At 34.4% G+C, this 71,599-nt stretch overlaps 5 protein-coding genes, 1 long non-coding RNA gene, 2 other non-coding genes and 1 pseudogene across 12 annotated transcripts in view; 5 read left to right on the top strand and 4 right to left on the bottom strand.

Annotated features, from left to right (window-relative positions):
• Positions 1-1,718: 1,718 nt before the first annotated feature.
• LOC131174269 (small nucleolar RNA R71) lies at positions 1,719-1,825 on the top strand. Its single transcript, XR_009144517.1, has one exon. It is a non-coding gene; the product is annotated as a small nucleolar RNA R71 (small nucleolar RNA).
• Positions 1,826-9,138: 7,313 nt separating this feature from the next.
• Positions 9,139-9,837, bottom strand: LOC110647589 (MLP-like protein 28; annotated as a pseudogene).
• Positions 9,838-13,006: 3,169 nt separating this feature from the next.
• On the bottom strand, positions 13,007-13,805 carry LOC110647593 (MLP-like protein 28). The gene is made up of 2 exons (XM_021801513.2): positions 13,575-13,805; positions 13,007-13,438 (listed from the first exon to the last, which is right to left on the bottom strand). Exons 1-2 carry the CDS (start codon positions 13,759-13,761, stop codon positions 13,173-13,175), a joined length of 453 nt encoding a protein of 150 aa, XP_021657205.2. The 5' UTR covers positions 13,762-13,805; the 3' UTR covers positions 13,007-13,172.
• Positions 13,806-24,371: 10,566 nt separating this feature from the next.
• Positions 24,372-25,783, bottom strand: LOC110647585 (MLP-like protein 328). Its single transcript, XM_058137118.1, has 4 exons — positions 25,720-25,783; positions 25,183-25,196; positions 24,886-24,994; positions 24,372-24,637 (listed from the first exon to the last, which is right to left on the bottom strand). Exons 1-4 carry the CDS (start codon positions 25,781-25,783, stop codon positions 24,372-24,374), a joined length of 453 nt encoding a protein of 150 aa, XP_057993101.1.
• A 6,938-nt stretch (positions 25,784-32,721) lies between these two features.
• Positions 32,722-32,828, bottom strand: LOC131174361 (small nucleolar RNA R71). Its single transcript, XR_009144609.1, has one exon. It is a non-coding gene; the product is annotated as a small nucleolar RNA R71 (small nucleolar RNA).
• A 15,426-nt stretch (positions 32,829-48,254) lies between these two features.
• Positions 48,255-48,888, top strand: LOC131174073 (uncharacterized). Its single transcript, XM_058137119.1, has 2 exons — positions 48,255-48,453; positions 48,566-48,888. Exons 1-2 carry the CDS (start codon positions 48,255-48,257, stop codon positions 48,886-48,888), a joined length of 522 nt encoding a protein of 173 aa, XP_057993102.1.
• A 637-nt stretch (positions 48,889-49,525) lies between these two features.
• LOC110647590 (uncharacterized) lies at positions 49,526-52,229 on the top strand. 2 transcript variants are annotated; one of them, XR_002493417.2, is made up of 2 exons: positions 49,526-50,386; positions 51,510-52,229. XR_002493417.2 is itself a non-coding variant. In XM_021801505.2 (2 exons), the coding sequence occupies exons 1-2, from the start codon at positions 49,784-49,786 to the stop codon at positions 51,671-51,673; spliced, it is 552 nt and encodes a 183-aa protein (XP_021657197.2). In that variant the 5' UTR covers positions 49,530-49,783; the 3' UTR covers positions 51,674-52,227. The 2 variants fall into 2 exon arrangements, 1 of the variants encoding a protein (XP_021657197.2); XM_021801505.2 differs by having other exon boundaries at positions 49,530-50,171; positions 51,510-52,227.
• Positions 52,230-60,405: 8,176 nt separating this feature from the next.
• On the top strand, positions 60,406-65,852 carry LOC110647591 (uncharacterized). Of its 4 annotated transcripts, XM_058136516.1 has the most exons (8): positions 60,412-60,536; positions 61,907-62,148; positions 62,340-62,395; positions 62,476-62,554; positions 62,634-62,772; positions 64,034-64,147; positions 65,302-65,509; positions 65,595-65,852. In XM_058136516.1, exons 2-7 carry the CDS (start codon positions 61,979-61,981, stop codon positions 65,491-65,493), a joined length of 750 nt encoding a protein of 249 aa, XP_057992499.1. In that variant the 5' UTR covers positions 60,412-60,536; positions 61,907-61,978; the 3' UTR covers positions 65,494-65,509; positions 65,595-65,852. The 4 variants fall into 4 exon arrangements, with proteins under 4 accessions (XP_021657198.2, XP_057992499.1, XP_057992497.1 ...); XM_021801506.2 differs by having other exon boundaries at positions 60,406-60,536; positions 61,946-62,148; positions 65,302-65,852; XM_058136514.1 differs by having other exon boundaries at positions 65,302-65,852.
• Positions 65,853-70,591: 4,739 nt separating this feature from the next.
• The window catches only part of LOC131174151 (uncharacterized), a 2,025-nt gene continuing 1,017 nt past the window's right edge, over positions 70,592-71,599 (top strand). The window contains exon 1 of the long non-coding RNA XR_009144388.1: positions 70,592-71,070. This is a non-coding gene — a long non-coding RNA (uncharacterized LOC131174151). The remainder of the gene's footprint in view (positions 71,071-71,599) is intronic.

Below are 71,599 nucleotides of genomic sequence, written 5' to 3' on the forward strand. Positions count from 1 at the left end.
CAATCTCATCAATAATGTCTACCCGCAAACAAGACTCAACTTCTTCATGTTTTCTTTTCATGGCTGGATTGATGTTGAATATCATTTGATCATCTCCCACTCTAAGTGTCAATTGCTCACCCTTTACATCAATTAATGCACCAGCTGTTGCCAAAAAGGGTCTTCCCAATAAGATAGGAACTTTTGTGTCTTCTTCCATATCCAAAATGACAAAGTCTACCGGAATGTAAAATTTCCCAACCTTGATAGGCACATTTTCAAGAATGCCTTCTGGATACTTAATTGAACGGTCAGCCAATGAAAGATACATGTTTGTGGGCTTCAACTCTCCCATATTCAACTTCTCATATATTGAAAGAGGCATTAGGCTGACGCTAGCTCCAAGGTCACATAAGGCATTTGCCACACAATTATCACCAATATGACAAGGAATGGAAAACACACCCGGATCTTTGAGTTTGGGAGGTAACTTCTTCTGGATTATAGCACTGCATTGCTCTCCCAAGTTGATGGTGTCATAATCTTCTAGTCTTCTCTTGTTGGAAAGAATCTCCTTCAAAAACTTGGCATAACTTGGCATTTGGGATAGTGCCTCAGTGAATGGCACATTGATATACAATTTCTTTAGCACTTCAAGGAACTTGCCAAATTGTTTGTCTAGTTTATGCTTGATGAATCTTTGAGGGTAGGGAAGGGTGGGTTTGTAAGGTTCAGGTGGGATGTATGGTTTCTCTCCCTCATCTTGCTCACTTTTGCTTTCTTCTTCTTTTTCATTTTTCTTGCTCTCAACTGAATTTTCTTCTTTTGTGCTCTCTTTTTCTTCTCTCTTGTTTTCACTCTCTTGACCAACTTTTTTACCACTTCTCAAGGTCACCAACTTACATTGTTCATGAGGGTTTTGTGGTTGGCTAGGTAGTTTCCCATAGGAATTGCTTCCTGATGAGCTTGCTTGTTGCGCCAATTGAGTCTCCAACATGCGGTTGTGGACTTGTAATTGATCCATGGTTTGTCTCATGTGTTGCATTTCTTCCTCCAATTTGCTATTCATCTTGCTTTGTTCAGCAAAAAATTTCTCCATCATGTTCTCCAAAGATGGCTTCGGTTCATGGGATGGAAGGGATTGTTGTGCTCTTGCTTGATATCCAGGTGGTGGCTGCCTTGTGGGCTGAAATTGAGGCTGAAATTGAGGCTTGTTCTGCTGCATAAACTGCTGGTTATGAGCATAATTTGAGCTTTGGCCTTGTTGAGCAAAAGTTGCTTGTGGTCTCCATGTTGAGTTGTTCACATTAGAGTAAGCATTTCCCATAGGTTTTTGTTGATAACCTCCTGCATAAGCAGCTTGTTCTTGCAAATAATCATCACCATAAGAAGAATAATCAACTCCACAACTTTGAGTTCCATTTGTGAAGGCAACTTGTTGCATAGTTGTAGGAGTTGAGGTTGTTGCCTTTGTGCAAAAATCACTAAGAAGCTGAGTCAACTGATCAAATCTTGCATTCATGTAGTTAACTGAGTCAAGTTCATAGATCCCAGCTTTCTTTGGCTCAAGTGCTCTAGGATTTCCCCATAAATGGGTATTATGAGCAATCTTCTCTAATAGATCATAGCATTCTTCACTTGTCATTCTCATGAAATCTCCTCCTGCTTGTGAATCAATTGTGTTTCTTATGGCTGGAGTAACTCTGGTGTAGAAATTTTGAACAATCATCCATTTCGGTATTTCATGATGAGGACATTGCCTTTCAAGCTCCTTAAATCTCATCCAGGATTCATACAAAGTTTCATCATCTCTTGGTTTAAAAGCTACCATCAAATTCCTCAAATGAGTAGTTTTCCCAGGTGGGAAAAATTGAGATAGAAAAGCTTGAGATAGTTGCTCCCAAGTAGCTATAATAGCTTGTGGAAGTGAGTCATACCACTCCAATGCTGAATCCCGAAGAGAGAATGGAAATAAGGTGAGCCGAATAACTTCATCAGAAACTCCAGGTTGTCTTTGTGTACCACATATCATCAAAAATTTCTTCAAATGAGAATGAGGATTTTCAAGTGGGCTACCTCCAAATTGTGAATTCTGAACCATTTGAATAAGACCAGTTTTTAATTCAAATTGATTAGCTCCAATAATAGGTCTGTTATCTCTCACATCAGTACATCTAGGAAAAGCATAATCTAACATGGATCTTCTTTGAGGATCATTTTGATTAACAACAGCATTTTGCCCGTTTTGCTCGTTTCCTCCATTATCTCCACCAATAGCTCTATTTTGATTCTCCATATTTTCTATTGTCTCCTCTTGCTCAAATATTTGTTGTTCTTCTTTTTCTGCTTCTTTTCTTTTCTTGTATTCCTTTTTGTTGGCTCGACAGAATTTTTCAATTTCTGGGTTGAACAACAATTCGGTGTCACTTGTGCTTTTCGATCGTCTCATAAACAAGAAAAGTACCTGAAAAACACAAGGAACAATAGTAAAAATAAAAGAAAATAAAAATTCTAATTAGCTTAAAACAATTAAAATCCAACTTAAAACAAACAATTCCCCGGCAACGGCGCCAAAAACTTGATACGGTGTGTCCGCAAGTGCACGGGTCACAGTAGTATAGTTTTAAAAATTGATATCGATCCCACAGGGAATTGTGCTTAAATTGGAAATAAAAGTATAAGCAAATTAGAATGACAAAAATTAAAAGATATTAAAAATAAAATCTAAAAATTAAAATTAAGACAAAAATTAAAGATGTAAAATGAAATTTGGGATTAAAATTGGTATTTAAGGAATTAATGCTAAATCAAACAATTAACTAAAATTAATTAAACTAGATTACCAAAAATTAATTTGAAATTTCTATTTATGAAATTAAGAAGAATTAAATCTAAAAAAAAATAAAGTAATTCTAGATATTGGATTTAAATTGGAATTAAATTTAAATTGGATTTAAATTGAAATTGCTATTTATGAGGTTTGGAGAATTTATATCTAATTTCAATGAAAAATAAATTGATTCTAGAGATTGGATTTTCAATATTGTTTGCATGTGATTTTTCACTAATTTAGCCAAACACATGAGAATTGCAATTTTGAGGGAAATCAATTCTTAAATTTTTGAAACCTTTTTCAAGCATCTCAAAATTGGTTTTCATTAAATCAAACCTGTTTCACGGTATTTCAAATCTAACAAAACCCAATTAATGCTAAAATTGATTATTCGAAAGTTCAGCTTAATCTTCTTAGTTAATTTATAACCACAAGAAAATAAAGTTTATTGCAAGATTATCCATCCCCAATATTCACTTTTCAGTCCATCTATTAAGGATTAAAACTTAACTTAATGAGGGCCCATTCATCAAGCAAGGAAATAAGCACACAAGCAATAAATCAAAATATAACAATCTTCATTTAAATGGCTAAATCAGTTCAAAAACACAAAACAAATCAATATTTACAAACCCATCTCTAGAATCTCAATAAACTACTCACAAATCATTGTTTAAACATAAACCCAAATGAAGAAATGAAGAAATAATGGAAATGTAAGCTTAAAGGGGTAGAAAAACCCAGCAGATTTGCAGCAGGATCTCTGCAGAAAAGTGCAGAAACGTGATCCTTGCTGCTGCTGGAAGAAGATGCAGAAGATGCTCCTCCCTTTCCCTCTTTCTATCTTTCTAAAAATGCCTTCCTTGCTCTCTATGGAAAGAAAGTGATAAAGGGCACTTTATATAGGCAAGGGGACTGTTCTAGAATGGGTAAAAGGGGGAAGGATCCAGAGAAAGTGAGGTAAAAAGGCTGGAGTAACGGAAATGCCACGTCAAAAATTTTCCAGTAAAAACGACATAAGCCGAGTCAGTTGTGTCGTGGGTTGTGTCGCTCTCGGCGTGAATATCTGACGATCGACACAACCTGCGACATGAGCTAATTCGGTTGTGCTGCAGGTTGTGTCGCTTTCGGCCTTTTTTTTTTTTTTTTTTTTTTTTTTTTTAACTTCAAAATTTTTGCAATTCGATTTTAATCTCCTCCAAATGGCTACTCTGATCAAAATACATCAAATTTCTCCAGATTTAACCTACAAAACAAATAAATTCCAAAAATTAAACTAAGAAATGTGAAAATTGTAAAATTGACTAAATATATACTAATATCTAAAATAATAGCTATGAATAAGGGTAAATTATGTGCAAAAATTACTCCTAAATGATGATCTAAAATGCATGCATCAATGCAGAACCGCACGGCTTATGCACCCTACTTATGCACTTGATCTGGACAGTACTTTACTTTGCATAACCTATGCAGCTTCTTATGCATCCCTTTATATCTTGAATTCTCCTCTACTCCATACCAGGTAACTCTTTCTTTTTGCTCATAATTTTTACAATTCCTGGTCAATATTATTTGCTTTGAGTTTTGGTTATCCACTACTTGAGACATTGAGGACAATGTCCAATTTTGAGTTTGGGGGAGCACATTTTGATTTTTGGCTTTAATTTTTCACATTTTGAGTATAGAGCATCTCATCCCATTCCATCTACATATATTGTAAATATTTTACATATACATCCATACATACATATACATAACACATTTACACACACATTATACATCACTTAGAAATTGTACACATTGCATACAAATAGACTTCCTCCATTTAGTTAATGCATTACTCATTTTAGGAATCATGCATCATGCATTAAAATCTTTTGCCAAATCCCTTGAGTATTGAAAAGCTGCCTATGAGAGTGATTTGACTCACCTTTTAGTTGGGTTTGTGGATTGAAAGTTTCCTAAGAGGTGCAAGGTTTTGAAATGTCTATCCCTTGCCTATATCTTCTTAGCCAAAAAGCCACCCAACTAGTCCTTTAGAGATTGGAGTGTTTAGAGGGAGTTATTGGATATAAGGTAGTCAAATGATGTCTCACCAATCCTAGAACAAATTTTCTAAACCTTTCAAGGCGAAATACCAGCTTGTACTTGAAAAGAGAGATGATTAGGCATTCTTTGATTTAAACCTTCTCCTTTTAAACCTTTGGCCCTTTTCCTAATTAAAATTGACCCTTGCAAACCCCTTTGAGCCTTTTTACCCCTAATTTTTCTTGAAATCCTTATTGCTATCTAGCCAATGAACCAAACACTCCAACCCTTTTCATGAGAATAATATTGAATATTAGGTACACTTTCTAAAAAAAATAAAATAAAATAAAATAAAATAAATTAAAATTAAAAAATTCAATAAAAGGGAGAAGAAGTGCTTGTCATCTTGTAAAAGTGCTAGTATATGTGCTTTTCACCATTGTCATTCAAAATGAAAGAAATCCACCCAAAGTATTAAAAGAAATGAGTTTGGAGGTGGCATTTTTAGGGACAATCATCAAAAGAAAATGCAAGATACAAGTTTAAAGTATCAAAATGTCCCTCCATTTTTGTGCGTTTTGTAAACTATGCTAGCACTTGACAATTCGCATTGTGTATTTCTCTCCTCCATATATAAAAAAAGAGAAAAAGAAAAAAAAAATATATAATAAAGTGTACCTTATGTTTCAAAATTGAAAATATTCTCATGCTTTGAACCCTTTTTACCCCTTTTTATTCTTAGCCTCATTTTGAACCCCATGGCCCCATTACATCCCTAAAAAGACCTTTGATCTCTAGATAGTACTTGCTACATTAGTGGAGATGGGAGTAAGGAATTTGCCTATGGGATTGGAAAACTATTCATTCACTCATTCAATTCCATCATTCCATATAGAGACACTTTGACTATTGATTGTTCTAGAATTCCTTTTGAGCATGACTCTCTCTCTTGATTGGTTGGTTTGGGGATTTTGAATGATAATTGACTTGATGGCTAAGCGGTGAAAGCTTGGATAAGCATTAAATTCTTTGCATTTTGAAGGATGGGTATATGGATTGCTGGTATGGCTAAAAGGGTGTTAAGTTACCTTAATGGGTGATTTTCATAACTCTTTGGATAAGGCACCCCTAAAATTTTTGCATCACATTTTAAAGTTTACTTGAGGACAAGCAAAAGCTTGAGTTTGGGGGTATTTGATGCATACATTTTGCATAATTATTTAGGTTTAATTTCATAGCCATTTTATTTGATTATTAGTCATTTTTAGCTAATTTCATTAGTTAATTAGTTAGTTTTTCATAATTGTCGATTTTGGATTAATTTGTAATTTTTACTTTGTTTTGTAGGAAAAATGGTGTTTTTGAAGGACTGAAGAGAAATTTGGCCACTGAGGAGTGACTTCTACAGCCAAAGATGTCAAAAACAAGTTTTCAAGCTGAAATATGCATTGACCAAATTGTGCATAACTTGCCGCATAAGCTATGCAGATCTGCATAAGGAGAAAAATCACTGTTCCAATACCTGCCGAAATGTGCATAAGGAGACTGCATAGCTTATGCACATTCTCGCCTCCCTTATGCACCTTCACGGAATTGTGCATAGCCTATGCACCAAGTCATGCAGTTTCGCATAAGTGAACGAGAATCGATCAGCGCATAAGAGCGCATAACTTATGCGATCCACTTATGCGATCCCATAAAGAGTTCATTAATGAGTGTGAAGATTCCCTCAGATAATTCTTCCTAGAACATACCATTTTAGGGCTCCATGTCAGAAAAATGCTATATATAGTCTCATTTTCCCATTTTGGAGCAAAAAAAAAAGGGAGCAGAAAAGGAAAGGAGAAGAGAGGCAGAATTTGAAGAGTCACTTTCACCTTCCACACCATTTTCAACCAAGATTTGCAGATTTCTTTCTTTCCTTACATTTTTCTACATTTCTAGTGTTTAATTTCTTATTCCTTAGCTTAGATTAAAGCTTTATTTCCATTTAAACTCATTATATCTTGTAAGCATTATGGATAGTGAGTAGTTTTACTTTTGATTCTGGAGTAAGGGTTGTAATATTTGAGATATTTTGTGGATTTTGATTGGGTAATCCATATTTTGTGGTCTTAATGAGTTTTATTCATTTCTTGTGTGCTTAATGACATGCTTAGTGTAGAATCCCATTAAGTAATGTTGTTAATCCATAGTTGAGGCACCGAAAGGAGAAGGCCTGTGATAGATAATCAAGAAATTGGACTTAATTAACTTAGACCTAGAAATAGGCTAAGGATTAAGAGGATTCATAGATTAATTAAAGAATTTAATGGGTCTTAATTAACTCTAAGTCCACGAAAGTAGGATTAGATTGATTAAGGCACTCTTTGTCTCACTCAAAAGGGAATTCAAAGGATTTAAGAATTAATCTCCTTAAAACCCATAAGTTTCATGAGATTGGATAACCAATTTAAAATCCCAAAATAGCTCGAATATGAAATCCCGAACTCCGAAATCACCTTTTTACCATTGCTAATTTTCAATTGAATTTAATTGCTTGCCATTTTAAAATCTTGCCATATTTCAACTTGCTTCTTTCAATTTGATGCAATTTTAGTTTAATTAACACATTGTTGGATAGATTATTAATTTTGATCATATAGATTTCATACTTAAATACCCATCAATTTGTTACCTTAATTTCAAGAATAGTTCAATTTAGTCAACTTTTTATATCAAAAATTCAATCATTAACACAACTCCTCGTGGGAACGATATCTTTACTGTATTACTTGTACGACCCGTGCACTTGCGGTTGGGCCACATCATATTGCCATGTAATACTTTTTATAAAGAGTTTATCTTGCATTATAATTGCTAATTAATTAGTATTTTTAATATTATATTTAAGTTTCTTTTATTTTTTTAAACATCATTGTTATTACTATTATTTTCTTTATTTTTATGATTAAAATGATTATTTATTTTAAAAATTAATTATCAAAATCCAGTCTCTGAAATTATATGTGTTATTTAAAATTTATTATATTTATAATTTTATTTATGCAAATATAATATCTCAATTTACATTTCACTTTCATAATTTATTTCTAATTGATGAAATATCTTTATTTTTAATAAAAATTTGATTATTATAATTTATTTTATTTTAATTAAATTATAAATATGAATTTTATATTATTATTACCATTTTAAACATGTTTTGATTTTTAGAGAGAATTTTGCAATATCTCCTTAAATATCTTCTATACTAAACATATTTACATATAATTACTTAATGTATTATTTACGTAATATTATTCAAATTATCTCATATTATTATATTTAAAAAAATTATTTCATTCATTTTAATTTTTTAAATGAAACTATATATATTGTTTTATTTTACTTTTTACTTATAATTTTTTTATAATTATTTAAGACATTAATGTATGTTTTTGCAAATAATGATTTATTTTAACATTTTATATATTTTTAATTCATTTTACATATGCTTTTAATAAATTGAGTAATATTAAACTTATATTTTTTTATTATAATTAGTTGATATTAATTTTAAATATAAAAATATTAAAATTAAAATTAATAAACTCACGTACTTTTGCACGGCATTTGATTAGTTCAGAGAAAATCGACGTTTTAGATTTCCTTCCCTTCTTCCCTTTCCCTTCTCTCAGCCATGGCCTCCGTTAATCGCCTTAAACTCCTCCCTCCCTTAACGAAAAGTGCATAATCTTTTGATTTCTTATAAATTTTTCTAATCAATCACAAATATCATTATTGCCCATTTCATCTCTCCATACTGGAATGGTCCTATTTTTAATAGCAAACGATAACAAGCAAGCCTGTATGAAGTTTTGTTTATCTCAAGGAAGGCAATAAGTTAATATTTATAAATATTTGATATGATCGGACTTTATTACAATAGATTTAAGTAGTTTATTCTCAGGTTTAAAATGAATTCGTGTTAAACAATAATTTAGCTTAACAATAATAACTGAATGTATAATATTTTTATAATTTTGTTTTTTAGAATATAATAATAGGTTTGATATTGGTACAAATACCAAGTGATGATTTAATCAGATTTGGGATATATTCAGAAACTAGAAATTTTTCCCTTTATTTAATACTCCACACAACAACATAACAGTATTGGAAACACTGACGACTCTTACACGATAACCTCACCCCGTATCACTCTTAAGCTTGTGGGTGTACATATCATACAGGACAAGAGCCAGAATTATTTAGTTTGAAAGGATATTAGACCTGTCTGCATATCCTTTCTATTATGCCTTGGAGATTCCTTCATCAACATCCCTAGTGATCTTATTCACAAAATCCATGTACTTATCAGGATCAGGAGCATTCTCATTCAGCTTCTCATATTCAATGTCATTTTTGCCAAGCTCCCCTGGCCCTTCGGTATGAATTGCCGGATGACATTATAATCCTTGTAAATCTGGAATAGATCACCTTCCAGATCAATAAGAGTTACTGTCTTCTTCTCATCATCCGCTACGACCTTCTCTTTGAAGACCTATATATATATATATATATATATATATATATATATATACACACACACAAATATGTGAAGTAGACAGTAATCAAGAAAAGAAAATGGAAGAAATCTAATTAAAATTACCTAAAATATACATTTATTTATTTTTATTAATTTTGCTCCAATAGGGATTTAAAATCTGAGACTTCATCAATTCTAATATTATTAAGTTAAAATTCATTTATCTCAAACTTTACATTTTAATAGAAATCAAATAATTAAAAATGGTTGTCCTTCCCTGCAGTGCACTTCCAGACCCTGATGGAGCCAGACTCACCCATTCACCCTCATGGACATTAACTCCTTGAATATTGGTTGGAGTATGGTTGGGAATGTGGTGCGCTTGGTCCTTCCAGACACTCAATAATTTCTCAGGACTTGACTTGAGTTCCAGGACAGTCTCCAATTTGCCCTTGAGATCCATATATGGTTTTCAAGTTCTATGTATATGCAAAGGCTTTAGCTTAGATATTTGCTAGTGACTCAGTAAAAGAAGAAATAGGTACGGTATTAGATTTAGTTGGCTTACCATTGGCTTTATATTGTTGTGAGTGAGGTTCAGTTTCAGTTTATCGCAAGAGAATTTTAGAATATAATAATTCTATGCATAACAGTTTTATTGTGACTATTGATCATGATGTGTCACATGTGATAGTCTCATCATAATCAACAATCCGAGAGCACCCACTGTATATATAGTGATGCACATAGAAATTTAACTTAATATTTGAATGGAGTGTATAAAAATTTTTTAAAGTAAGATAAGTTAAATTGATGAAAGCTAAGTTGAGGAAAGGTAAAGTATCGAAATCTTCTAACCCAATAATTTGGTAAGTTTGTGTGATTTTAAAATTTTTAAAACCTTCAAATATCTTACTTCCTTTAGTAAACCTTCCTTCTAAACAAGTATGATACTTTAACTTTTATAATTATAGTTAATTTTTTTCTTTGACAATTTTTGCTTGGTCTTAAAAAGAATTTTTTTAATCCAAAGTTGATTTAAATTAGCTGAAGTAATATAATTTTGATAGTTGATTTATCTTTCAATTAATTGACATATTATATTTTTTACTATTGATTTATTTTAATTTTTACTATTCATTAAAAACAATAAATATTTAAAATTAAGTTGAAATTTTTAAAAATTAAAGAATTGATTATAATAGCAAAACATTGAAAAATTTTAAATTTGTTAGTGTCAAGACTAATTAAAAATTTAAAAAAATTGTGAATAATAAAAATATTGAGAGTAGAAAATATTATACCTAATATGATAAATTTTTTGAATCTTGTTTAGACAAAATAAAGATATTATTAATAAAAAAAATACATTTTATTTATTTAAATACATATAACTATAATATAATGAAAGTGTTCTTTTAGAAGTTTTAATTTAGATCTTTACTTTAATTTTTTAAACTTTATTATATTATTACGCTTGCTCTGAAAGAATATTTTTATTAGTTTTAAGATTTATTAATTAATTATCATGAAAACTTTTTAAAAATTGTTTATAAAGGAAATTAAATTATGAGTAAATACAATAAATATAGACAATGTGCAAAACATATTAAAAAATTATTAGTATTATTAAATATTTACATTCTAAGTTGTTTTTATTATTTAGTTCGAATTTCTTTTAAAATGAAACCTATCTATTATAATATAGGTTATTCCTTCACTAAGCGAGAATTTATTCAATGTAAATAAATATACTCTAATAATTAATTATAATTGAATTTATATGAACTTAATATAATTAATGAGTATGATAAAATCATTATACACATAATATTGTATTCTAAAATTTTCATCACTAAACCACTAAAGCATAAAAAATATTTAAGATGAGCCTAAATTGCTAGAATTTTATATTTATGGTACTCTTGTAACTAGGATTTCTAAGACAAAATATTTTAGATAAACTTGAATTGCTAAACAAGGGAAGAGTTTGTTACTGGTTGAAATTTATATTTATGGTATACTCTTATATGCAGGAGATATAAGCCTAAATTAATGTTGCAATAATATTCTAGATAATCTAGATTATAGTTTGGTTGAGTTGATGGCTTGGCTGATTTTTTTTTTTTTTTTAATTTTATATCGTTTGTAGCTATATCTTTTTGAGAATTTTTCGTGGGCAGCTTCGTTTAAGAGTTGTTTTGTAATACCTCAATTTTTAGAAAATAATAATTGAAAAAAATAATAAGGGAAGAAAATTGATGGAGTAGCTAGAAAATAAAATTTCTATTTATAGAATTTTGGGAGAAAAGTATAATTTAAAATTTAAAAATAGAAAGTTAATTGTCGTAATTGAATATTAAAAAAGAAAATTAATGTGTACTTTTATGGAAGGTAATTAAAGCTTTTAATTATTTAATTTAAATTAATGATAATGTATAATTTTAGGTTTAATGACTTAATTTATTTAAAATTAAAAAAAAAATCTGCGTAGAACAGAATCAACAGTTTCAATCCAGTCTGATTCAAGATTCAAGAAACCATTGAACTTGAATCAGCCCTATCTTCTCCAATCTCGGTCCAATCCAGTGTCGGGAGCCGTTGATCGAGCCAATTTAAGTCTGGTTTTGGTCCCATATCAGATTGAAGGCGTGTCTAAGTTCCAGTCGCCCTCCCTTTAAATTACAAGTCAAATCAGTTGATCTCCAATCCAATTCAAATTGAAAATTAAAAAAAAATTATAAAAAAGAGCAACATTGAAAGTAAGCAAGGATTGAGAAGCAATTTTATTTATTCATTCAATATATATATAAATTGTTTTGAAATTTTTAATAACTTGTATAATAAAATATTTTATATAAAAAAATTATATTTTTACATTTGAGTTAGTGCGAAATTTAATTCAAATAAAATAGAATCAAAACCATTGAACCTGTGAGAATCGGTCCAGTCTAGATTTTGCTGGATCTTTATTCTAGAACCGGTGAGATACAATGACAATTTTTTTTTCCATGCAAAAAATAATTCATTGGATAAGTCTAAATATGTAACGCCCCTGCTCCAACCACTAGAGAAATTGTCTGCTTTAGTCAATCCTATCATGAACCTCACGGTTTTGTCACATAGGGGGAATGGAGAACTTTTCAGAAGGTCATTCATCCTAATATTTCTTTCAAGCGAGCACGCTTAACCCCGGAGTTCTTTCAACTCTCCAGGCCATTCTACAAAAGGCATCTCTAGTGATTAGTTTTCCCCATTTCAATATATGATTCGATTCATTCATGTGTTCCTCATTCCACTACCCTAGGTAGCCTCGCCATCCTAAAAAGCTGTCGGGAGTTTGCTATCTTATGCCACTCTCCGCCCTCATCGGACCGCTTTCCAGGGTCGATTCGTCACAAAGTAATCCATCATCAAAGGTTAACGATTGGAAAAAAGTCATGTGTTTATGTATAAGGTTTTTAAACTCAATCCAGTTAATGAACCGGTTAAACTCTAGTTCAATCCCAATTGAATATTAGATTTTTAACCCTTTATCTCCACAGGTTTGATGACAGGACGTTGATCAAAACAGTTAATTATAAACCAAACAATAAGAAAGCAGCAGAAGCAAGAGTTTTCCATTTATTTATTAGACCACACAACCATAAACAATATAGAAAACACTAACAACTCTCACACAATAACCTCATCTCAGGTCATTCTTAAGCTTTTATGTACGTATACATATATAAGACAAGACAGAAGCCAAATTTATTTAATTTGAAAGGATATTAACCTGTCTCTGTATCCTTCCATTTATGCGTTGGAGATTCCTTCATCAATATCTTTAGTGATCCTAATCACAAAATCCAAGTATATATCAGGAGCAGGAACATTCTCATTCAGCTTCTCATATTCAAGAATAATTGTTGCCAAGCTCCCTTGGCCTTTGGGTGTGAGTTGCCAAATAACATTATACACCTTGTAAATCTTGAACACATCACCTTCCAGACCAATAAGAGTCACCGTCTTCTTCTCATCATCGACTATGACCTTCTCTTTGAAGACCTCAGATTTTCGCTCTGCGCATGGTTTAATTAATTTGTCATAGCGTAAATAGTATTTAAAAAAAATGCCTAGCTAATTAGCTTGTTATCAAGAAAAAAAATGCAAGAAATTTAACAAAAATTACATAAAATCGTAAATTTTTGTCCGTACCTACAGTGTACTTCCAGACCTTGATGGAACCAGAAGTCACCCAGTCACCCTCATGGACATCAACTCCTTGAATATTGGTAGGAGTATGGTTGGGAACTTGGTGGGCTTGGCCCTTCCATACACTCAAGAATTTCTCAGGACTTGACTTGAGTTGCAGGACAGTCTCCAAGTTGCCCTTGAGAGCCATGGTTTTCTAGTATATTCAGATGCTGTAATAACTTTGATATTGAAATGACTTGCTCTATGTCAGATTAAAAGAACATATAACAAACATTGTCTTTATATAGGCACGGTTTATGTTTGCCTTGAGGGTTAGATTTCAATGACACATGATTCTTATGTGGATTTATTACAACAAAAACTTATGTTTTCCTTTTAAAAATGTTCTTATATACCTAAAAATAAAATAAAATTATTTTTAATGTATAGCAATAACACATGAAAAAGATGATGCTTGGCTGTCAACTAAACTGAGATTTGCAAAATCTAAGATAGGTTTTTTTAATTTAATAATGATACAACTACTTTTGTGACAGATGACATAATTTAAAGAAGCAGACAACATTATTGGACATGCTGAAAAATAAAATCTGATAATCAATTTAAAGAAGGAAGGAAGGGATGGGATGTGCCTAGGGGTGAGCACTATTCAGTTTAAATAAAAAAATCGAACCAAATAGCTTTAATTCAAAATTCGATTTTTGATATAATTTGTTCGGTTCAGTTCGGTTTTATTTTGGAGAAAAAAATCAGTTTGAACCGAACCGAATAGTATCTTTTACTTTTAAATTAATTTATGAATTATATGTATGTATATATATATATATATATTGCTTAATTTCATTGATTAACGGTTATTAGGTTCAAACTAAGGTTAAAATCAAACCAAATAACTTGAAAATCAAGACTAAATTAAAAAATCAAGCAAAATTCGGAATCGATTGGTTTGAACCGAACCGAACAGAAATAAAGTGATTCGGTTCGATTCGATTTTTCATTTATTTCAGTTCGATTTGATTCTAAAATATAGTAATTTAGTTTTGATAATTTAATTCGATTCAGTTCGGTTCGGTTTGAACCGAATGCTTATCCCTAGATGTGCCTTCTTCAAAAATATATCAGCAGCATCCCTTCTAGAACTGATTGGAACTGAAGACGTAAAACTATTTTTATTTTTTTAGAAAAGAAAAAAAAATTTTAATTATTTGTATTGGGGTATGACTAAAATTATTAGTACGATTTGAAAAAAAATTTCTAATTTGAATGAAAAGTTTTCAATTAAATAGAAGATTATTTCTTATGCATAAGAGGACTCATAGTTTTTTTTTATATAAATAAAAAAGATTTATTGAAGGCTAGAGAACTGACAAGGAAGGCATAAGATACAAGGAAAAGCAATCAAAAGAGATAGATGCATGAAGAGGAACTAATATTCTATTAGAGATATAGGGAGCCCAAAGCGCTTGGGAAAAATCCTTTCTTGATAGGCTTTGTGAAAGAACACACTTATGAACTTGACACTATATCCAACACAAAACTTTAAGGCAATAAGTCTATGGATTCTTCTCATTTACATGTCTCTCACTTATCTTATCTTTTTGCGATGTGGAAATTTCATACTTGTATATTCTCAACAATCTCTCCCTCAAGTGTGAATTTCTTCTACATTGAGCTTACTGGGCCAGCTTCCCCTTAAATGGAAGCCTTTTTTCTTAACTCAAGTATTAAGATGGAATTCTCACCATCACGTGTACCGAGAGTTCCCATTCTATTGATATGCTCTTCTCCAGAAGAGTGTCTTCCTGCTCCATTGGGCCTACTAGGAGTCTCCTGACTCTTTTTTCCATGTGTCAAAGCATCACAAGAATCACTGACCACTGTTTCCATACTCGTCCCTTGCCAAACTAAGGCTCAAATACCACTTATTATAGATTTGGGGAACCTAAAGCGCCTAGGGATAATCCTTTCTTGATGAGCCTTGTGAAAGAACACATTCATGAACTTGACACTATATCTAATCTAAAACCTTAAGGCAATGAGTCTATGAGTCCTTCTCACTTATACGTCTCTCACTCATCCTATCTTTTTCTGATATGAGAATTTCACACTCATATATTCCCAACATATTCTAAACCACACAAAAAAACAAAGATGCTAAAAGAAACCAAGAGGCCATGCTTAGACAAATTAGAGCTAGAAAAGAGAGCATAGAAGAGGAAAATTCTACTACTAAGTTATCTGGAAAAGGAAAAGAAACTGTCGTCCATTACCACAGCAACAAACTTGAAGGGACAAAATCAAAACTCTAAAGATTAATGCTCTGAAACAAGTTCATGTCCTCCTTAATTTGCTTTAGGGAGCATTTTGCACCAGTTTGTTAGGTTCAAAAAAAACAAGGTCCAATTTCTTACCAATAGAGAGAGTTTGTCAAGCTTCTTGCTCTGGATCAAGGGAAATGTTCGAAGAATTTTCCAGGCACAGCGAATTTTTGAGAAACTTATTCATCCTTCTAATTTTGCTATGCTCCCTTTTCCATAGGTCTTCTTGTTCTTTCCTCCTCGAGCAAGCTTAAGAAACAAACCTAGCAAGTCTGAGACCAACCCACACTTACGCCTTTGCTTAAGCAGCCAAGAAATCTTTATGCTTTGGCTATGGAAGGAAGGGGAGGGCTAGGCTTGCTTTGTGGAAGAAAGAGGAATGATGGCTAAATGGTTATGGGCTGGGTGTAGATAGGGGTTGTCAAATAAAGGGTCTAGGTTAGCTATTGGTTCAAGCCCAAGGCGCTTGGGTAGAACATAGGCCTTAGGCCCAAGTTCAAATACTATTGGGTTCAATTGTAAACAGGTATGAGGGCTCATACTTTAATGTTATTCCTATTTTATTGCAATTCTTATTAAAATTAAGATTGAGTTGACTAATACTATAAATACAAGTATTGTGAAAGAGGTTATTTAACTTTAGACTATGTGTAGAGGAATAGAGTTTTGTCCATTGCAGCCCATCCTCTTATCCATTGTGATAGGATTATTGCCCATGTATTAGCGCGTAGTTAAGTAGTAGTATAGTTTAGTTATGTTTAAAGGAGAATAGGAGTGACAAACTATTCTATTTACTATGATATAGTGATTGACAGTGAGATTTTTTTTTTTAGTGTATTTGGCTTGATGAGTAAAGTAATGCTTTGATCTTCATTTGATGATAGTAGAAAATGACATGTTTGTCGACGTAGTCTCATGTTAAAAGGATAAAGCACATAAATATTATTGCTTATTTATTTACTTTATTTTCTTATAATTAGTACTTCGATAATTATGACAAAATTGATTTAGTCAAAATAAATTGATAACATAATTACGACATGATACTAGCAAGTTTAGCTAATGCGATATATAGAAAGTTAAAATTTTTAAAGGCTTGTCCAATAAAATATTTTTATATAAAAAATTATAATTTTATATTTGAGTTAGTCCAAAATTAATTTCAAATATGCCAATCAGGGATAACTTAGTTGGTTTTCCTCTACCTTTAAAGTACAGGAAATAGAGAAATTTCGAGTTTGAGTCTCCTCATTTACTTATTATAAGATTATTCACCTTTATAATAAGAAAGAGAGAGAGGGCTACCTTTTGCTATATAGCCTATCAGATATCTTGATCCATGGTGCCTCCATTAAATAAAAAAAAAAATTCAAATCAGATGAAATCGAAACTGTTAAAGCTTGTGAGAATCGGTCCAATCTCTATTCTGCTGAATCTCTAACCCAGAACCGATTAGATACAAAGACAATTTTTTTTTCTTTTTCATGCAAAAAATAATTCATTGGATAAGTCTAAGTAATACATTATCAAAGGTTAACTATTAGAAAAAAAAAAGTCGAGTAAATAAAATAAAATTACCATTTGATATGTCCAACCAAGCTCGAGCTGTGTACATTCAATTTTTTTTATGGCACATCTATAGGGTAATTAAATGTATCATGGCTTTTACTTATGTGAATTATATTTAAAAGGAGCTCAAATGGAGTATGAATTATAAAATAGTAATAATAATCTTCACCTTTCATAATTTTATGCATATTTAATAGTGGCATATAAGTGTCAATTTAATGATCTAGAAATATATAAATAAGATGTATAATTTTTGTAATATGGCCTCGCATTAAGCTTTTTATGATTAATCAATAGTTTTCTCATATTTTTTAACCTCTAGATTAAAAATTAATTAGTTTCAAATTATAGCCCTTTGTCGCAAGGTGTTTTGCGGTCGCCTGGACGAACCCTCACCGAAGTGGGAAAGAGTGAGGAGTTGCCACTTTAATTTTGAGGGAAATTAAAGAAAACCATTCGTGAAAATAAATTAAAATGAAACCACTTCAAAAACAGAGATTCTAGGTTCGGGGTCCGTCAACGGGTGGGGAAGGTGTTAGGCACCCCACCTCGTCCCTCAATGAGGGTGAGAAGATTTAACTTTAAGCTCTTTATAAATTAAAATCAATAGTTAGGAGGTTCGAATGGAGATGTTAATCCTCTTGGTAAAAGGGAATATTTGATTTTTCACCAATTCGGGTTGCCCAGATACATAAATAAATGAGACGACCCTTAGTGAGTTACTGTTGCGTATCAGTTTTGTTTAAGGGGTTATTTTGCATATTTGTTAGAATTCGGTTTGAGAATCGGATAAGAACTCTCCTCCGATCTCTTTTTAGATTAAAATTTCGATTGGAGATCAGATAAGAACTCTCCTCCGATCTCTTATAGATATTTATGAGAATTTTTTATTGAGAATCAGATAAGAACTCTCCTCCGATCTCTTTTAGGTATTTATTAAAATTTTGGATTGAGAATCGGATAAGAACTCTCCTCCGATCTCTTTTAAATATTTATTAAAATTTTTGGCTGAGAATCGGATAAGAACTCTCCTCCGATCTCTTTTAAATTTAATTACGATCGTATCGCGCGAGGACCCTACCTTAAGCTAAGGGTTTTGGCATCCGAGGACATTGGGGGCCCAGATTAGGCCCTTTTTTAAAACTCATCGGTACCTTGTGACTAGATAGGGAATACCGGACTGAATTTTTGCCGATCTCTTATGTGATCGGCCTACCAGCACCCTTAGACAAGCAGCATCCGCTCTCTTTTATTTGCTAGTCTGAAATTCAATTTTACTCCGACTCTCCACCTTACCCAGTCATCCTTTGGAGTTAGTCTAGTTGTTCGACTTCATGATTCTCTGATTTATTATCCTAACGTTTATTTTTTTAAAAAAAAAACTCTAGGTTAAGATACTGCTACCAACACTTTATCAAACTACCTATTCGTTACCCGTAACTCGAACACCCGCATTGGGAGATAAATAAAGACCAAGAATAAATAAATGACATGAACTGTTGTATCAAAAGATAAACTCATGAGAATAACCACCTACGTGGGACCTTCTGACACAAGACAAACTTTAACTAAAATTACGAGCATAAATAAAAAGAAAATAAAGACGAACACTGGATAAGGTAACGGTTCAAACACTCGCCTGCAGGAAGTTGAACCTATTGAACTAACTATGGAGTCACGAATGTTGCAGAGTTTCGGGCTAACAGTCTGGGGACTAATGCTTGCCTTGAAATGACGAATGCCTAGTTAGCATATAATCGAACCGGAATGATAATGAATGAGATTGAACTCAGAAAATAAAAGTGGATATAAAGGTGGCGAAAACATAGCTGAAACTTAAGAAAGGGTATCACAGAGCAATGAACAAACTGAAAATCAGGAGTTCCAGTGTCCAACACTTCTTCAAAGAAAATACTTGAGAAAACTAGTTTCTAAAGTCTTTCTAGCTTAAAAATAGCATAGTAGCGAAACTGAATTAATTTTCAGAGCCTTTCCACTATAATTACCACCCTTTTCTTTGTGTTCCTCCTCTTCAACAGTTTTCATGCAGGTATTTATAGGGAACGGATGTTCCTAATGAAGGGTCAGGATTCCCTTTGAGGGAAATGGAAGGTTTGGATTTTAAAGGACATGATCTGATGGTTGGGAATTAAAGAGAATCAAAACGAACAACTAAGATCCTTTTCTGCATATTTGTCCTTTATCCTTTCTAATCTGACGGCTCAGAATTTTCTTGTCAAGGGCGATCTGAAGGCTGAGAATAAAGAGCGCTGGTCTTGTCGTCTTGTTCTTTGATCCAAGGGCTCTGGACTTGTCCTTACAAGTAAGATCAACGGTGGAGATTGAGATGTACAGCACTGTCATGACATACTCGCACTGTATCGATGTGTGGCGATTCTGTAAATGAGGCGTGCGGTGGAGATCTCGTCTGCAACGCTCTAACTACCTCGGCTCTGATTATGACGACAATTATTGGAAGTTGTCTTATTCTCCTTGCTTTCCGATCTCCTCTTCCTTCCGATCTTTTTTCCGATTTCTCATGCCGAGCCCCCTTCTCCCATTCCAGTCTTCTCCTTTATCTGGTTTGGTTCAGTCAAAGCATTTATTCTTCCGCTTCATTTTCTGCCAGCAATAAATGCTCAGACCTTCTCTATATATACCCCCGATGGGAAATCCTCCCGCATTTCATTTTCCCCTCTTTCCTTTTCACATTTCCTGTTCTAACCGCTCCGGCAATAATCCCGGCCATGATAGTTGCTTTTGATCTTTTTTCGATTGTCCTCTTTATTCCTCGACTGAAAATTTACGATCCCGGTGATCAGAGAATTATGATAACCTCATTTGATGACAGTGAGAGAACTGGACTAATTCGCCGACCTAGATCGAGGACTTCGATCGTGTCGATCTCCAATCGTTCGACCGACATAATCGGCGAACTGATTCTGGCCGAGAAGACGGCTAATATTCCCCTTAGCATCGGTGACTGCCCCTTGAAGTTCATTTGGCTCCTCACCACATTGGGCGTCCCAACTACAGCTTGGTTCTGGTCGATGACAGTGGAGATGACTCTCCATCCTCATGAGAATCATAATCACCCCATCTAAGCTGTACGTCTATCCGCTGTCTATGGCTGGACAAATCTTTTGATTCAGCTACGAGACTAGGCTTTGACATAGGCCTTTATTAGATAGGATGTTCCATCAATCTCTAAAGATTGCCCCTATGATGTAATCAGATCTTTAATGTAATCTGATCTCTAGAGATCGCCCAAATGATGTAATCCGACTTTTAATGTAATCCGATCTCTAGAGATTGCCCAAATGATGTAATCGGACCTTTTCAGAAATAAAATTTTATTTTGACAACTATCATTTTTATTATTATTGCATTGACTATTTTTCGATCTCTGATGTGTTTATCCGATCCGGTTCCTGACTGAACAGCCCTTAACCGATCCGTACTTTCAAACATCCGCCTTAATTCACCGATCTCTAACTAGCCGAGTTCTTTTATTATGGAATTTCTAGAATATTCGTGAGACGTGTCAGAAAAAGCTGACGAATTTCGCAAACCGATGCACCTCTTGGGACACCGTGAGCATTAAATGCTCAGACGGGTATAAATAGGGGACGGGTCAGCCAGTTGCTTCCTTATGTCATTTTCAGCCTCTCACGAGCGATTCCAAAATTCTCTCATTTTTTCAAGTTCTTCCGACACCGATCACACTCCGGTAAGGGTTTTGATCTTTCTTTTAGTTTAAATTTCCTCTTTTCTTTGAAAATGAGCGGCGCTGAGGGTCAGAGAGCGGCAAGCCCCCCTTCCGTTCAGGTCTCATGGTCGTCAGATGAGGTAGAGGTAGTCGGAACAAGCGGGCGATCTGAACCTCCTAGGACCTCTATTCCAGCCCGCAGTCAAGCAGCACCCTCGAGGCAAACACATTCTTCAGGGAGAGAAAACCTCCCCATGGACGAGCTGCCATCAATTCTTTAAGAAACCGACCTGCAGTCGTTCAGCCAAGAGTATAACATTCAGCCCGATTCATACGAACTCATTAAGTGTCACGGCAATCTTCGAGCCGATCACTTCTTCGAAGAGAATGATATGATCATGGTATACGAAGAGCAATTAAAAGCCGGGCTGCTGTTCCCTCTTGACGACTTCTTCAAGGAAGTTCTAAAATTTCACCAAGTGTGCATAGCCCAAGTTCACTCGAACTCATGGCGGATCCTAGTGGCCTTCAGAGGCCTTTGCCGAGCCAAAGGACTCAGTCCAACGGTGAAGGTATTCGCCGAGCTACATAGGCTAACTCGCCGAAAGGACGATGAGCACTGGTTCTTTCAGGCGAAGCCACATTGCGGGCTCTTCACCGATCTGCCCTCCTCCCTGAAGAATTGGAAGAATCGCTTCTTTATTCTGAGGAGCAAAATTCCGAACGGCTTTGAGGGTTTCCCACGTAGCTGGCTACACCAGAGCCCGTTAATTCCGAAGCGCATCACCCTGAATAAAGAAGAGGGCCTAATAGTGATGGAACTGAAAGATCAGGCGGCCAGATAGAAATTCTCTTGTTTAGATGCAGTGACAGCCGAAGTGCATCATTGGACTATGCAGCTAGTCACCAGCCAAGAACGCGGGCTTCAGCTCTCTGACCTCGGCTTCGGTACTTTCTATATCCCTGATCTTTGGGCCTTAGTGATCTCACTGACCTTTTCTTTGTGCAGGTATGGCGAGCGGCGAGGCTTCCAAGGAGAGCCGGAAGCGGAAAAGAGAGGTCTCCCAGGCATGATCCTAGGGAAATGCAAGGAGGCTCGTCTCAACCCTCGGGACAGCCGATCCCCGACATAGAAGTGGTTCGGTCTCCTCCTCGTCAAGAAGAGCCGCCACCACCCCCTCCAGTTGCTTCGAGTGTGGAAGGGGGTCCTCCCTAACCACCTGTGAGGACCCTTTCCCGCAGCGCCCAAATCCTGATCCACTCGCTGGAGAAGAACCGCATGGTTCGAGAGAACCCGGGTTGTGCTAAGGTCTTGGGGTCCTCCATCTGCCTTCGGGAGGATCGGGATAGGCTAACCTCGAACAGCCTCGATGATATCCTGACACAAACTATGAGCCTGAGCGTGGAGAGTCTGGTGAACCAATATATTATCTGGGAGAAGGCTCACCGCTTGAGGCAGGATGTCGAGAAGGTAGGTCAGGAAGCTGCTTCCCTCCGATCTCAACTTTCGTCCGCCCAAAACTACATATCTGAAATTGAGGGGCGGATGAAATTCTACGAGGATAAGCTGGCCGAGCAGGCTCATGTTCTTAAAGAGGTTCGGGCGCTCCGAGCTGCTGAAGTCGCTCGCCTCACTGAGGAGCTTAAAGCAAAAGAAGAAGAGGCAGTGACAAGGGAGGCCGGTGCTTATGTGAACGCTCATGGGGATCTCTTGGCCGAGCTCAGGAAGCGTTATCCCGAGGAGGACTTCTCCTGGATGGTGGATCTGGCTCCCCAGGATGAGGAGGATAGCGAGGAGGAGGCCGAAGGTGATAGAGGGGGTGACCAAAATGTATAACAGGCTGGGAGTGATCCTCCAGCTGAATGACTTGTATAAATTTTAATTTGAAATGAAATGAAGTTCCCCTTTTTGTTCAATGATTGGATGCGATCGGAAAGTATCTAAGTTGCATAAGCACTTGATTGTCTGAACATGTTAGAACAACAACTAAAAGTGATTATTAATCTAAGTGTAAGAGGTTGAAAAACACTATAAGCATGAGATCAGCTAAGAACAAATGCTAAACGAGACTTGATTAAAATTGGAAATTTGATTTGAACACTTAAGATCGAAATCATCATTAAACCGGATTGGAACCTTAACTTGATTATTCCCAAACTTTTAAAAGGGAGATCGGCAATAAGACTGGTGGCATGAAGGCCTAATGTTGTTTCAATCTCGTTTGACAAGAGAGATCAGAAATGTAATTGACTGGTCAAGGGACTTGACAATTGGTTTGAGAGATCGGTGAGGCTTTAAATGATATGGGGACTTAGTATTGATTCGATTCCTTTTGAGGAGAGATCGGAAATGTGATTGGCTGGCAAAGGGAGACTCAGTGCTGGGGATCTGTTTCAAAGTTTATTGATTTCGGGGATCGGCCAAAATATGGTGTCGACACCCTTTACTCAACATTTCAAGTCTAGAGAATTAATTTAATTTTTTTTATAAGCAAAATTTTATTTTATGAAAAAATTAATCTATAGCACCATAACTAAATTCAATCATGAGACTCACAATACATTCAATCTAAATGCCATTTACTTTCCACCTAAATCCTATGTCAATCCATTAGAAGTATATCAAAAAGAAGGGTTTAATCCCTTGACCTTCCATTTAAATAGTTCTTTTATATCAGTAAAATCTATTAAATTTTATTAATAAAATAAAAATAAGAAAAAACATAACATAAATACATTAATTAAATTCCAGACAATAGACTTCCCCATAACCCCAATGTTAAGTGAAAAAAAAAAACCTGGTAAAAGAGATACACACAAGAAAATGAGAGTGAGTCCACAGAGCAAAACAAGCAAGATACACCATAAGTCAACCAAGCAACATGGGCTACCAGGAACTCCCATCTAAATAGTTGATGAATCTAATGAATTAAAATGCTACAGAGTATATTGAATAATACACAATATTTGAACAATTTCAAATTTTGTCTTACATTTGGTTTCTTAAAAAAAAAAAAAAAAAAAAAAAAAAAAACAGAAGTATATCATTCTCAAAAACAAAAACAGCAAATGATAAACCAAACAATAAGAAAGCAGCAGAAGCTAGAGTTTTCCCTTTATTTGATAGTCCACACAACCATATAACAATATTAAACTTATTTAGTTTGAAAGGACATTAAACCTGTCTTTATATCCTTTCTATTATGCCTTGGATATTCCTTCATCTATATCCTTAGCGATCCTAGTCACAAAATCTAAGTATATACGAGGAGCAGGAACATTCTCATTCAGCTTCTCATATTCAAGAATAAGTTTTGCCAAGCTTCCCTGGCCCTTGGGTGTGAGTTGCCAGATAACATTATACACCCCGTAAATCTTCAACAAATCACCTTCCAGACCAATAAGAGTTACTGTCATCTTGTCATCATCCAGTACGATCTTCTCGTTGAAGATCTCAGATCTCCCCTCTTGCATGGTTTAATTAACTTATCACAGCATAAGCAGTGTTAATTAGCTATTAATCAGGAAAAAAATGCAAGAAATTTAACTAAAATTACACAAAATATGCATTTATTTATTTTTACTGATTTGGCTCCAATCAGAGTTCAAAATCGAGACCTCAACAACTCCATTACCATTAAGTCATAATTAAACTCAAGGGTCCGGAAATATGCATTTTAATAAGAAATCAAATAAAAAATGGTTGTGTACTCACCTACAGTGTACTTCCAGACCTTGATGGAACCAGAAGTCACCCAGTCACCCTCATGGACATCAACTCCTTGAATATTGGTTGGAGTATGGCTGGGAACCTGGTGTTCTTGGTTCTAGAGAGCCCAAAGCGCCTAGAGTGAATCCTTCTTTGAAGGGCCTTATGAAAAAACACATTCATAAGCTTAACACCACATCCAACCCCACTTATATGTCTTTCATTTATCCCATCTTTTTTCCATCCCACTTATATGTCTCTCGCTCATCCTATCTTTTTCCGATGTGGGAATTTCACATTTATATATTTCCAACAATCTTCCCCTCAAGCCTGCTCCCCCTTAAACGGAAGCATTTTTTCTTAACTCAAGTATTACGGTATCACCAAGAGCCCTAATTACTCAATCTCTCCCTCAAGTGTGAATTTTTTCTGCATTAGGCTTACTGGGCATTCTTCCCCTTAAACGGGGGTCTTTTTTCTTAACTCAAGTATTATGATGTCACCAAGAGCCCCAATTACTTCACCAAACCCACTCGAGCATGCACCTCTAAGAGCCATGCTAGAGCCATCACGTGTACTAAGAGTTCCCACTCCATTGGTCTACTCTTCTCCAGAAGAGTGCCTTCCTGCTCCATTGGGCCTATCAGGAGTCTCCTGACTTTTTCATCCATGCATCAGAGCATTACGAGAATCATTGACCACCGATTTTATACTCGTCTCTTGCCAAATCGATTTTATACTAGTCTCGTAATATAGATCATTCCCACTTATATGTCTCTCACTCATCCCATCTTTTCTCGATGTGAGAATTTCACACTTGTATATTCCCAACACAGACACTCAAGAAGTTCTCAGGACTTGACTTGAGTTTCAGGACGGTCTCCAAGTTGCCCTTGAGAGCCATAGTTTTCTAGTATATGCAAATGCCGTAAATCGGATATGGAAATGACTCGCTCTATAAAAAAAAACTAACATTGTCTTTATATAGGCACAGTTTATATTTGCTTTGAGGGTTAGATTTCAATGACACATGATTCACATGTGGATGTATTACAACTTACAATGTTTATTTTATGAAGGCCTATGGATTTGACATTATCTATAATATCTGTATTTGGATGCTATTTTTTCAACTTAATTGAGTTTATTTAATTAGTTGAAAGTTTAAACCAAAAGGTACAAGAGTGAAGATTTCACCCAATTAGTTTGGAAATATAGATAAGAGAGTATTCTATTAATGGAAAGCATTACATTAGGTTTTTTTTCTTTTCAGAAAATAAGATTTTTATCAATAATTTTAAGAAATTAGAAGAAACTTAACATAGACATATTTATTAAACTCCGGTCAACATGCCTTCATACACAAGAATTTATTCAGTATAATCATTGTATGTACAATGTATACATTATGATAATTAATTATGATGAGACTCACATGTAATTCATAATAGTCAATGGTCATAATACAACCGTTAGACATTTAACGGTAATATTTTAAAATTTTCTCTCAAACACCCAATTTAAAATGTGTCATGTAAAATAAAAAATCTAGTAAGATTTGGAGAAACAACAAGACTAGACCATACAATAAAAACCATAATTAAGAACTAATATCCATCAGACCCCAATTGAACAATAACTCAAAAACATCAAGATTACATAAAGGAAACAAAATCATCCAATCTATATCACCCAGCTTTCGCTAAATAATGTGCCAAGTAGAATCAAGTCAGCAGTATCATATATGTGATTGATAATAGTGAAAAGGTGGTGTACCTGTTAACATAGCCTAAGTGGAAATTTAAAACAGCCATTATTATTATTTGTTTAATTTCTGTAAAAAAGGATTCACACTAAAACCCATTATTCTCCTTGTTATTATATACCTTTAAAAAATAAAATTATGTATAAAGTTTGGCAATAACACCAGAAAAATGATTATGCTTGGCTGTCAATTGAACTGAGATTTGCAAAAACTAAGATAGGTTTTTTAATTTAATAATGAATATGGATTGAATTATACAACTACTGGTGTGACAGATAACATAATTTAATGCTAAAAATAAAATGATATATAATCAATAATTGCATAAAAATATAAGACCAATAATTAATTGTTTCCTCTTCACTCATTAATAAGGCTATCTAAGATTTTATATTGACAGCACCTGCAGAAAGTCATGACCAAACACCAAGAAAAAAAAATTTCCTTTTCTTTTTCTCCTCAACCAAACACCATTACGTATAAACTATACGCTCTAAATCTGTTGGATGTTTATGCTTATCAAATTCATTAAGCTTCTTTTTATGGTTAGGTAAAGGCTAATAATTATAGACAATTTAGGGCCATTTTGCTCAAAACTTGCAAAAACACGATTTATCATATTTAAATAGTCTTCACATTGTAATTTAATATTAGTTTTTTTTTAAATAATATTAAATGTAAATTTCAAAAAATAATAATTCTAAAAAAATAAATCTCAATTATTCATTTTGAATTTAATAACTAAAATCGTTTTAATATAATAAGTAAAAAATTTACTCAAACTAGAGAGAATCTAAAAGGCCTGGGGCCTAATTACAGCAAAGTCCAATACAGAAAACATAAAAACAAATTCACCAAAGTGAGCTCAATGCAAAATAAACCCTAAGCTGTAACGGATCTAAGATCCAGAAACCATGACCGGACCAAAGGCAGTCTCCACAATGCCACAACCCAGCTTCCATAATAACCAAGGCACAGCCAGCCATGGCAGAGAAATAGAGGATCTCCAAACAACTAACGCCAAAAATGGCTTAACAAGCAAACTGAGGATCAAAGGAGAAATCACTCACCACTATCATCTCAAGGAGCATCAAGGTATCGATGGTCTAAGAAACCCCAGGTCAAAGGAAAGCATCACCATCAAAGCATTATATAGTCGGTGGAGAAAGGAGGAGATATAAATCTTGGCAACCCATTCTTGCCTATCTGGCCAAACTAAACCCAACGAGATGTCTTCCTCTTCACACCAGCACATCCTCACACCATTATATATTGATGCTTCATACTTTGTTATTAGCATCACTGAAATGATAATTCAAACCATAAGCCAAACGCCTTAAGTTCGCATTGTGATTTCTCTTCTTCCCTTCTTTGAAGGAGGTCAAGTTGCAGAAATAATCTAGAATGAAAACAAAGCTGATCAAAGGGGAAAATACAAGAAAGTATAGAATTTTGAAATTTCAAGTTTTTCTTCAAAATTTTCACAATTTATGGATAGTACCTCTCTCCATAAGCATAACCCAGTTGAGAACTGCATAATGTGCAGATATCCAGGGAAAAGTAACCAACCAATGCCAAACCATTTTCCGTGTCCAAGATGATGGATCACAAGATTGGATGCCACCAGACCAGCCTCTAACAAAATATCATATTGTTGAGAAGAGAGCAATAATACATACATAAAAATGGAAAAGTCGGGATTATTCAAATGAAAATTCTTTTTATTTGTGCTTCTTGATATATGTTCAGTTCAAAGCATATGGACAACTAAAAACATCACACTTAAGAAAGTTCAAAAGATCTCCAATCTGAAGCACTGAAGTATCATAACAACCACATGCAAGGAAAGCTTTTTCAGACAATCAATAAATTACACAATCAAGACTTACACTAGGAGGAGATCCACCGGATTCTAGTATTTTAACTCCTATGATGGACATGAGAGCTCCAAACCAGGTGCAGTCAGGAAATACTGATCCTAACATACCATTAAGCAATGGAAGCACAATTATCTCACCTGACAGAGACCCAAATAAGCCTAAAATTACACCTTTAGGTCTTGTCACAGAGCAAGAAACTGTCCTTGGTGCACCTAGACATTGAAAGAAACCAACAGTGAACATAGATATAAAGGACACAAGTCCAGCATCTAATGTCATCAATCCAAGTTCCTGCATCAGGTATCCTAAATTAACCCAGAAACCTAACTCTATCACGAGTTGAACATCACCTTGTGCTTACAATACAAATGGTATGAATGGATGTAGTAGATACAGCAAATTGTAACACAGTAAAGGATCCATGATTGCTTCAACTTCTTTGACAACTGGAATGTTTGATGCAAATATGTTCTACAGTAAAAAAAGTGAATCAAGAACAAGAAATGGCCTGACAAGTGATAAACAACTTTTTTGATTGCTGGTGAATTGGTTAATTTGCACAAAAAAGAGAGTAAGGGATGTTTTCTCTTTAAGATAGACTTTGAGAAAGCATTCGATTCAGTCCGTTGGGATCACTTGGACTCAGTTATGGAGCTCATGTTTAGCTGTAAATGGCGTTCTTGGATCAGGGAATGCACTTCTCTTGTTGTATACCAGCAAAGACAAGAAGAATGACCTGAAAAATTTGATACTTTCATTTAATCAAATGCTTGCTTAAATACAAGTGCAAATGTAACTGAATTACCAAAAAAAAAAAATTACTAAAAACTAGCTAAACTTGTCCGCTAATATTAGAAAAAATACCAACAGCTACATTAAAAATAGAATAACAAACTGAAACTAAAAGCCTATAAACTTGTTCTTCTCCTATGTTCTGGTAACAACTTCAGCAGTTGCAGGTCCTGAGACACTTTCAGTACTCCTCCTGAATCAGGAACTACGAATTCCAAGCTTCTCTCGAAGAAACTCAAATCTGTTTACATGAAAAGATTTGGTGAATATATTAGCTATTTGCTCTTCTGATTTGTAATACAACAACTTCACCTTGCCACCTTCTTGTATTTCCCTAAGAAAATACAATCTAATATTAAAATGCTTGGTTTTCCCATGAAAAATTAGATTATGGGAAATAGCTATGGCAGCCTGATTATCCACAAACATCCCAGTACTGTCTTTTTGCTCCAGATCAAGATTATTTAAGATCTTTCTTAGCCACAGGGCCTAGTTCACTGTCGCAGTAGCAATGATAAACTCTGCTTCGGCAGTTGATTATGCTACAATATCTTGCTTCTTTAAGCACCATGAAAAACAATCAGGACCAAAATTAAAGTAATATCCAGAAGTATTTTTCATATCATCCACTAATCCTGCCCAATAACTATCATAATATCCCTGCAGCTTGAAATTCTGACACTTTGTAAACTTAATTCCGTAATCCAAAGTTCCTTTCACATACCTTATCACACTTTCTGCTGCTTTCATGTGCATTTCACTTGCACAATTCAAGAACCTAGATAGCACACTCACACTTTGCAGATTATCTGGTCTGGTGGTTGTGAGATACATGAAACAGCCAATCATACTTTTGTAGATTCCTTCATCTACTTTGTCTGAGCCATCATCTTTCAGCAACTTTTCCATTGGATTCATGGGTGTGTTCATTGGTTTACACTCCTCCATCTTGAACTTTTTCAATATTTCCTTTGCATATTTCTTTGACAGATAAACACAGCATTTCGGGCTTGTTGAATTTGCATCCCAAGAAAATGAGGCATCTCTCCCAAGTCTGTCATCTCAAACTCTTTCTTCATTTTTATCTTAAACTCCTCAATCAACGTAGGATTGCTACCTGTCACAATGTTACACTCATTTCATATAGACATTTTAGGGTAGTTTTGCATCCATTTTGCCCTTATATTTTAGTATATTTTATGTTTTTAGCTCTATTTTAGCTTATTTGTTAAATTTAAATACTTTATATTTGATTTTCCTTATTTTGTTGTTTTTGATAGGATTTTGTGGCAAATCGAAGATCAATGAGTGCAATAGGAAATAATTTGAAGAGATTTGAAGTTCTTTAAGCATGGAGGAAAGTTGAAGAAATTAAGCCTTGAAAGAGCAAACCAGCCGAAATTTGCTTGAGACCTTGCTTAAGGTCATGCTCAGGGTAAAGCGGCAATGCTTAAGGTGCAACACAAGTCAAGCATGAGCAGAAAAGTCCATTTTACTATAAGTCTGCCGAGATTTGCTGAAGGTCTGCTTAACCTTAAGCAGACAGTGCGACCAGAGGCTAAATTTGCTAAGAAGCTGTTTAGGGTTAAGCCTAACCCTAAGCAGAATGCCCAGAACGTGAATAGTGCTGCTGACTTGGATAATTTTATACCTCATTTCCTATCCACTCCTTGGCTATTATTTACTTTTAGGGCAACTTTTTGGGACCATATAAATTCATCATTTCCTAGTTTTTAGCCACAAGAGGAAGGAAGGAAAAACAAAAAGGAAAGAAAAATATATAGAAAGAGGGAGAGAAGACGCCATTCTCTAGGAAGAAGGAGCTGCTGCACGAGTTTGGAGCTCCAGAAACCAGAGACCTTGGTTCTTCCACCTGGGTTTTCCCATTTCAGTCCTTTTATCATGTTTTTCTTTATTCTTCCATCTATATTTCTTGTAAATACCATTATGAGTGAGTAATTTCTTTAGATTTCAGAGTTGAGAAATATGTTTTAGATTAATTTGTGGATTTGGATTGGGTATTTCCTTATTTTACATAAATATGAGTTTTGATTCCTTCCTTGTGTGCTTGATTTACTTGCCTAATGTTGGTACCCATTGGGTATTGTGTTAATCTTTGATTGAAGGACCGAAAGGTGAAAGTCATTGATAGTTAATCAAGGATTGGAACTTAAAATCACCTAGATTTAGAAATAAACTAGGACTTTAAGAGGAATTAATTATTGGTTACAAAACTTAATGGGTTTTAAAGTAATCAAATACATACGAAAGTAGGTTTGGTTATTTTAGAATACACTTTGATATGCTTGAAAAAGATATTAAAGGGATTTAGAATCAATTTCCTTCAAATTCTATTTTTCCCTAAAAATTGGAATGCCCAAGACAAATCCCAATTAATTTATACATAAATCCCCAACTCTGGAATCACTTTTACCATAATTAGACTTTCGTTTAAATTACCCATTGTTAATTTCAGTTTAATTGCAAACTAGAATTAGAATTTATTTGTTTGCTCTTTACCCATTTCAATTAGATTAATCAGTTTACCTTGCTCATTTACATTTACCATTTATTCATTAATCATTAGCCCAAATAATCGCTTCATCCATAGTTTAGTAATCAAACAGCAAATCCTCATGGGAACGATACTTGATTCATCACTTTATTACTTGAGACGACCCGTATACTTGCGGATTAGTCACACCAAGTTTTTGGCGCCGTTGCCGGGGATTTGATTTTTTTTGTTTGATATTGAACAATTGTTTGTTTGGTTAATTTGGGCATTTTATTTTATTTCTTTTTACAATTTTACGTTGAGAATTTGTTTATTTTTGTTTTTCAGGTGGTTTATTTTATGAGAAGGACAAAAAGTGAAGAAATCAATCTATTCTTTGACCCAGAGATAGAGAAGACAGCAAAAGCTTTAAGAGCAGAATCTAAGAGAAGAAAAGCTGAAATTAAAGCTCAGCAACAACAAGAAAGAGCACAAGAGCAAGAGCAATTACAAGAAGAAATTGCTGACAACAACAACAACAATAACAACCGCTCTGTGAAGGATCATGCCTATCCTAACATTGGAGATTTCATGCCAAGTATCACAAGACCAAGGGTAGAAGCTAATAATTTTGAATCAAGCTCGCACTTTGTCAAATGGTACAACAAGCACAATTTGGAGGAAATCCAAGTGAAAGTCCACATGTGCATCTGGCACACTTTCTTGAGATCAGTGATATGTTGAAGATAAATGGAGTTTCTGATGATGCAATTCGACTCAGATTATTTCCTTTTTCTCTGAAGGACCGAGCTAGAGAGTGGTTACATTCTTTGCCACCGGGTTCTATCACAACATGGGATGAACTTTCTCAAGCATTTTTGGCTCAATATTTTCCGCCAAGCAAGACAGCTAAGCTGAGAAATGAGCTGACTTCTTTTAAACCTAGAGATGATGAGAGCTTGTATGAAGCATGAGAGAGGTACAAGGATTTGCAAAGGAGATGTCCACATCATGGGATTCCTAAGTGGATGCTTGTTCAACACTTTTATAATGGAGTTTCACCAGCTATTAGGAGTACAATTAATGCATCTTCTGGAGGTGACCTTATGGAGAAATCTGAAGATGAAGCTTTTTCCGCTCTTGACAAAATTGCTTATAACAACTACCAATGGAGTTGTGAGAGGAATGAGATCAAGAAACCAGCTGGTATGTTCGAGCTTGATGCCATGAATATGATTAATGCTAAGTTTGATGCTTTGACAAAGAAGATGGACAAGTTAAGTATTAAAGTAGATTCTTCAGCCGGAGGTTCTAGTAATTCACTAGAAATTGGAGCTGCAAATGTCAATTGTGCAGCAGATTTTTCTGCACTTAATCAAGATTTTTCAAGTGAGCAAGTGGATTATGTAGGGAACTACAATCAAAGACCAGGTGGTAACCCATTTTCTGCAACTTATGATCCAGCATGGAGAAACCACCCAAATTTCTCTTGGGGAGGTAGACAAGGGCAAAATCAGAATTTTCAAGAACCTTCCGGATATCAACGTAATCGAATTTTCAGAATAGAGGTCCTCCTCCTGGAATTTCTAAACCTCAAAATGCACCTGCTCCACCTCTACCACAACAAGCACAACTAGACAAGACAGCTAGATTGGAATCTATGATTGAAACTCTACTTGTGAGCCATCAAAGTCAACAAGAAATGATTTCTCAATTAGCATCTAAAGTGGATCAAATGGCAACACACAACAAGATATTAGAGAATCAAATAGCTCAACAAGCTAGCTCTTCAAGTAACAAAGCATTTGGGAAGCTTCCTAGCCAACCAGAAAATTCAAGGGAGCATTGCAAGGCTATTACATTGAGAAGTGGAAAAATATTGGAGAATGGAGATAAAAAGATTGAAGAGAAAGTTGAAGAAAAGAAAAGCAGAGAAGGAGATGAATAAACTGAAGTTGAAGTTAGAATTGAAGCTGAGAAAGAAAATTCAGTGGAAGAAAAAGGAAGTAAGGAGAGGAAGAGCAAAGAAGAAGAGCCTAAATATGTTGCACCTAAAGCCTACATGCCACCTTTACCATTCCCACAAAGGTTTCAGAAAGCAAAATTGGATAAACAATTTGGGAAGTTTTTGGAGGTATTGAAGTCTTTGCATGTGACTATTCCTTTCACTGATGCCTTAGCACAAATGCCTTCATATGCCAAATTTTTGAAGGAGATTTTATCTAACAAGAAGAAATTGGAAGAATTTGAGACTGTAGCTCTCACGGAAGAAAGCAGTGCCATTTTGCAAAATAAGCTTCCACCCAAACTGAAAGATCCTGGGAGTTTCTCCATACCATGTCACATTGGGGATATCAGTATAGATAAGGCTTTATGCGATCTTGGAGCCAGTGTTAGTCTGATGCCATTGTCTATCTATGAGAAAATGAAGATTGGAGAAATGAAGCCTACTACCATATCACTACAGTTAGCAGATAGATCTATTAAATTTCCAATTGGGGTAGTTGAGAATGTTCCTCTGAAAGTTGGGAAATTTTTCATACCAGTGGACTTTGTGGTATTGGAGATGGAAGAGGATGTACACATTCCGATTATTCTTGGTAGACCTTTCCTTGCTACTGCTGGAGCTGTGATTGATGTAAAAAATGGGAGGCTTACATTAGAAGTTGGGGAAGAGAAAGTTGAATTTAATTTGTTTCAAGCAATGAAAAAGAAAGATGATTCAAACTCATGCTTGAGAGTTGATGTGATGGATGAAGAGGTTAGAGAAGTGCTTAAAAAGCAACATCCTAAAGATCCCTTAGAAGCTTGTTTGGTTAATAACATCAAAAAAGGGGATGAGATTGAGGAAGCTGCAGAATATGCTACAATTTTAGAAGGAAATCCACCATTGCCTATGGCTGATATTGAAAAGATTGGGAGCTTGAAGCAAGAAACAACTTCATCATCAAAGTTTGAAAAAGGTGAAGCACCTAAGGTAGAGTTGAAACCTCTTCCAACAAATCTCAGGTATGCTTTTCTAGGTCAAAATTCTACATATCCTGTGATTGTTAGTGCTAAATTGACTGATTGTGAGGTTGAGAAATTATTGAGAGTTCTTAGGAAGCATAGAAGGATAATTGGTTATACCATTGATGATATTAAAGGAATACATCCTTCTGTGTGCATGCATAGAATTTTGTTGGAAAATGACCATAAAGCCTCTCGAGAATCACAAAGGAGATTGAATCCAAACATGAAAGAGGTTGTGAAAAAGGAGATCTTGAAATTGCTTGATGCAGGTATTATTTACCCTGTTTCTGACAGCAATTGGGTAAGTCCAGTTCATGTTGTACCTAAGAAAGGGGGCATCACAGTAGTTAAAAATGAAAATGATGAACTAATACCTACAAGAATCAGAATCGATGGAGAATGTGTATAGATTATAGGAAATTGAATAAAGCAACTAGAAAGGACCATTTTCCATTACCATTTATAGATCAAATGCTTGAGAGACTAGCTCATCATTCTTATTTTTACTACTTGGATGGCTATTCAGGGTTCTTTCAGATCCCTATTCACCCAGATGATCAGGATAAAACTACCTTCACATGTCCTTATGGTACCTTTGCATACCGAAGGATGCCATTTGGACTGTGTAATGCCCCTGCTACATTCCAACGATGTATGATGTCTATATTTTCTGACATGATTGAGGGTATTATGGAAGTGTTCATGGATGATTTTTCTGTGTATGGTAAATCTTTTGATGAATGCTTATCTAACTTGTCTAAGGTTTTGCAGAGATGTGAAGAGTTCAATTTAGTTTTGAATTGGGAAAAGTGCCACTTTATGGTACAAGAAGGAATTGTTTTGGGACATCTTGTGTCAAACAGGGGTATTGAGGTGGATAAATCAAAGGTAGAAGTTATTGAGAAAATGCCACCCCCAACATCTGTGAAGGGAGTGAGGAGTTTCTTGGGGCATGCCGATTTTATAGGAGATTCATCAAGGATTTCTCTAAGATTTCTAAACCTCTTACCAATTTATTGAGTAAAGATGTGGAATTTAATTTTGATACTAATTGTATGAATGCTTTTTGCAGGATAAAGGAAGCTTTGATATCTGCTCCTATTATGCAGCCACCCGATTGGTCATTACCTTTTGAGTTAATGTGCGATGCTAGTGATTATGCCATTGGGGCTGTTTTAGGACAAAGGAAAGATAAGAAGGTGTATGCAATATACTATGCAAGTAGGACCTTAGATGATGCTCAAATAAATTACTCTACTACAGAGAAAGAGTTTTTGGCAGTAGTATTTGCAGTGGACAAATTCAGGTCCTATCTTGTGGGGTCTAAGGTAATAGTGTACACGGATCATGCAGCTATCAAGTATCTCCTTCAGAAAAAAGAGGCTAAACCTAGATTGATAAGGTGGGTGCTACTCCTTCAAGAGTTTGACTTGGAAATTAAAGACAAGAAAGGAGTAGAAAATGTGGTAGCGGATCATCTATCTAGATTGAGGCAAGAACAAGGAGACAATCTGGGAAAAGAGCCCCCAATAGATGATTATTTTCCTGATGAGCAACTGTTAGTAATCATGAATGCAAAAACACCTTGGTATGCAGATTTTGTGAACTATCTAGTGTGTGGAATCCTTCCGCCTGATTTAACATGGCAGCAAAAGAAGAAATTTCTCTTTGATGTGAAGGATTATGATTGGGAGGAACCATTTTTGTTCAAGAAATGTGGAGATGGGCTGATTAGAAGATGTTTAGCTGATGAGGAGATAGGGAATGTTATCAAAGATTGCCATTCTTCACTTTATGGGGGTCATATGAGTGTGACAAAGACTATAGAAAAAGTTCTTCAAGCAGGGTTCTTTTGGCCACACATGTTTAAGGATGTGAGGAAGTTTGTAAATGCATGTGATAGGTGTCAAAGGATGGGTAATATCTCAAAGAGAGATGAAATGCCCCTCCAAAATATATTGGAAGTGGAATTATTTGATGTGTGGGGCATTGATTTCATGGGACCTTTTCCATCGTCCTTGGGACACAAATACATTTTAGTTGGAGTAGATTATGTAAGCAAATGGGTTGAAGCCATACCATCTCCAACTAATGATGTTAGAGTTGTGATTAAATTCCTTAAAAAGTTCATTTTTACAAGATTTGGAACTCCACGTGCCATTATAAGTGATGGAGGTTCTCATTTTTACAACCATCAATTTGAAAGATTATTGCAAAAATATGGTGTGAAGCATAAGGTTGCAACACCCTACCATCCACAAACTAGTGGTCAAGTGGAGATCTCCAATAGAGAGCTGAAAAGAATTCTTGAGAAAACAGTGAATAGTTCAAGGAAAGATTGGTCACTAAAGTTAGATGATGCTCTTTGGGCCTATAGAACAGCCTTTAAAACCCCTATCGGAACTACCCCATTTAGATTGGTTTATGGGAAGGCTTGTCATTTACCTTTGGAGTTGGAGCATAGAGCATATTGGGCCATAAGGACACTGAACTTTGACTTAAAAACTGCAGGAGAAAAAAGAATGCTGCAACTAAATGAACTTGAGGAGCTTAGATTGGATGCTTATGAAAATGCCAAGCTTTACAAGGAAAGAACTAAGAGATGGCATGATAAGCATATTAGGAGGAAAGAATTTCAGGAAGGTGATGTTGTTCTCCTATATAACTCTAGGTTAAGGTTATTTCCAGGAAAATTGAAGTCAAGATGGTCAGGGCCCTACACTGTTATAAAAGTATACCCCTATGGAGCTGTTGAGATAGGCAATGAGACCTCAGGGACTTTTAAAGTTAATGGGCAGAGATTAAAACATTATATTGTTGGAGAACCCACGCAAAAATTTTTAGAGGTTTCATGGCTTGGTTCTCCAGTCAGGGATACTTAGGAGAATTGGAGTGGAAGGTCAAGCTTAAGACCTTAAACAAGCGCTTCTTGGGAGGCAACCCAAGCGTATCCTTTTATAGTTCATTAATTTTCCATTTCATTTTCATTTCAGTTTTTACCCTCATAAAACTCAAAAGTGACATTTGTTTATCTTTTGTAGGTCATTCATGAAGATTGGGCAAGTTTACACTTGTTGCAAAAACAAAGAATTAAAGGGAAGCAAGTATAAGCAACATTCTGCACTTTATGCAGTACCTGTGAACAGTAACACATTTAAACTTGTGCTAAATTGCTGATATTGCAGTCTACTTGATAGCATATGTTTGATTTTGTGTTTTGTATAAATTCTGTAAAATGCAACTTGAATGAGGATCAATTTTGATATTTAGGACTAATGAGGGCTTTATTGAAGTGCAAAAAAAAATAATAATAATAATAATATTTGTTAAGTTTCACCTTTTAGTGTATATATAATTTTGTAGTCTGATAGGAATTTGCATGCTTTTGTTTGGAATTGCTGCTAATTTTTGCAATCTGCAGATTTTTGCTACTGTTCATGCTACTGTTCATGCTACTGTTCATGCTGCTAAAAAGGTCAATTTCTACATCTTTTCTGCAATTCTTGGTTGATTGGAACTTGTCTAAAATGCTGCTGAAAATATGCTTTTGGTATAAGTTTAGAAAGGAGACCATTTCATTGAATGTGCAAAAAGGGTAGTCACAATTGGTGCCTAAAATGAACAATGATTGCAAAAAGCTAAATGAACATGTGCTATGCTTACTAAGTTTATGAGAGAGATGAACTTAAATCCATCAATTTTATGGTGTTTGTGTGTATTTGGTAATTGCTGAGGGTTACAATAGCATTCCATAGCTTTTGGACTGATTTTGGTAAGCAAAACCACAATTTTGCCCAAAACCTGCCAAAACTTGCTGATGACATTGCTTGTCAAGCAAAGTCTTAAGCAAATTCTGCTGAACCTTATGCCTAACCCTAAGCATGGCCCAAAATACCACATGTCTACCCCACATTTTAAAAGGCCCAGCACTTCCGCCAATTTTCCAAAAACCTCGCCAACACTCCCGATAAACCTCGTCGACTTCCTTCCCCACGCCATTTTTTCCGGTAATTTTTACAGGAAGCCGAAAGGTTTCCTCCTTTTCATTAAAATGGTAAGAACCAAAATGTGGTCCTCTCACAAACCCAAACTCAGTAGACTTCGACATTCTGTCAAATCTAAAATGGGTATTCCATCCTCATTACCCACAAACCCTAACCCCAGCCCCAGTCCGCCATTACCTCAGTCACCGCCACCACAAACGCCGCCATTACCACAATCACCACCACCTCGCCACCGCCCGCCCCAAGCCAAATACCACCTCTCATTCCGCCGACTCCTCTCGCCGCAATCGAGCCGCCAAATGAAACACCACCATCGACACCCATTCCCGTAACCAACGCTCGACCTGTGCCTACTCAAACGAAAACCCAAGGAAAAACAAAAAGGGCTGCAAGTAAACCTAAGAAAACCCCTGTCGGAAAAAGGAAACGAGTACCCTCTGTCCCTTTCAACTTAAACTCTCCACCTCAGTCCTCTGAACCAGTTAGCAAAAGGACCAGGTCTTCCTCGCAAACCCCAAAGACCAAATGTCCAAACACTAATAACTCAGTCTCACTTACACTCTACAGCACCTGCGTCATCTGCAGATACTATCGAGGAGGTAATTACTCCATTACCTTGGGCTTGTAGTGATATGGATATGAAAAAGGTCTATGAGAAATTAGTTTCTAAATCTATTTTGGCAAACAAGTATATGGATGAGCAGATTTTGAAAGAATTAGGCATTTATGATTCTGTCTTTGCCTATTTGGATCTTGTTAATGGATCGATTTTGCTAAAATTAGGGAACCAGTGTACAAGGATCTAACCCTCGAATTTTTGAGTTCCCTAAAGTTGAGTTTCAAACCAACAGTGCCTGAACATCAAGATATGATATATTTTTGATGTGCTGGAATTGATAGGGAGTTAGACATGGGTGCTTTGAATGCAATTTTTGGTTTTCAGGATTCGGGGTATAAAAACATTGAGTGGCAAAGAAACTGCTTATGACCCTGTTCAATTCTGGAAAGATATTACACCTTTTGGAGGTTATTATAGACAGAGGACTGCAAAACCCACTAGGATAGATGACCATGTATTGAAATACCTCCATAGGTTCATTACTTACACTGTTTTAGGAAGGGGACACGAATGTGATTGTGGGTCTTTGGGATTTGTTTCTATTGTGGTGCATGAAGGAGAGAAAACAAGTAAGTACAGCCCATTTCATAGCTACTCATTGGCACCAAATTGTCACAAAGCATACTAAAGGTAACGTTGTTTTTGGGGGGTATATAACTGCTATAGCAAAATCTTTTAGCTTTGATGCTAGTCTATATAAATTGCTGCCAGTTTCTGGGGAATCATATATAGACAGCACAATGTTGCTGCATATGGATGTTTGTGAGAAAATAGGCCATACCTATACTTTGTTACAGCAGCATCCTGATACTCCAGCTACTGCAGACCCCACCACTTTTGCACCAGCAGAACCACAACCAACCTCTACCCCACACTTCTCAGCAGACATGTTATCCATCTTAAAATCCTTGGAATCCAGAATAACAACTTTCACTGTCCAACAACTGCTCCTCACCGATACCACGTAAATTCTTGCTTCCTTGAAAACTTATAAATCAAAATTGAAGCCATGGGTCAGGAGCACGTTAACCAAAAGAAGTAGCTAGAAAAGAAACTTAAAAAGAGATTGTTATCTCTTAAAAAGAAATGTAGCAACATCAACTTCAAATGCTGGAGCTTTACAACAAACTGGCCCAATCCTACAACAATTTATATCATTGGGGCCAAGCCATGTTTCAAGAAATGAAAGACTTAACAGAAAACTTGGAAACCGCTCAAGCTTGGATCATAATGAACTCATCGCAGAACTCGCAGCAGACTCGATGCAAAGAACAAAGGCTTGATAGCGTAACTTGATCAAGAGTGCAGCTTTAATTTCTGCTTTAGGTTTATTTTGTAACTGCTTATTTTAATTTTCAAACTTTGGTCATGGTTGTAATATTTTGGTACTTAGTTTTTATTATTATCTCGCACTTCTTTCCCTTAGTTTACTTTATTTCATTTTATCTTCTGATATGGACATAAATACTCTGTGAATGTTTCTTAGTTTAATTTTTGATTTAACTGTTACATTTTATTTCTTTACACTATTTCCTTTTCTTGAACATTATTTTAGCACTTTATCTTTTCTTCAATCCTAATTTTGTTGACATTGATGAGTTGCACAAATTTTCTTTGAGCCACACCTGTTCCACATCAGTTGGAGGTAACAGCTTACCCTTACACCATTTAAGCTTATGGTATGTTACCAATGCTTATGCTTTCGCTTTACCCTACGCAACAGGTTAAGCAACATCTTAAGCAGTGTAAACTCATACATTTGGGATACTTTTTCACATTTTTCTCTCTAAAGCTTCATTGTTAATATCATCTTGAGCTAATTTTGGAATTCTTGAGCTTATATTGATTTAATCCCCAATTGTATAAATTTCAATAATTGAGTAATTCACACAATTTTGCCCATCTTTGCATTCATTTTAAACATTGAGGACAATGTTTCATTTGAGTTTGGGGGTGAGGGCAAAATTTTTGCAAAATTTTTAAAATTTTCTTTCATTCATTTATTGCATTTCATTCATCCATATATAGATAATCCATACACTTATACATATACCACACACATGTCTATACTCATACACATACATTTGCATATAGTTTTCATATAGATTACACTTAGTTTTAATTTGATTTATGCATTCATTTTAGGATCATGCATATCATAAAAATAAATTTTTACCTTGTCCTTAGAGGATTGAGAATTGCTTTGAAGAGCAATTGAGCTTACTTTTAGAAGGGTGTGATGGATTGAAAGTTCTAGATAGGTGCAAAGTTATTAGATTCTTGCTTTAGTTTATATCTTCTTAGCCAAGGGCCACCCAATCAATTGCATTGACTTTGAGTGCTTAGAGAAAACTCTAGAGTGAGAAGTAGCTAATTGATGTCTCACCAATCCTAGAACAATCTTCCTAAACCTTTCAAGGCGAAATCATAGCATACGCTTGAAAAAGAAATGATATAGGCATTCTTTGAATTTTAAACCCATATTTTAGCCTTAGCCAACCTCACTTAAAAATTTCCCTTTGGAACCAATTTGAGCCTACATTTATCCCTCTTATTCCTTTGGAACCCACATTAATGCCTAGCCATAAACCCAAACACTTACCTACCCTCCATGAGAATAATTCTTTAAGTGATAGATACACATAAAAAAAAAAAGAAAAAAAAAATATATGTATAACAATTAGTTGGGAGAAGTGGCTAAAGTAAAAAGGCTAGCAAATTCAATTATGGTATGTAAAGTAATTCACCACTCAAGTATACAAAGAAATGAGTTTGGGGGTGAATTGAAAGGGACAATTGTAATTCAAAGTCAATGTTATTTATGTAGTCCCTCTAAAAGTTTCAAAATTATATGCTAGCATTGGTGAATAGTTGTAAAATTCCTTCTCCCAATTGATTCAAAAAAAAAATTTGTGTTTCTTGATCTTTTAATAATTTGATTATTCTCATATTTTGTTACCTTTATCCTTTCTTTGTTAGCCACATTATCACCCCCTTAGCCCCATTATAACCCTTGAAAGTCCTTTTGATCTTTTAATGGTGTTTTGCTATATTAGTGGAGATTGGAATAGGAGAATTGCCTATGGGGTTGTGATATCATTAATCCATTCATTTACTTCCATCATTATTTGAGACACTTTAGTTTATGGATTACCCTAATGTCTATTTAGGCATGATTATTCTCTGTGATTGATTGGTTTGGGCTTGATGATATGAATAATTGACCCAAGGCTAAGCGGCGATAACTTTGGTAAGGATTGAATTCTTTGCACCTTGAAAGTGGGTATATGGTTTGTTGGTGGCTAAAGGTAAGTTTGAGAGTTCGGATAAGTAATTTTCATAAATTTAAGGTAAGGTACCCCAAATTGCATTAATTGTTTTAATTTGCTTGAGGACAAGCAAAGATTTAAGTTTGGGGGAATTTGTTACACTCATTTCATATAGACATTTTAGGGTAGTTTTACATCCATTTTGCCCTTATATATTAGTATATTTTATGTTTTTAGCTCTATTTTAGCTTATTTGTTAAATTTAAATACTTTATATTTGATTTTCCTTATTTTGTTGTTTTTGATAGGATTTTGTGGCAAATCGAAGATCAATGAGTGCAATAGGAAATAATTTGAAGAGATTTGAAGTTCTTTAAGCATGGAGGAAAGTTGAAGAAATTAAGCCTTGAAAGAGCAAACCAGCCGAAATTTACTTGAGACCTTGCTTAAGGTCATGCTCAGGGTAAAGCGGCAATGCTTAAGGTGCAACACAAGTCAAGCATGAGCAGAAAAGTCCATTTTACTATAAGTCTGCCGAGATTTGCTGAAGGTCTGCTTAACCTTAAGCAGACAGTGCGACCAGAGGCTAAATTTGCTAAGAAGCTGTTTAGGGTTAAGCCTAACCCTAAGCAGAATGCCCAGAACGTGAATAGTGCTGCTGACTTGGATAATTTTATACCTCATTTCCTATCCACTCCTTGGCTATTATTTACTTTTAGGGCAACTTTTTGGGACCATATAAATTCATCATTTCCTAGTTTTTAGCCACAAGAGGAAGGAAGGAAAACAAAAAGGAAAGAAAAATATAGAAAGAGGGAGAGAAGACGCCATTCTCTAGGAAGAAGGAGTCACAGACGAGTTTGGAGCTCCAGAAACCAGAGATCTTGGTTCTTCCACCTGGGTTTTCCCATTTCAGTCCTTTTATCATGTTTTTCTTTATTCTTCCATCTATATTTCTTGTAAATACCATTATGAGTGAGTAATTTCTTTAGATTTCAGAGTTGGGAAATATGTTTTAGATTAATTTGTGGATTTGGATTGGGTATTTCCTTATTTTACATAAATATGAGTTTTGATTCCTTCCTTGTGTGCTTGATTTACTTGCCTAATGTTGGTACCCATTGGGTATTGTGTTAATCTTTGATTGAAGGACCGAAAGGTGAAAGTCATTGATAGTTAATCAAGGATTGGAACTTAAAATCACCTAGATTTAGAAATAAACTAGGACTTTAAGAGGAATTAATTATTGGTTACAAAACTTAATGGGTTTTAAAGTAATCAAATACATACGAAAGTAGGTTTGGTTATTTTAGAATACACTTTGATATGCTTGAAAAAGATATTAAAGGGATTTAGAATCAATTTCCTTCAAATTCTATTTTTCCCTAAAAATTGGAATGCCCAAGACAAATCCCAATTAATTTATACATAAATCCCCAACTCTGGAATCACTTTTACCATAATTAGACTTTCGTTTAAATTACCCATTATTAATTTCAGTTTAATTGCAAACTAGAATTAGAATTTATTTGTTTGCTCTTTACCCATTTCAATTAGATTAATCAGTTTACCTTGCTCATTTACATTTACCATTTATTCATTAATCATTAGCCCAAATAATCGCTTCATCCATAGTTTAGTAATCAAACAGCAAATCCTCGTGGGAACGATACTTGATTCATCACTTTATTACTTGAGACGACCCGTATACTTGCGGATTAGTCACACCACACAAGAAGATCATCAACATGCAGTGAAATAATCACAATATCAAAATTTGATTACCTGACATAAAGAGTTGATTCACTTAGGCTTTTTTCATAACCCAAGCCTTGTAGATGATCATCAACTCGACTGTACTAAGCCCTTGGAGCCTGTTTTAAAACATACAGGGCTTTCTTTAATAGATACACTTTATCTTCATGTCCTTTTACTACAAAATCTTGAGGTTACTCCACGTATATCTCCTCCTGTAGAAAACCATTTAGAAAAGCAAACTTCACATCTAATTGAAAGATCCTCCAGCCTTTTTGAGCAGCAATGGCTAGTAAGAGTCTTATAGTGTCAAGTCTAGCAACTTAAGCAAAAGTTTCTGAGTAATTAACTCCAAAAATCTATGCGTACCCTTTGACAATAAGTCTTGCCTTGAATTTGTTGACAGAACCATTAGCATTCAATTTAGTTCTATAAACCCACTTCACACCAATGATTTTTCTATCTTGAGGCTTATCCATAAGCTGCAAGGTCTTGTTCTTCTCAATCATTGCAAGCTTTTCCTCCCTTGCAGCCAGCCACTTGGGGTCTGAAATAGCCTCCTCGAATCTATTAGGCTCTAAAATGGCCATGTTGCATCTCTTATATATTTCAAAAAGCAACTTTGTACCTCTCACAGGCTGATCATCTATGTCTTCATTAGCATCCTGTAGATCATCGGGAATTTGCTTCTATTTACCTTCCTCCCAATTCCATTGTTCATCTTCCATGAAAAACAAATCGCTCCTTATCAGGATCTTTCCTATATCTGGTTGGAAAATCCTATAAACTTTGGAGACTGTGCTATATCCAATGAAAACACCTGGTTCAACCTTCTTATCTAACTTATCTCTTTTTAACTGTGGAATGTAAGAGAAACATAAGCAACCAAAAATTTTTAGATTTTTTAAGGAAGGTTTATATCCATTCCATGCCTCGAAAGGTGTCTCGCCCTCTGCAACTCTTGTAGGCAACCTATATAGAAGAAAAATAGTTGTGTTGTTGCTTCTACCTAGAAATGCTTTGGAAGGCCCTTCTCATGCAACAAACACCTAGACATCTCCATTATTGTTCTGTTCTTCCTCTCACTAACCCCATTTTGTTGTGGAGTGTATGGGGCAGTGAGCTGGTGTTCAATTCTAACTTCTTCACAAAATCTATTAAATTGATTAGATGTGCACCCAGTACCATTGTCTGATCTCAACACTTGTATTCTACAACCACTTTAATTTTCCACTAGGGCTTTAAACTTCCAAAACACTCTTGCTACTTTAGATTTGAACCTGAGAAAAAAAATCCAACACATTTTTGTCATATCATTAATAAATACTATGTAGTATTTGCTGCCATTAAGAGATGTACTTTTCTATGGTCCACATAAGTCTGTATGAATTAGTTGGAGCTTCTTAGATGCTCTCCAGGTTGTCTTGGCAAAAGGTAGCCTTATTTGCTTGCCTAACTGACATGCCCTGCAACTTGGGAGCTCCTCCTCCAGAGATGGTACTCCCTGCACTAAATCATTCTTTTACATGTACAAGAGTGCCATGTGATGGAAGTGTCCAAGCCTCTTGTGCCAAACTTCTACTGCTATCACTTGGCTAGGATGTGCAACTTGTTTTTCCTCCATTGGATCAAATAAAAAACTCATGCCATTCATCTTGACATGAAAGACCTCTTGCCCCTTTGCTTTAAAAATAATACACTTCTTGGCCTCAAAGATGACCTTGAAGCCACTCTCCAGTAATGGCCTACACTTCTCAGGAACATAAAGTACATTTAAGATAAGTTCAGTACCTGAGTGGCTTTCAATTGCTACTGTTCCTTTCCCTTTTACAGTAATATAGTCACCATTGCTAATTTTGACTTTTGAGGTTGCAATTCTGTCCAAGTCTCTAAAAAGTTCCTCATCATGATCATATGGTTTGTACAACCACTATCAATCAGCCAACTTTCACTTGAACTACTACTTACACAACAGATAGCTACAAACAAATGTTCTTCCTTGTTGATCTGCAATTTGAGCTTCATTTGATTGTTGTGTTGCCTTTTCCTTACAAATGATCTCTACATGGCCAGGTTTTTGGCATTTTCTACATCTCATATCAGGTTTTCTCCAACACTTGAAGTGTGGATGGTTCCTTTTTCCACAATGCTAACAAGGTGGATATTTTCCCCTTTTATTGTTGTTGCTAGTGTTGCTATCACTTGTAGCAGCTTCAGTTAATGTAGCATTGTTCTTCTTTCCTTTTTGTTTCTTACCTTTGCCTCCAGAGTTGAATTATTGCGTTGCTTGTAAAGCACCTTCAACAGCTCCTTCATCCCTCATTAGCCTTATTTGTTCCTGTGCCTGCAGGGCATTTAATAGCTCTACCAAGGTAATCCTTAATAGATCCTTTGCATTCTCTACAGATGCAATAGTACCTTTAAATTTCTCTAGTAAGGTAACAAGAATTTTTTGTACAATTCTATTGTCAGAAAGTTCAGGACCAAGTAGCCTTACTTTGTTTGCTAGACTTAAAAGCCTATCTGAGTACTCTTTGATATTCTCAGATTCCTTCATTCTTTATATCTCAAATTCCTTCATTCTTTATATCTCAAATTCTCTCGCCAAGTTTAGGACCTTCATGCCTCAAATCCTCTCATCTCCTTGATACTTTTCCTTGAGAAAATCCCATACTACCTTCACTAAGCCAAGTGTCATAATTCTAGAGAAGATGGTGGGAGACACTGCAGCATAAAGGCTGGCCTTGGCCTTAGACTTCCTAGTCTTCTTCTCCTTGTGATTTTTGATCTGAGCCATAGTAGGATTGCCTAGTAAAGGAGGAATTTCATAGTCTTCCCCCACTGCCTCCCAGCGATCACATGCATCCATGTAGGCTTCCATCATGATTGCCCAAACTTGATAATTTTCTCCATCAAACACTGATGGAGCAATTGCTGAGAATGAGGTTTCTCCATCCATCTTTTTGCAGTTTTTTTTTTAAATGGAGGTTCAGATATAGTGTTTGGGGTTCACTTAGTCAATAAACTCATAAGCTACACACAAGTCCCTTAAGAACAAAAAGCTCTGACACCACTCTTATTGTATGCCAGCAAAAAAAAGAAGAATGACTTAAAAAGTCTGATACTTTCATTTAATCAAATGCTTGCTTAAATACAAGTGCAAATGTAACTGAATTACGAAAAAATTGCTAAAAACTAGCTAAACTTGTCCACTAATAACAGAAAAAATGCCAACAGCTACATTAAAAATAGAATAACAAGCTGAAACTAAAAGCTTATAAACTTGATCGGATAAATTTTGATAGCTGTCTCTGAACTTATCTAGTTATAACATTACAGTATCTCAACTTAAAAATGTAACATAAAACCCCATCAACTTTCAAATTTTGAGCAGTAAAATCTATCTAATCTCTAATTACCAGTTTTTCAATTAGACGCTGACCTAAACAGTTCAACCATGGATCTTAGTCAATATTTTTCTTTTCTCTCTCAAGTCATGTGTAAATTGAATCCTTATTCTCTTTATAGACAGAATAATTTTTTATGCATAAAGATAATAATTTTTCACTTTGCATAAGAGAAGAGAGAGAAATGCTGACTAAGCGCCATACGGGAGCCATTCACATCAGTTTATGACTAAAAAATTAGTAATTAAAAGTCAGAGGGTTACTGTGTAAAATTTAAAAGTTTAGGAAGTTTTATGTTAAAAGTTAAAAGATTATAGTGTTATAAGTATATAAATTCAGGGACAGTTGTTGAAATTTATCCAAACTTGATCTTCTCCTATGATTTTGGTAACAAACAATGCTAGAATCTCCATTCTTATTAATGGTTCTCCAAGTGAGGAAATTCTAATGAAAAATGGCTTGAGTCAAGGAGATGCACTATCTCCTTTTTTGCTCAATATTGCCGTCAAACCTCTTAGCTTAATGATCGAAGAAGCTTGTTCTTTGGGCTGGCTTGAAGGTGCTTTTGTTAGTGAGAGTAAGCTGTCAATTTCTCATCAATAATTTGCTGATGACACTCTTTTTCTGCCCACCTTCACTTGATTACATTACTATCATTTCTAGAATTCTTTGGTGCTATGCTATGTTAGGCTTGAGAGTAAATTTTCACAAAAGCGCCATTAATGGAGTTAATGTAGAAGATGAACTATTAATCTCTGCTGCTTTACTCGCTTGTTGTAAAATTGGGAATCTTCCTTTTCGCTACCTTGGGCTTCCTCTTGGTGCTAATCCGAAAAGAGCATCCACTTCGCTTCCTATTGTTAGGAAAATTAAAGACAGATTGGCATTCTGGAAAGGAAAATTTCTCTCAGCTGTAGATCATCTTACTCTCATCAAATCATGCCTATCTAATCTTACTATATGCCACTTATCAATTTTCAAGATTCCTAAGTGCATAGCTACAAAAATTTAGAGACTTGTAAAGCATTTTTTTTAGTCGGGTGGTCGTGTTAAAAAAATCCATTTGATAAATTGGGATGTTATTATGTGACCAAAAAGGTTGGGAGGTTTGGGAATTCACAATATTATTCTTCATAATCAAGCCTTGCTTTTTAAATGGCTCTAGAGGCTGCAAAGAAAGCCAGATTCTTAATGGGCTATCGTACTTAGAGCAAGGTATTCCTTTCAGGTTGATAACAGTCTTCTTCTTACCTCTAGTACACAAATTTCCTCCATTTGGAGGGACATACAGAGGTCCTCTCTCATCAATGTCAATGGTTTTTCCATTATGAACCATATTTGCTTCACTTTTGGTAATAGGAAACGGTGAAGTTTTGGCATCATAAGTGGGGTCTGACTTGGCACTAAAATTTTCCTTTCTGAGACTTTATAATATTTCTTACAAGAAAGATGGTACTGTTTTTGAGCTTAGGGAATGGAAAAATGGTTTTTCGGAATGGAATTTCACTTGGAGGCGTAATCTTTTCTCTTGGGAATTAAATCTTTTGGCTCAACTTCTTTCTGTCCTAAATTATATTCAGCTCTGTCCTTCAAGGGAAGACAAATTGGTTTGGAAGCCCATGTCAAATGGCAATTTCACTTTTGGATCTTTATATAAGTGTCTCATCAAAAACTCTTTTGAAGTGCCTTCATCCCATGGTTTAATTTGGTTGGGCCTTGCCCCTCCAAAAGCTGAGATCTTAATTTGGCTTGCTTACCATGGCAGACTATGCACAAGGGCTTGGCTTAATTCAATTCGAGTTCTGGACCTTGCTCAGAATTTATGTCCTTTTTGCTCAGTGGATCCCAAAACTATAACCCACCTTTTTCTTAGCTGCTCTTTTTCATGGCTAGTTTGGTCCTGGTTCATGGATTGGTGTGATTTAAAGTTTTGCATACCAAATTCATTTGCTTCCTTTTTCATTCAGTGGAAATGCCTCTCATATGGAAAACTTCAATCAAAATTCTGGTGTACTTTATTTTTTGCCATATCTTGGTCAATTTGGCTCACAAGGAATGAAAGGATATTTAACAATAAAGAGATTCCAATATCATCTCTTTATGCCCTCATACTTTTTCGAGTTGCCATTTGGAGGAAGGCAAGTGATCCAAATTTTCCTTTCTCTGGAAATGACCTGTTAATCTCCTCATCTTCGGTTCGTTCTTGGACCAACAATGGTAGTTCCAAGTCTCTTGTTTCATGGAACGCTCCACCACCAAACGACTTGAAATGGAATGTAGATGGGTCTTCAAGAGGTAAACCAGGTGCAAGTGCAATTGGAGGTGTCTTAAGATATTTCCTAAGCCATTTTGTCTGTATTTTCTTTTGCCCAATTGGTATTGATGAGAGCAATTCTGCAGAACTAAAAGCAATTGAGTGAGCACTCTCCCTGCTGGTCTCAAAACCTTCCTTACTGCATAATACTGAGTCCGTTTTCCTTGAATCAGATTCACAAAACGCTCTATCTTGGGTGAAGAATCCTAACTCAGCTCCATGGCGTCTGTCATATATCATTAATTCTGTTCTTGTTAATCAACAACTGCTTCCTTCTATTGATTTCAACTTTATTCTGCGAGAGGCAAACTTTGTTGCAGACTGCTTAGCAAAACAGGGGATTTCAAGAATAGCAAATTTTATTGCTTTTTTCTGATATTGACTTTGGCATATCTAGTTTATCTCCACTTAGCTGTTGTTGCTTAACCTTCATGAAGTTGTTGTTGCTGTTATAGATTGTCTTTGGCACTTCTGTTGTTCTCTTTTGCAACCTTTTGTCTTTGATGTTTGGGTATTACTTTTGTTCTATGGTTGTTAGTTTTTTTTGTTTTAGATCAGTTCTTAGTTTTGTATTGTTTTCTAGGTATTTTCACTTAGTATGAACGTCGTAAGTCGGGTGTATTTGGTTCAATCTGTTGATCGGGGTTAGTCGGATGTTCTCATATTAAGTTTTTCCTAATTTATTTTCCTATTAATAAAGTGAATTGCTTATCAAAAATGAAAAAAGTGATAAACAACTTGCCACTGGTAACTCTGATAATACTTAACCAGATATTTGTCAAAGGTAAATCAAAACGCTATGCAAGGAAAAGAACAGAAAAGGATAGACTCAATACAATCTAGTTGGATTATGCTATATGGGTCATTTTCTTCCATTCCAATTGGTTTAAGGTTACATCTACATAAAAATCTGGGGTTGCTAAAACCCCTTTTGTTGCTTTGTTCCATACAAGTCTAGGGTAACCCTTGGTCTTCTTCAATCCTGCTTAACTTCCGTACCAAAATCAATCCCAACACCTCTTTGCATCCAAGGGTAAACAAGCCAAAATCATCTCAGTCACCCCTTTATTCGACTTGTCCTCAATGATTAGGTTGCTACTTCTATCTTGCTGCAAACATACTCATTTCTCATACGGTCTTTTCTTGTAATCTCATATATTCATTTTAGCAGTGTTCATATTTTGTAGACGTATTCTTTGTTCACCATTTAACACTCGTTGCCATATGAATCAAACAGAATTCTCACACTAATTTTTTAGGTTGGGATTCTGCAAATGAATTCTCACACTTTTCGTTTCACATTTTTTGTTTCTATTCAGAAGAGGCGGAGGATGAGGATGAAGAGGAATCGTGCAAAGAAAGAGTAGTGAGACGATGTCGTTTGGAAGAAGGAGAGTTGTTAGTTACAGAAAAAGTACAACTGGGTGTGTTAAAAGACCATTTACATGGTGGTAGTGAAGCGGAAACCATCATTGGACTTTGAGCTTCACTCTCTAGAATTCCTTCCTGGCAAATTTCTTCATTCGGTATCAATCTCTGCTGACTCCACAGCATCAGACAGCACTTATTATTGGACAAAATCGTCGTGGTTTTATCCAGTGACTTAAATATTAGGACATCCGCGTCTCCATCTTCACGTAATTGGCCGGGATTACCATTTGTATTTGGGCCATATTGCTTCCTCTTGACTCTTGTCCAATACGACAATTCTTCCATTCCAACCAAGGCTAGCCCTGCAAACGGAACTGATTTTTATGGAAGTAAAAGCAGGTGATAGAATCGTTTAGTGATCTTAGATGCCTCAGGTTCATTAATTGGAGTCCCTCAGGCTCAGCAACGCTGGGCAGATGATAGTCATCACTCATTGCCTAATTCTGATGAATCGTACATGTCATTTCTAACCATACTTCACTTATTCATCTCATAGTCAAACTCTCACATGAATGTGATGAAGAAATTTAGAGTACTAGTACATGACTTCTTGATCTTTACACCGACTCTGTACTTTGCCATGCCAAAATCTATTTTCTCTTATTTTAACTAAAAGTTGTAACTGTATAATTAAAAGTTAAAATTTTAATTTTTCAACTTTTGATTCTTCAATCGTTAGCTATTGATTATAAATATTTAATTGGTCACCACTGATCATCAACCGCTAATCGTAATTACTGAATCAAATGCATAAAAAAAAAAATTCCACGTCTTGATTCTGTTTAATTAAATCTGTCTTTTTCACTCATTGATTTTTACTCAGTCATGGCAATCGAGTTACACAGGATTCCATTTCATTATAATTCCTCGATTTCACTAAGAAAAACCAACAGCAAGTGATGGAAAATTCATTGCGGGTAGTTCAAAACATTTAAACGCTGGTCACAGTTGGAGAATCTAATTGCTCAGCCCCACTCTGTACTTCTCTTGCTTCTGAATTCTCATTTCATTGGCACTGAGAGGAGCCCATAAAATTATTTCACTCGTGCCACTGATTTATTTTCCATAACCACCAACCCAAGCGAACAACTCTATTTCTACAAGATGTCTCTATTATGGCCAGTTGGCCACATTTAGATGGCCTTGAAAAATGAAAATGAAATCAGGAAGTTGAAAAAGGAATTTGAATCTCATGGAATTGAAATTAAATTACAGGAAGAATTCAAGAACGGTGTATTGGTTAATGCTCCTGGGGCAGTATATGAATGCTAGCTCTGAGATGAATTCCATAGAAGATGAAGAAAATACATGCAAATGTGGGGTCACTGCGACAGCCATCTATTCCGGCTTTAAAGACCCAGCTAGCTAGGGTGTGTGCTGCGAGGTGGATGCTTGTTTGGAGTAAAATAAAAGGTGAATAGGCGATATATATATATATATATATATATATATATATATATATATAGCCCTAAATCTTTGGGTCAGGTGATAACAAAATTGAATAGGGAATGCAGTACGCCCTAGATTTTAAATTTTCACAGCAAAAGAGATTGTTAAAACAGTAAAAAGAATTATTTATAACGCCCTCATGAAAAATATGAAATAATACATGAAGGAACTGCTCCATACACTCCCAAACAAAATAGATTCTTAGAAAGAAAAAACTAGAATTTTAGTGGATATGGTAAATGCCATGATTCTTTATGCAAAAATGCAATTTAGTTTGCGAGGTGAGGCATTATATTGACAGCTTGTCATGTTCATAATCATATACCTTCTAAGAAATTAAAAGCTTCTCCATATGAGTGCTGAAAAGCAAGAAAACCATATCTGAGTTATCTCAGAGTTTGGGGCTATCTAGCTTTTTTATAAAGTGTCTAATCATAAGAGAACAAAACTGGGACCAAGAGTTTTGAAAACTGTTTTCATGGGTTTTGCAGAAAATTCCAAAGCTTACAGACTATTGGATTCTAATGTAATAACAGAATCAAGAGATATTGAAAGTTCGTTATTTCTTAAAGATGAGATTAGACATACAAGGTAGTTATTTTATTCATAACTTCTTGCCCAAATCCTTGTATCTCTTTAGAAACATTGTTTACCAAAGTATATAAATCCCTTATAAATTTTTCATGGAATGCAAAATTATTCTAATTATCCTATTACAGTAAAATAACTTCAAATTCATCCTTGAAAGTCTCTAAAATTTGATGTATATAGGCTTTGAAAGATTGTTGTATCCTAAACGTATATTAATATTTATTTTATTGATAAACTCAATAAAATGTGAGATTTAAAGCCTACAACTCTATGATATTCCTAACATGATACTCATTGAATGATTGATATATAAATTTTTTTTAAAAAAAAAAAAAACAAAAGAAAAGGCAAGGAATGGGCAATATTTATATATTTATTAATTTTTCCTCTAAGTGAATTGTAAACATTTTTTTTGACATTATTTAAATTAGATATATAATAAAACAAAAACCACAAAATGTCTAGTTCAAAATTTTTTAATTTTATTTTTAGAAATAAAAATTTAAAAAAAGGAGTGTTTTCACATTGAAAAATAAACACTCAATCAATAAATAATTAATTTTTTAACTAAATTATTAATTCAATTAGAAAATTTTATCCTACATAATTATTTACTTATTTATTTCTTCATTTAGCCAATACACATGCAGTCAACAAGTAGAATCCATTCTTCCATAAAATATAAAATCAACACTCGACACTTAGCTTGACTGCCTCATTTTTCTTTCTCAAATTGTAATAATAATTTTTCTTTTTGTTAACTTGTAAGTAGGTAGGCGCATTTGCTAAGCTTTTTCATTAGCACATTCACATCTTTCTCTTCGCTATGAAATATAAACATTCTCATCAAACAAAAATAATTTGAAAAGGAAAAAAAAATCCCAAATTAAAAGATTTGAGACCAAATTCCATTATTAAAATACACTAATATACATAAACATATAGAGTTGAGTTTGCGTGGATCCAATCCACTTTGATTAACATTAATAGGACCTCTTAAATATGGTTGATATAATACATATAAATATTTAGCATTTACAAAAGGGGATGCCATTGTGGGTCCTTTGATAATGATCAGCTCTTCCAAATTGTTGATAAAAATGATGATCATATAATGCAAAGAATTAGATGTATGCATGTATATATGCAATAGCTAGCTTTAGCTATATTCTTTGGTGTGTGGAAGCAAAAAACAGGGTTTTATTTATGGAAGTTGACATAGAGAGAGAGAGAGAGAGAGAGAGAGAGAGAGAGAGAGAAGAGGTAGTTGCACTCTCATCACAGCCCTCTTCAACTCTCACATTTAAATGCTCTTATCTCTCTATTAATGACCGCCCAAGCAAACATTCATTTCATGGGGAAAATTAAAACTTTCTCTCTATCCTTTAGTTATTTTTTGAACAAATAAATATTTTTTAATTAATTACTTCTTCTTCACTTCCACGCAGAATCTTTTGAACTCATCAAAACTTACATTAGAAGAAACTATCTTCCATTTCTCCAGCCTTCTCATGTGTTTTCTTTTAGACAAAACGTAATTCCAAGGAAGTTTCTACAGCTTCTTATAATAGCTCTCACCTTGGAGCATGAACATCGCTTTCTCCATAGTTGACATTGAGACAACAAATAATATTATTATATACAAAGAGAAAGGGGTATTGTTGTCGTTTAAGGAAAATGGCAAGGGTAATGTTGTCAGAGATGGTGTGCTATGTATCAGAAAATGGAGTGCCCCCAATGGATTATGATCACTGCCGCATGCATGCAATCCGTTGTTCTCTGAAGTAATAAATTAGGCCACAAGATTTCGTACAAATAAAATATAAATATTATATATGTACAGAGTCCCAAGCCCTTGAGAAAGCGTGTAGGCCCAGCAAAGACAGGCATCCTCTTTGAGAAAAATGGACGCATTTAAGTCAAAAACAGATGAGTCTTCTAGGAATAATCAATCAAATGAATCCCTCGCCTCCATTGCCCAATTATTGTCCCTTACCCTCCGAGGACATTTGCATGATTCATGATCATATATATATTCACCGTCCATCTTTTGGTATAGAGTTGTGCTAGGCTGCAAGCTGATGAGGTTTGCCTGGGTGGTTGAAAATTATAGGGTTTATGGTACAAGATTTATGTTAACGATGAAGATGGCAATTTATAAAAATTAAGTGGTCTGTGATGTATAGTCAGTTAATTTCCCAATTAGAAAAAATAAATTAACAAAGTAGGAATTAAATTGGAACAAATTATGATAAGCAATTTCCATGCAAATAATGCCTCAATTTCACCGCGTTCAACTTTTTGCTTTGCCTTTTTGGTATTTATTATTGATAATCTGAGTTGACAAATAAATTAAGTGCAAGGATTTGGAATCTGGGGGCTCATCAGTCTCCACCTTAAATATTTGATGAAGAAAAAGGAAATTAACTTTTAACCAAGGAAGAACCATACAATTAAGTAGAATTTATAACCCAAAAAATAACAATATATGATAAGTAGAGAATAGCCCAATATTATTGCATGAAGAATGCAAGCAAGGTATAGTAATCAAGTTCCATATTGTCTAGCTAGGAATAGAATAGAATGGACACAAATGAACTACATGATAAACCAATTTTCTGGGTGCATTTCCTGAATTTAGGTGGTCTCATCTAAGGCAAAATTAAAGCTAGAAGAGGAAGAAGAAGAAGAAGAAGAAGAGGAGGAGGAGGAGAAGAGGAGGAGAAGGGGAAGTAATTATATATTAATTAAGGAAAAAAGTAACAAGAGAAAAGAAATTCAAAGTTGAAGGGCAGTATGTGGTAGAAGTGGCAAAGTAGATGAATAACAGTAACTACAGCAATTAAATTCGAGCAATATAGCAGAAAGGTACAGCAGAGGAAAACACTGCAAACGAGACAAGAGCATCAACACTAGCCCTCTCTGCTTAGCCTTTTTCCTTCTCTAATTCTCACGCCATTGCTATACAATACTGCCCCATAACCTCATTAAACATGACTGAAAAGGCTAAAGCCAATGCTCTCTTCTCTCTCTCTCTCTCTCTCTCTCTAATAATCAAAACGAAGCAATAGAGCAAAAAGCAGATAGCAGAAAATAAAATATCTTACGGTTGTTTAATTTTCTCACTTATGAGAATTCTTCTTCTAGCATCAAACATTATAATAGCTAGCATATTGTTTTTGACTCTCGCCTAGCTAGTTGTGAAGAGGATTTGGACCTGTGTGAACTATCCTCTTATCGTCTCCGTATACAGTGTCAGGATCTCCTTCAATATCCACAGGCGAATGAACTTGGCTGCTTTGAGGAGCATGAAACGGTTGTGTCTCCAAGAACCTTACTTTTCTTGGCAGGGACTTCACTAACTTGCCAGTTTCTTCATGAACAGCATAAAAGAAACCTAACTGCCCAAAAATTAACAGAACCCACAAGAAGAAGACAATTGCAGCTCTACCTCCTGCAGCATTTCTCCTTCCTCCGGTACTTTCTATATCTCCTTTCTGAAGTGTCATTGCACCCAACTGCGACATTTATCTTCTGCAGCTACCAAATAGCAAAGAGACCACAAGCAGAGCATAAAAACTCCTTCTATACAAGAAGCAGAAAGTTGGGTTTGGATAACTCTGCGAATCTCCGTGGAAATTTTCAGAGCAGACTTTGAGTTAGAGAGCAAGAGGGTGATCCTAGAGCCTAGAAAGAAGACCGGGAGAAAGGGGGGTTGGAGACTGAAGAAAAAAAAGAAGCTTTTGAAATTTGGGTGCTCCTTATCTTATGGGTCTAGGCACATGATATATTTTTTTTATCTGACCCTTGATTCCTGGAACCTTCTTATATGTTTCTTATTTCACTCACTGAATCTTTGGACTCTGTACCTTTTACCATCTAACACAGTCTCTCACACCACCTCACCAGACTTCTTGATTTGGGATTTTTTTTTTCTTTGCTTCTCGGCTTTTTTTTTCTTTACTGTTTTCATTCTTTTATCTATCTATTTCCTTGTTTCCCTCCAACCACAAGAGTTTAGTGAGTGATTATTTAGTGCATTTAATATACACATTTAATAGAATGATCTCAAATTTTATGTAAATAAAATAACATAAAATTTATATGTTTTCTTAAAATTTTTCTAATTTAAAACAGTTATCTGCTAAACCTATAATCATATTGTATAGAATTTATTTTGGTCATTTCTACTTAAATACAGTTGAAATTTGATTTCAATTTAATTTAAATTAAAATATTTTAACAGTTAAAATTAGTATTTTTAAAAATTGAATTGCCAATTTTAATCTAATCCTTAATCATAAATCATACAATAATTCGAAACCTAAAATTTGACAGTTTAAGGCTTAATAAATTGACTTTTCTTTAAAAAAAATTAAAAAAACAACAACAACAAAAGCAGCCATGGCAGGGTCTACTCTCATGGTGCTGGATAGGCTGTCGTGGGTCAGTCCGGTATTAATAGCCGCTGTCTCCGGAGTTTTATTCAATTTTATGTACATTTATTTATAGAAATTAAATGCATTGGTAAACAAACTTTGTGTTTTTCTGATTTCACTTTTAATTTCTGCAAATAATATATATATATATATATATATATATATATATATATATATATATCTGCACTTTCATTTTGTTTAATTGCTGAATTATTATCATACTTTTAATACCCATTTTTATTTTTAATAATTACAGTGATAAAAATTGCCCTATCTACATATCTATATAATCTCAGTCAAGTCTTCCTAGTAAGCTATGGTCCAATTTCTGCAACTTGTATATATTCCATGTCTACGGTATGACAAACAATTAATCCCCCACAAGCCCACTTCCAATATGACTATTCATAAGTAAATGCTAATGTATATATATATATATATATATATATATATATATATATATATATATATTATTTTCCCCTAGTTCTGAAATATTTTTTAAATAATCAAATGGGAAGCGTGTGATGAGCTAATGGCGATGAGATTCGTAGTAGTTGTTAGATGTTGACTAGTTCACTAGTTGGAGGTATAATAGAATTAGGAATGCTAAACCATATCATTTATGAGAAGGGCTAATGTGATAGAATTGGGAATGACAGTTGACTAAGCTTACCCACGTACGTTTTTAATTTAATTCAATATCATAAAAAAAATATTATTGAATTCCAGATAATATTCAATTAAATATATTATTTAATAATTTATTATTAATTTATATTATAATTTTAAGCAGTGATAATATTTAGCCATCACACTAACATAAAGAATGAAATCGAAATAGATAATATCATATCATTAAATTAATCACTATACTCGTGGTACTAATATGATAATTTATTGCATTCAGATTTGCATCACATGATCTGGTTGGATTGTTATATATACCTTTAAATGATGATCCGATCACATACTAAATCATGTCCCTCTAGTTTTGGGATGGTTAATACATGCTAGCTATTAATGGGCCAGCCCTTATAATTAATTAACTCTCTTATTATTTCAACTCATGATGTCCCTTGTTTAATTTAATGAAAACTTTAATTTAAATTGTAACAAGTTGATAAAATCAATCAATTTTCATTAGTATAAATTCGTAAAAAAGGAGTACAGGTGAAAATTAAAATTTTGAGCTGCATATATAATTGAGCTTCAAATTGCCTAGCAATGGCAAATATGCTATTTGGTACGAATGCGAAACCCATGAAAAGAAAGATTAGGGATTCCCAACCGAAACAGTGACCACCGTCCTAACTTAAGGTACAAGAATTTGGTTACTAACAAAAATTAGGCTATTGAACTTGGATCAATCAATGTAGTGGTCCTGGAATAATGATAATGTTTGAGTATAGCCTGACCCAGAAACCTCCACCCAATGGTCCTTAAGACAATGATATCCCTAATGTCATTTCTACACAAGTGTGTGTATATATATATATTCTTTTTTGCAAAGAAAAGGGAATCACTTGAATATATTATATTTTTTAAAAAGAAAAAAAAAAAAGAGAATTTCTTAAGTGAGTTTGATCTTATAATAATAAGCTAATAAAAGCTCACCCGTCAACACAAATTAACAATTTATGCTTAAGTACAGTTAAAAAAAAAAACAAAGCATAAAAGGGCTTGAACTGAAAATGATTTGGGCCTAATTGGTTGAACCAAACCCAATCAATTGCGGACCACTTTAATACGAAGGCAAAGTTGATGATTTGGGCCTTATCGGATCCATCAATCGGTTATAAAAAAAAAAAAATGGAATGGGCTAAAAAACTTAATAGAATTAAATTAAAAGATTAATTAGTATTTATTTAACATCACTTGTAAAAAAAATTAAAACTGCTTTATTTTAAATATTATTAAAAAAATAATTTAAAATTTTATTAATATTCTAATAATTTTATAATTAAAATTTATTAAATTTAATTTTAAATTATTTATTAATATTTTATAATTAATATATTAAAAAATAATTTATTAATTTTAATAATAATATTAAATAATATCTTAATATATTTTTTAAAATATAATTACTATTTAATTAGGTTTACATAAATGGATTGATTAATAATAATTTAATTAGTCTTAAAATTTATTTATTAAAAGAATTAATAGGGGTATTAAATAATTTAAATAATTAAAAATAAATAATTAAATAATATATTTTTTTAATTATATTAATTAAATAATTAATTTCTTTCAAATATAGATTAAATATTAAATTTTCTTATTCTTTTACTGCTTACGAAAAAAAAAATCATATTTCATCTCAAGTCAAGTTTCCAACTGAACCCGACAAACAACTTCCTCCTCTTCTATATATATCTGCACTAGCCCTCTTAATTTTCTGTTCAGCTCAACCCAATTGCTTCATCTTTACAGGTATCCTTCTCTACTTAGCCTATTACATCTATATCTAAGTGCATTTGCATATGCTTCTACACGTGAATACACTGATTGATGCTCCAAAATGATTGATCTGTTAACCTCTTTTGGTTTAATGTGATGTTTTCAAGACCCTTTAGTCGTTTCTTTGTCTTTCTTGTGAATTTCATTTGGAAAGTGGAGTTCTTGAAATGAAACCAGCTCGACAAGGGGTTCTCTGTTTGATTTTGGTCTTAAATTTTATTGGGTTTGCAAGTTTTTACGTGCTTGATTAAATACTGCGTAATTTCTCGAACCAGCTTCTTTTTGTGCCTATATTTTTCAAATAATGGGAAATAAGAGGGGTTTTATTAGTTGTTTCTCGTCTTAATTACTTTGCTTTAGAAGGGATTGACCTTATGATATTCTTGCTTTTATTCGTTGATTATAGTGAGCTAATAGTGTTCGATTGGGTGAATCTCACATTTGTTAGGTTGGAATTGGTTTATAAGTAGTGTAAACCATTCTATCCAACGGTTTACTTCCAAAGATCAATCTTGGCGTGCACTGAGCTCTACTTTCAGTTTCAGATTTTCTGTTTACTTAGATTTTGTTGGCTTACAATGAGTTAAGGTGTTAGAGTGGGTAATTCCACACTATTCAAATAAGGGTCTTGGGATTTTCCTTGTGAATGATGGCCTAAGGAAAACTACTCCCATTTTCCTTTTCCCATTTACGCTTTAGCAGTGTAGCTTCTAGCTTTTCAGAAATGAGTAAATTCCTTTAAATGGTGGATATTACATTAATTATGGATAGGTATGCAAAATAATGAGAGCTGAAATGAAATTATATTTGATTTCTAAGAATCTCTAGCGAATATGGTCAACAGAACGGAGGGGAAAGATTCATGTAACTGACTCAATTGGTTTGAGATTAAAGCTTTATTAAGTTTAGTTCAGTTTTATAATACTTATGCTGCGAAAGACAAAGCATTATTTATCTGTAAAATCTTTAAAAAATAATGAAGGAAGAACTAGTTTCCTAGGTTTTGTACAATGTACTAAGCCTACCAACAAATTATTTAGAAACTGTGCAGGGTACCACAATTGTCACAGATATTCTCTTAATCTCTTTCTTTGTATATTATGGCACACCAACTAAATCATGTCCTATGGGTTGTAGCTGCTCATGTAGCGTGAACAAATTTTTAGCTCAAAATCCAATTTTATATGGTTATATGATCATAAGCATTTTCTGTTTCCTCAAACAACTTCAACTTCCTTGCTTCTGTTGGCTCATGTGAATAAATAAACCTAGTTTAAGTCCTTATAGGATACATTTACATGTTCCCTTTATGCATAATAATACTGCTGTTTTATTTGGTACAGAATTTGCACAGTATATTCACATTTTCCATTTGATGCCAGCAATCTTACTGGCAAACTATATTGTTCAACATTATGAACCCCCAGAGTACAATAAATCCTAGGAAAGCCCTGGAAGGTGTGCATGGGATCCATGTTGTGCCTCACTCGCCATTTGCTTTGGAAGATATTACTCAACAAGGGGACTTCTCTCAATCAAGCTGTGGAAGTCTAGTTAATACAGAAAATCAGCAGCTATTACTGCAGTAAGTGTAAACACTGTCAAATGTCAATCCACATATTACTGAAATGTTAGATTATCATAAGAATGAATTTAACAACTTATTCCTCATCCCCCAGTTTTTAAGTTTCCATTTATGTTCTCTTTTTACTCTGATAAATATGTTAAATAGGTAAAACGTTATCAATAATAACTTATTACTTGTGTATTATCCAGGAGAGTGTGGCAACAAAGACCAGGATGTTTGAGGCCCATCGAGTGCGGTATTAATGGTGAAGAGAAATGCCTTTTTAGGTTTTACTTATCAATTCAGTTGTTTGTTGTGCTTTCTTATCTCTTTTACTTTCATCAGCTGATTGGAATCTTACAGAAAGAGTGGCAAATGTGCTTACGTCACTTCCTTTTATTGCTCTAGGATTCCAGGCTCCAAGGTAATAGTTTTCTTGCCTGACAATGTGAATGTTCTTGTACTCCTACTACATCTGATTAACTGCTCTACTTTGCATACAGGAAGAACTTGAGTACTAAGTTGTATGCTAGCTCATTAGTTGGTGTTGGAGTTGCCTCGAGTTTGTATCATTCTTCAAGAGGAAAAATAAGGAAGTACTTGAGATGGTTTGATTATACAATGATAGCCACAGCAACATTAGTGAGTAGTGTAAAATAACTTGGTGTTTTTTCGCAATTAAAACTTGCACAAGGTTATCGGTATGTGTGACACTTGAGAATATATGACAAACTTGAACAATGTTTGTAGTTTTATTCTTCAAAAGGAAAAATCAGGGGAGATGATTTGGTTATACAATGATAGCCACAACGACAGTAGTAAATTATTTAAAATAACTTGGTTTGTATATGATACAACTCAACTCAACTAAGCCTTTATTCCAAAAATTTGGGGTCGGCTATATGTATTCGCTTTCTCTACTCTAAACGATTTTGGGTTAAATTCTCAGAAATGTGTAATGCTTCTAGGTTATGTTGTATTACTCTCCTCCAAGTCAATTTAGGTCTACCCCTTTTTTTCTTTCTATCCTCTAACCTAATGTGCTCTACTTGTCTAACTAAAGCCTCCGTATGTCTACGCTTCACATGACCAAACCACCTCAATCTCCCTTCTCTCAACTTATCTTCAATTGGCACCAATCCTACCTTTTTTCTAATACTCTCATTACGGACTTTATCTAGTCTAGTATGGTCACTCATCCACCTTAACATTCTCATCTCTGCAACTCTTATCTTAGATGCATACGACTCTTTCAGTACCCAACACTCACTATCATATAACATAGCCGGTCGTATGGCTGTACGGTAAAATTTTCCTTTCAACTTATTGGGAATCTTACGATCACCTAAAACTCCCGTGACACGTCTCCACTTCAACCATCCGGCTTTAATCCTATGATTAACATCCTCCTCACATCCCCCATCTACCTGAAGGACTGAGCCTGGATATTTAAAGTGATTACTTTGGGACAGTACCACTCCATTCAAACTAACTCATTCCCTATCACCAGTTTGGCCTTCACTAAACTGAACTGTTTCTGAAACTAGTGCTTCTTTTGCTCAAAGCTATTCTCTTCTAACATGCACGGTATATACAATGATTCATTCATCTTTGGCTTTGATTAGTTGTAATTTCTTGAATATTATTTTCATCTTTTACCATGTTGAGCCCTCATTTTTTCTTGTTATCATACAATTTTTCACTTCAGTTTCTGGCAGAAGATCACTTTCTAATGGTAAACTGCATCATAAAATATGATTCTTAACAGGGAAAATGGTTTTGTCAATGTTGTCATGTTGTTCAGTTTTTGGGCTTTTCCTTTGCCACCACCTCCTTAACTCTTGCCTCAAGCATTTTCAGTTTCTTGTTCAGAATAAATTGATAACTGAGGTTCTTGTTGCAGTGTTTGTCAAGAGCCCTTAGAAATGAGAACCCTAAGTTGCTGATGGCAGCATCTGCAGCATTATTGCCTATCCAGCCTTTACTGGTGTCTGCTGTTCACACAGGGATGATGGAGGTTACTGCCTTACTGTTAACTTTGATTTTATTGATTTTCTTTTAAATTGAGTTTTTTTTTTTCCATTATATATATATCTTTGGTTTTAGTCCTGGAAAATAGTGAAGGAAAATGAAATAACACTCAGGTTATTATTGTTGAATAGCTAGTGTTTGTTACAGACGCAATCCTGAATTTCTTCTGAAATATGCATATCTCATTGCTTGTTGAGAATTCATTGACCACTTCTATTTTCCAAACGTCTGGTATTTGTACAGGAAGCAGGTTAGTCCTTCTGCCAGCATTACCTGATTGTTAATCAGAGAATTCAAGGGTGCATTAGATAAACAGTACCTCAACTTTATGGGTATATAATAGTAATGTACCTTAACTTTAATTTGTAACACAAAGTCTCCCTAATCTTTAATTTAAGTAACATAAAATCCTGTGACTTTCAATAGTCAGTTTTTAGGTTATTTTTTTTGCTATCATAGCACTTGTCAAATTAAAAAAAAAAAATATATATATATATATATATATATATATATATATATATATATATATATATATATTCTCTCTGTTAATTTAACAATTGTCAAAAAAATTTTAAATAAATTAAAAATAATATTTTGTAATTAATTTCTCTATAGTTTCTCCTCCCTGTTTTCTCTCTATCCATACTCTCGATAATCCAAATTGCACAGATTGAAATTTTAGTAACTCAAACCTATTTATCCAAAGCTACTAATCCTTGAAAATATATTTTTTTAATTTGATAAATGTTACATTAGTATAAATAACTTAGAAACCAGCTATTGAATGTCACAAGAGAGTTTTATGTTAAATTAAAAATTAGGGGTTTTGTGTTATAAATTAAAGTTTAAGTACTTTATTATCACATATTCCTAAGTTGAGTTGTAATTTAGTTGAGAATTCAAAGTGTTATATTCTCAAAACAACTGGAGTTTCTAAATTGCTGTAGTTAATGTCCCTACCTAGAAAGGCTTGACATGCCAAATGTCAGAATCTGGATGGATATGCCTTTTAGTCATCATTCACCAGGATTACTTATGTTTTCTTCCTTTTGTACCCCTGATTGAAAACCATGAATAACCTCAATTTTTTGATGTTGAGGGTGGTTAGTGATTGTATTTTATTAAAATTATTCATTTTAGGTGGCATTTGCAAAAAGAGCACTAAAAGATCCAGAGCTAAGGAATGCACATAATCTGCATAAGATGTCATCCTTGTTAGGAGGAGTTCTTTTCATTGCAGATGATCTGTTTCCTAGTACTCCTTTCATTCATGCTGGTTGGCATCTTGCCGCGGCTGTTGGTGTTGGCACCTGTAACAGGCTTCTTGAGTAGCACGCCTGTATCTCAGGTCATTTTCGTACAGTTCAATTTATCCACAGAGCTGCAGCTTCAACTCACAAACCAAAATGGCTATATATTCATGCTCCATGCAGCCATAGTCTGGTACAAAAGGAAGGATTTCCTGTTTGGGTTTAGCTTGTTGCAGTTCAATGATTCCAACCCACATTGGGTTGCCTAATCGATTCTGTATTCTTCCCTGCATTAGTGAAAAAGGAAAAAAAAAACAGCATTACCTTCAGTAGAACCGTTATACATCCAATCTGAAGGATGTAATATTTTCTGTAGAACAGTTTTAGTCTGTAAAACAATTAGAAAGAAACGAATTTATTTTCTTCCTTGCTTTTGGTGAATGGGGTACATATAAATTGTTTCTTGTAAATGGGAGTAGCACTGTGAAAACTTCATTTGGGAAAAATTCATCGCTAAAGTTGGCATCCTAATTTCTTGGTTTGTGCTTTTTCTTAATTCCCTCAATTAATTCAGTTTTTCAATTCAATTAATTCAATAAGAAAAAAGGAAACTGAATTGAATTTTGTAAGTTTATAAAATGCTGCCATTCTGATGTTTTTATGTATACACTGAACTAAATTACAAAACCTCAAGTCTTAAAAACACCAGCAACATGCAGCCTCCCTCTCCTCCCTCCATTTTCTCTGTCTCGGTCTCTCTCTTGTCATCGCTTTTTCGATCCATCATCAGTCATCATCTCACGTCGCTCCTCGCTCCTCATTGCTTGTCGGTCAATTGTCCCCTAGCCATTGCTCACACTTTACAGCTCTCAGAAGTCAAAATCGAGGCTCCCGGCTTCCTACTCCGGCCTCTAGTTCTCCAATTCATTTTCTTCTTCTTTACAACAAAAATTGGTTTCTTCTTTGCAATATTATCTTATTTGTTGTTTTTTTTTTTTGAAAGAAAGAATCTGTTGATGATTGTGGATGGTTAATTTGTTGATTTGTTTAGTATTGTTAAAAACTGAGTGTTGACTGTTGATTGCCATTGTTAAAAAAATTGCTGTCTTGATCATGTCAGTATTGAGTATTGAATTGCTGTGAACTGAAACCCAATTGCTATGAAAGTGTGGGGAGAGAATGGCAAAACGGCTGAACAGAATGATCCCTAAAACTGTTGACTTCATGATTGAGATGATTTTGGAAAAGAATAGGAAAAAAAAAATCAGAAAGTCAATCCAATCAATCAGTACGATTGTACAAATAATGCAGCAATTATACATTTCCAGCTATACATAATTCAACAATAATGACCCATCCACACAGACATACACTTGACCATTTTTATTTTTACTGCACTACCAATGATATTGATGATGGCTAAGGTCCTGGACAAAAATATGGGAACTCAAGTCTAATAAAGTGGTATACGTTCATTTTTTCAATGAATATGTAAATTAAACGTCAAAGTACATTCATAATTATAAAATAAACAATAAAATAACAATAATTCAAAACAATAATAATAAGACTTGAATTTAATATCTATTCATCTCAAAGCTTCACCTTTGATTAAATTTACCACTAGACGAAAGTACCTCTTGCATGCATTACATTGTTTTATTTGTTGTATTACTTGGCTTCCTGCTAGAGGGTGAATTCTTTGAAAAAGAAAGTGGTGAATAATTATTAGGGTGGAATGCCAACATTTTACTACTACTTTCATGACAGTCAAACATTTACGTAACAGCCCTTCGTACACCTTTGTTTTTTCTATGCTTCGACTTAAGGGCTGATGACGACCTTTCTTTAGCTGTTAACTTTTAGCTATTTTTTTAGTTAAAATAGCTGGCTTTTTCAAATCTATGAATTTACGTTATGGATTTATTTAATTTTCTCTACTTTTGGTGGAGATGTTGTCCTCTTAATAGAACTTCTAAACTTAAAAAAAAAGAGTTGTCTCTATGATTTTTGGAAAATCCTTACCTTACTTGGTGGAGCAACATGATTTACAATTAATCACGAATATCAAGGTGAGATTATGTGGTGCCATTAATTTGTAGAAAGTAAAAAACCTTTGGATTGATTTACATGACGATCAACACATTTCTCACTGTTTACGGTATCTGTGCATATAAAGATAGATGAAAAAACAATCTATTTTTTTATTTCCCATATTTTTGTCAAAGTTATTGGATTATTTAATTATATCTAAATGTGAATTAATATTAATCAATTGTTAGACTCAATAATGATATCAAATAATAATTTTAGTAATTAATAATATCTAAATTGATTGGGTTATGTAATTTGGTAAGTTTCTAAGAGGTCTATATATATATTCTGATAACCCCATTTAATATTAGATAGAATTCATATAAAATTTAAAGGATGTGAATATTGAGAGTTGTGAATCTATCCTTTTGCTTCTGTTCTTCATTGTTCATAGAAAATTATAAATACAAACGTATTTTGAGGTACACATATTATCTAATCATATAATTTATAACGATCTAATTTATTTTTAACAATTGGTATCAGAGCCTGATTAAAAAAAAATTTATTAATTTTATTATTATATGTTTGAATATTAATCTTAATAAACAGATATTAAAATTGATTTCATGTTTTGATTAACAGTTATACATATATATATTCAACGCATTGCCATTGTGCAACGCTGGTATATTCAACGCAATGCCAGTGTGTTACGCTCAACACTGCGCAACGCTGGTAATATATATATATTGAATTTTTAAAATTCATATAATTTTTAAAATAGTACATAATATATTTGTATAGTAATTATGATTGAATTTTGTAGCTCATATGAAACATGCATACTGTCACATATAATTAATTTAACAAAAGCCAATAGTATAAAATATTTACAATTATGTTTGGTTATATATTTATTAATTATGGTAATATTGTGTGTTTATTAATAGTTATTGTTTTTGTTGGATTAATTATGTTCAGGCATATTGAGAACATATTCATGAGCAGTAACATTGTTACTATGTTCATAATATAGTGTCTATGAAAATTCTAATTATATTAAACACTTTTATGATTATGAACTCACCTATCGTGGGATTAGTCATAAAATTATTTTGTTAGTTTATTTAAAAATTTATTCCATGAACTTTAAGAGCTATTTGGATTATATTAATAGTAGATATACCCATCGATATAGCACTATTAATATAATATGTTATTGTTGGTTGTAATATTATTTGTTAATTGTCTTTAATATTTTTTTAATACCCTATCGGTATAAAAGTGTTAAAGATGTTAGTTTATATATATATATATATAATTGATGAGTTCAATGAGTTTTCTTGATTTTATTGTAATCCGGGACTCTTAGGCGGGATTTTAATAAATAATAGTTTTGTTTATAATTGCTTTCTTAGTTGGATCTAAAAGGAAACTTTAATTTTGTGATTATGTTATATACATAATTCATGTTTCCTCTATTATTTTATTCTAGCTGTCGTTTCTATGCAATTATCTGCTGTTAAAATTCTGAATAACTCCAATTTTGATGACTGGAAAGAGTCTCTGAGCATGCACCTATCAATAGCCAACTGGATTTAGCCTTAAGTGTTGATGCACCTGCTAAACTTACTAATGAATCTACCATTGCTGAAAAGACTTATCATGAGAAGTGGCAAAATTCTAATAGGGTTTGTTTAATAGCGATGAAGTATACTATAAATAAGTCTGTAAGACAAGGCATTCCTGATAAGGAGACTGCTAAGGAATTTCTGTAGGTTGTTGCTGAAAATTTTAAAAAGTTTGACAAAGCTCAAAAGAGTCATTATCTTTCTTTACTAAAGCACACTCAATATGATGGTGTCAGTGGTGTACGGGAACACATCATGACACTTATAAGTTATTTCAACAAGCTCAAGTCTTTTGATCTTGATTTGGGAGAAAGTTTTCTGGTCTGGCGCATTCTTGAATCTCTTCCACCCCAATTCAAAATTCTCAAGACTTCTTACAACTCCCAACAAGGGGAGTGGACAGTTGATCAGTTGATAGCCATTGTGTGCCAAGAAGAGGAATCTATGAGTAAAGGGAATACTCCTTCTGTTAATTATGTTTTTAAAGGGTCTAGTAGCAAGACTAATGGGAAATTTCAAAAGGACAAGAAGCCTAAAGCTAAATTTGAGAACAAGAATGGTGGTAAGCATGATCATAATTTAATAGTTAAGAAGAAGCCCTTCAAAGGCAAGTGCAACTATTGCAAGAAGTTTGGCCATAAGTTAGAGGATTGTTTTAAGCTTGAGAAGAAGCATGAGAAGGAAGGTAATAGTCTAGAACTTGCCCCTCTAACTCTCTTGTATGTTTTGAATCAAATGTTGTTAATGTTTCTTCAAATTCTTGGTGGTTGGATTCTGGTGCTACCATTCATGTTTCAAAATCCTTGTAGGGGTTCAAAAATGTGAGGAAGCCAAGTGAAAAGGAGAAGACTGTTTTAGGAGTAAATAGAGTTGCAGTAGTAGAACTCATAGGGACTGTTTCTTTGAATTTATCTTCTAGACATGTGTTGGAATTAAATGATACTGTTTATGTTCCTTCTTCAAGGAGAAATTTAATTTCCAGTTCTATTTTAGATAAGTGTGGTTATGTGTTTCTTCAGGGCAATGGAAAATTTATTATTTATTTTAAATATGATATTGTTGGTTCCGTTGTTTTATGCAATGGTTTATACATGTTGAATTTAAATTCAGTTCGTTTTCAATATGTTGATGTTCCTATCTAAGTTATTATTGGGCCCAAAAGTCAAAGAGTTAAAGAGAACTCTTCAATGTTATGGCATAGACGTTTGGGTCACATTTCTAGGGAAAGATTAGAAAGGATGGTTAAACAAGGTGTCTTGCATAATCTGAATTTGTAACAACTAGAAAAAAAAAAAAAAAAGAAAAGAAGATTTGATTGTTGGCGTGTGACAATGGGTTTCCACTGTCACTGCCAACATTTAAAAAAAAAAAAAAAAAAATTTCAAAAAACGGGAGGAGGAACCCCCCCCCCCCATTCTCTATTTTCTCTCCTCTCCTTCCCTCTCTTCTTCTTCTTTCTTTTTCCGGTGACCGGCCGGCAACCTCCCGAGCAGCTCCCCACCTAGCCAGCGACCCTCCGGCGACAGCCAGACCACCAGAAACGGCGACAAGAGAGGGAGAAGAGAGAGAAAACGCGCGCACAGTGGGCAGCGGCTTTCCGGCGTGATTCCGGCTTCATCCGACGTCCGATCGAGGCGATTCAGGTGGCGTTGGAAAACTTGTTCCGAGAGCTTTCTTTTGATACCAATTTTGCAACAAATGGAGGTCGGATGAGTGAGATAGGGAGGAGAGAAGTTTCGGGTTTTTCAAGCTTTTTCGTCAGATCTACGACGATCTGACCGTTGGATCGACGATCCGAGACCACATATGGATTGAGGAAGAGGAAAGGAACATGATGGTATGATCAGATCCGGCAAATGTCGCCGGCGACCGGCTGCCGACCACCGTGCGCGGTGGTTCCGGCGGTGGCTCCGGTGGGCTATGGAGATGATTCAACTTCCAGAGGCTTCCTCGTAAATTTTTGGAATTTTTGAGACACAGATAAACTTCGGGTAAGACTATTTTCATTATTTCGCTGTCTGTGGAGCATAAATACAGTGTTTCTTAAACAGGAAAAAATTGGAGAAAAATTCTAAGAAAAATATATGATGAAAGTAAAATTATTTGGAGATATTCTATGGTGTTGAATTTTTGAGTGATTGTAGAATATTTTTGAGAAATATGGATGGATTTTAATTAGATTTTTAGCATATGGGCATATAAGATTGTTTGAAATTAAGATGTTTAAATTTTATATGATTGGTTGAAACTTGAGGATGGAGGTTTAAATATGTGAATATTAAATTGGGTTAAATTAAGAATATGTTAGCTGTTCAAAACTTATGGAATTGAGTAAAATTCTTGAATAAAATATTCAAGGGTGACTAGAAAATTACAATTCATTTTGCAATAGCCTTATAATATTATTAAGGACCGCGGGGCAAAATTTTAGAATTTTTAGAGCTTGTTTGAGTGGATTTTTAAAAAATGTCAATTATAGGGACTAAAATGTAATTTTTAAGATTTTGAGTATCGTCTTAT

The sequence above is a fragment of the Hevea brasiliensis genome, chromosome 15 (assembly GCF_030052815.1).
Source record: "Hevea brasiliensis isolate MT/VB/25A 57/8 chromosome 15, ASM3005281v1, whole genome shotgun sequence".
Lineage (NCBI taxonomy): Eukaryota > Viridiplantae > Streptophyta > Magnoliopsida > Malpighiales > Euphorbiaceae > Hevea > Hevea brasiliensis.

Excerpts from the sequence above, each read along its gene's own strand:
- LOC110647593 (XM_021801513.2), bottom strand. The coding sequence starts at position 13,761 with ATGGCTCTCAAGGGCAACTTGGAGACTGTCCTGCAACTCAAGTCAAGT. Across the intron at positions 13,439-13,574 it reads GGTCTGGAAGTACACTGTAG|AGCGAAAATCTGAGGTCTTC; the intron begins GTACGGACAAAA and ends AACCATGCGCAG.
- LOC110647585 (XM_058137118.1), bottom strand. The coding sequence starts at position 25,783 with ATGGCTCTCAAGGGCAACTTGGAGACCGTCCTGAAACTCAAGTCAAGT. Across the intron at positions 24,638-24,885 it reads GGTCTGGAAGTACACTGTAG|AGGGGAGATCTGAGATCTTC; the intron begins GTGAGTACACAA and ends AAACCATGCAAG.
- LOC131174073 (XM_058137119.1), top strand. The coding sequence starts at position 48,255 with ATGATTTTGGTAACAAACAATGCTAGAATCTCCATTCTTATTAATGGT. Across the intron at positions 48,454-48,565 it reads AGGTGCTTTTGTTAGTGAGA|GCTTGAGAGTAAATTTTCAC; the intron begins GTAAGCTGTCAA and ends ATGCTATGTTAG.
- LOC110647590 (XM_021801505.2), top strand. The coding sequence starts at position 49,784 with ATGGATTGGTGTGATTTAAAGTTTTGCATACCAAATTCATTTGCTTCC. Across the intron at positions 50,172-51,509 it reads TGTAGATGGGTCTTCAAGAG|AAGAGGCGGAGGATGAGGAT; the intron begins GTAAACCAGGTG and ends GTTTCTATTCAG.
- LOC110647591 (XM_021801506.2), top strand. The coding sequence starts at position 61,979 with ATGAACCCCCAGAGTACAATAAATCCTAGGAAAGCCCTGGAAGGTGTG. Across the intron at positions 62,149-62,339 it reads AATCAGCAGCTATTACTGCA|GAGAGTGTGGCAACAAAGAC; the intron begins GTAAGTGTAAAC and ends TGTATTATCCAG. Across the intron at positions 64,148-65,301 it reads TTCACACAGGGATGATGGAG|GTGGCATTTGCAAAAAGAGC; the intron begins GTTACTGCCTTA and ends TATTCATTTTAG.